The sequence below is a fragment of the Sceloporus occidentalis genome, unplaced genomic scaffold (genome assembly GCF_023333645.1).
Source record: "Sceloporus occidentalis isolate IW3139 unplaced genomic scaffold, rSceOcc1.0.p SCAF_16, whole genome shotgun sequence".
Taxonomy (NCBI): domain Eukaryota; kingdom Metazoa; phylum Chordata; class Lepidosauria; order Squamata; family Phrynosomatidae; genus Sceloporus; species Sceloporus occidentalis.
Genome location: NW_028316996.1, coordinates 2372587 through 2444675, shown reverse-complemented (window position 1 = coordinate 2444675; position 72089 = coordinate 2372587). Strand labels below are relative to the sequence as shown.

The following is a 72089-nucleotide window of genomic DNA, read 5'->3' as shown; positions in this document are numbered from 1 at the left end:
GGGAACTGTGCCCATATGTGAGACTTACAGTGGGGGCCCCTAAGCACCCCAAGTTTCTCCCTTAAAGTTCTGTTTAATGGTCTATATGTGGGGAAATGGGTTAGGTAACCCTGCCCTGTAGTGTGAATCTACATCAGGCGGCCTGAAACATAAGCCTCCTTGTCCTATCCGGAAAGCCCACCGGCACTAAAATGGATGTTGCAGCTGTAAATAATTTGCACCGCTTAATGACACACTGAGAGTAAAGGCTTGATAGCACTGGCTTTAGGATTTCACTATTTTGAATATCTGCCACGGTAAGTATGCACAACAGTATTTAAGAGAAATCAATATTATGTGAACAGAATGCCATTACAAAGGAGCCATCTTTACCACAGGGTGAAAGGGACAACTACCTCAACATCCAAATATCCTCAAAGTCCTTTTCACTGTCTCTTAATTACCTGGCTGATTCCTGTGTGCCAGGGGGTGATCAAAAACAAATAAACTGCTGGGAAAGTTAGGGCAGAACAAATTACTCCTCCACCTGCCACAAGTAATTTGTTCTATTGCAGTGTTTTTTTTCTAAAGATTATCTAGTTGCCTATAAATCATGTGATAAAATGGACATGTGCGTCCCACTTCAATTCATAAACATGTAGGGGACCGAACAGCAGAGATTCCCTGAGGGTGCCAAGTCTGGGTGAAATCATTATAGTTCTAAAAAGCTTTTAATTGATCCCTTAAAGGGGCATGAATACTAAATGTGGATTAGCTCTGCTACTAGTGTTTCACTTTAACATGTAGAAGCTCCAGTGGACAATAACAGTTGCACTCAAACCATGGTCTGTGGGTCCAGGGGACCCCAATTGTCTTTATAATTATATTATGAATACCTCCCAAGTGTCTCTCTTAAAGAATGAGAGTCTCACTTTGGGACTCTGTCCTTAACTCCTCCATTGATGTCCCTCTTTTCTAGGAGCCCTGAATGTTTGCTGGGTATGAATATATCTTGATTCACAGCCCGAAGTAACAGTATTGTGTAAAGAAACTGCATAAATCTGTAATTAACAGGGGTGAGTTTGCACTCTCTATCAAGAGAGCCAGGTACTGCTGAACAACCACTTGCCCTCAGAGTAACTAACTCACACACTAGCACACACACTTACGCACACTCACTATAACACCAACCCCTTACACACGCTTACACATACACACCTTCTCTTACACAGTTGCACTAAAACGTACTCACTCCATCATACCTCACACTCTCACATAGCACATATCATACCTCACGCCACACATACATCAGTCCTTACACCTCACTCATGACACAAGCAAAAAAAAGCCTTATCTTGTCCAGAGCCTTTCCTGCTTTTACCGCACGTATCTCCCTCTGAGAGTGCGCCATTATGTTCTGGAAGTTTGATTGTTATTTAACTCACTATTGTGTTCTCTCACTTAAATATTAAAGAGTGCCCATTTAGCTATGTTTATATTTTCGTATCGTGAAAGTGCTTTGTCAGCAAACTAACATTAAAATCTATAGCAGGTAACTGAGAATTCTACACCTGAAATAGGAGAAATGTGTTCAGTTGTTATTGTTTACATAAAATATACAATATATATTCTTCTGTTTTAAAGAAGATATAAAGAACAACACACATAAAACCACATAAACTATGTAAACAGATAAATGTTCTTTTGTGTTTCATTTACCTTGCATAGCTCTAGGGTATATTTTCAGGCACTCTGGTGAATACTGATAGCCCGGAAGCAATGATGATATCTTAGCAGATGAACTCTCAAATAGCCGTATATAAATTCATGATGAATCATGAATTTGATTATTGTGTACTGTGTATAATTGAGCTTTCTCCTCCCCCACTCCTGTGGAATCCTGTAGAATCGCCTTCCCCGTTCAGTCAGATTTTCTGCCTCGTACGCGACTTTCAAAACCTCTCTGAAAACCCACTTGTTCAGGGAAGCGTACATCATTCCTTCCCAGTACTCCCAACCATCACCCTAATCACAGCCATCGGAACAAACGGCTTCAACACATCATCGGAACCAGATCAACTCACCCTCATCCAAGCTGTCCTCTCCTATTGTCTCACTCCCCTCAACCAGCGACTAGATTGTAAGCTCGCAAGAGCACCAGTTTGTTATTGTATGTGTTATGTGTTTATAAAATGTTCTATGAATGTAACAGCGCTGCGGAACTGGCCGGCGCTTTATAAATAAATGTAATGTAATGTTTCTCTGTTTTCCTTTTATATGTATGGATCTATTTTGTCTATTAACCAGGGACAGACTGGTGATGAGGAGGCGACCCTGGCACTTTAAGGCCTGCGGCCACCTGATGACGTAAGTGCGGCCGAAGGCTGGATATGTGCAGCTGCACGTTATGTTTTTATGCTCACGTAGTGTGTAGCCGGTGGCCTCACACTGCAGCTGCCGGAGCAGCAGAACAGATGAGTATGGGGCACTGTTGGCCAGCAGTCCCCCTGGCATTTGCCCATGTGCCAGGGGGCCTGAAATAACCCTGCTTTTGTTACAAAGATGTTTTGCTGGTGTACTGAGGAGATAAATATTGCAAGCTCACTCAGATTAAGCTGTTAGATTAGGTGATCTTTGTGCAGTTTTGCGTAATAAAGCATATCTCCAAAACAACCCTCTTTAGGACCCAAATCCCTCTGTTTTAGGAGTTTAGAATATGTGCTCAGTGTATTACAGTATTTTACCGCTCTAAGTGTAACAATAGCATGTACACAAGCATCGGGAAGAGTGTTTATCAGCTAAATTGTGTACGTATGCTATAATTGCGTTTTACTACACGTGTATAAATAGGTATCCCTAAATCACAAAGTCACATAACTTATCTTATTAAAGTTCTGCCTTAACCTGCAACTTTAAAACTAAATCGCTAATTTGAAATGTTACGATAGCGATATGTAAATACATAAAGGGGATCAGTTACTAAAATTCTATTTCCACTTATTCATGAAAAACGCCGGGCTTGCAGTACTGCATACAGCCAGCAGGTGCCACTAAAACGACCGTTCTGGGATGTAATTTGCAAGGGAGAGATGGGAATTTGATGTGTACTTTAAAAGTCTGGACAAAGTATACAATGGAGATTTGTTTTTGAGAATGACGCGTATTACTAGAGTAATACATAGCTTGCTGTATATTTGCAAGTAAATGTGTACATATTTGACATGCAACGAACAAGGTTTGCAAGACTTGGGGGAAATCTATTCAATGGCATGTTTATTATTATTATTTATTGTTTTACATGGCGCCGTCATATTCCCCAGTGCTGAACAATGGGCCTTTGAAACTATTTGTCTAATGTAATTTGGTAGGTTTTACCTAGGCCCAATTTCAAAAAATGTTTCAATGTTGGGCTTTTTTTTTTGTAAAACCCAGTTCACAGTCCTTAATCACTCCTTAAATTACTGATCTCCAGATCTCTCTACAAAACTAGCTGCCACTTTAGTAATACCTAATGATAATAATCCACTTCACCCCATGGCCAGCACTAATCTATCCTAATTCTTACTGATTCTGTTGTTTCTCGCTCCCATTGCCGAGTTATACTTTATCGCCTTATTACTAATCTCTGTAAACCATTGTGAATAATGATGCTCTCTAATGCCGTATTCTGGTGACAGGCATTACAAAACCTTGTTTTTTTTTCTTGTTTTCCTGATGATAGGGGGACACAGAAATTAAAAAGAAAAATGTGCACTGAATGGGAATTTAGCATGCATTGATGTGTTTCTCAGCCTGCATTGTGTGCCCGATTTGGAATTTGTTTTCATGGGCCCCATTGGGTACTTCCAGACATTTAATTCCATGGTATTATTGACTAAACATTTAAATTGTGGGGTACATGGTAAAGAAAATTTGTACATTGCGGCATTTGGTTGGAAGCACTGAGGGTACTGTAGAGACACACAATCAGTAAAGCATCACAGAACAATTAGGACTTACAGAAACAAAAGGTAAAATGCTTACAATTAAGATATATACGGTATATATATAAGATAAAAGCACAAGGACACAAGGACAAGAACCTAAAAAGTTAGTGTCTCTTATAGAAGGTAGAAAATAGACTATTATTCTGAAGGATTCCTATCTTAAGGACTTTAGGTTCGTGTGAGCATTTGGGTATTAACCAAAGCATTAGTTTTGGTAAAATAGTACACTTGAAGCATACTCATGCTCTACAAATATCTAAATAAAATACACAAGTATCCTTTGAGTGCACTGTTCTGCTAGAAGGTGTATGTGTCCACTATTCAGAAGAAGTGTCTCATTCTTGGTGACCCCAGAGTCCATCAGTGGCCACACAAGAATTGACAATAGAAAGCTATGAAGCAGCCTGTGAAGAATTCATTGTAACTCCACCTCCTCATTCAGTCTCACAGCTTTTGAATGGGGCTGTGATGAGAAATGACAACAGGCACTGGAGCTTTCACCAAAAAACACTCTCTCACACACACACACATAGTGCCCTGTGAGGCTGAACCCTGGAGTCTGCCCCAGTACAGCCAAGGGACAGGATCTCACAAGTTCCTCTGAGCAGCAGCAGCACAACACACCAAATCTTCTTATTCTTCTTTATTTTTTCCACCACATTTCCTACTGGTTTTGCTGAAGAGTTAATGTATTTTACAACTACAGTTCCAGTAGGATTTTCCTGATCCAGTGAAGTTTCACTGTTCCAGATTGAGGTAAAAATCTTTATGGCAAGAACAAAGTGATCAAAAAGTAGTCTGTATAAATGATGTAAATAGGGTGATTATGGGACTGTGCAGTTTCCAGAGCTTAATCCACAAGTGCCTTATTTTGGAATACTGCACCACTATGTAGATCAGCCAGATCCAGTAGACTACAGTTCCTATCATGCTCAGTTATATGTTGTTTGAATTGCATATTTAATAGTTCATTAAGACAATTTCTGTGGAATCTTGGCAAAGTTGTGTACATGATATTTAGAATAATATTGTAAGCATAAATATATTTTCGCTTTACAATAATTGTTACCGAAATAGTGAGATTTCACATCAGACAGGAATAATCTGATTATGAAATATTATGGCATATGTACTGAAATGCAATGTTAATTCATAGAACTGTAAATTAACCAACTTAACGTAACACATTTCAATATATATATATATATATATATATATATATATATATATATATATATATATATATATATATATATATATATATATATATATATATATATATATATAAGAAGTATCTTTAACTTGTTACAGATTATAACAATGCTTTTCTGCAATGAGTGTACTTGTTTGAATGACCAAGGTGTGTGTATATTAACAATATATATTAATAATGAAAAAAAGACTTTAGGAAGTTAAAATTGCAGAATACTCAATTATTTCCAGTTTTGGCTACCTAGAGGTTGGTGCATAGTTTAATCAAATGTGTGTTTATTAAACAATGTGCTAATAATTCTACTGTCTTCTGAGTTAACCAGTTCAATGTCAGAGAGCTTTTTAAAGTATGTGTCATACATCTGACATGGAATGGGTTAAGGTAAGAGAACAGAGGGTCCCCAAGCTCAGCAGTTGATCATACAGCTTTTTTCGGTATTTTGTATGGGCTGTGCACTTTTGGAATAGTTCTAAAAACTTAAGTGCTCAGTGGAGAAGATGGAGTGGTTATGGACTGGGTTTGTTTATGTTTACACCTGTTGGATAGCAGCTGGAGATGACATCAGAAGCACATACTGAGTCAGAAGCAGGACACACTTTCTCATGCCAAAAACCTGAGAACTCTTCAGGAAAGACATGGAAAATCATTTAAAGACACCCACTGTGCTCAGGCAGGTGTAGAAAACATTAATAGTGTAATTTGTGCCATGTTGTTGATTTAAAAAAACCCCAAACACTTAATTCTTAGAAGAGATGTAATTGAGTCAAATGTAAATGTCTAGGTTAGAGAGGAGGGAAAAGGGGCATTTAAACAATTAAAACTAAGTTTTTTGTGGAGTGCTTTACAAAGTCTTACTCAGATAAACCAGGCCCAGAAGGTAAACTTCCAGGTCAGCTTTCATTTCTTTATCCTATAAAATTATGGGGACTGTCAGGTCTTTGTCAAGACAGAGTAATGTATGTAACCACTTGAAAAGCCCTAGATTGCATACATACATAAGCAAATATTAGTTTGAAAGGGAATACGATTATGATTACATTTATAAGGTTAGCTCATTTCTAATATTCATGTTTGACATGCTTGTGGGTTATATAGGTGTGCAAAAAATTGATATGTCCAAACTTGTCTGTGATGTCATTTTAATTTTCCAGAGTGTTATATTGTTAACTTGTAAGTTACCAAAATCACTCCATAAATAATTTATGATCTAGCACTTTGAGTGTAAAACAAGCCAACACAAAGCACATAAAAACCCATGAAAACAATTTTGCTGTTGCAAAAGATTGCGTAAACTGATGGCTACCTAAATTCACTCTTGGCTCACCACAAGCTAGTTCTTCTCAGATACAAGTCACCAAAATTGGAAATGCTGCCAGACCCTACCAAGCAGTGTTCAAACTGCATACTTAAATTCAAGATCACCAGGGCCCAGGGTTCTGAGGAATGTTGCTGAGATGAATCTCAGTGGCCAGGAGAGCTGGAGCTAACAAGATGGTCATTGTCATATTCTAATCCAGTATTTTGGGACTGAATATTTTGTAGGGGGTTGTAAGGAACACTTGTTTTCTTTGTCTCCTTTGGGGATCAGGACATTAATTTAGCCCTGCATTTAATTAGCATGTGATTCTTGTTAAGCCTTACCATAGTGCCTTACCCTTTGTTTTGAAGTGGAACTGTTTTATTTGAGTGCAGAAAAAAAATCAAAGGACCTTATTTAAATGACACCACCCTTTACCTTTTACAATAACCAGGGCTCTGAATAGGCTCATATGTCTCATCATTACAAAGCTCTTTCCAAGCAACACAAATATATGACAATATTTGCTTAGAACAGCTGGTTTGTGCAGCTATTTCTCATCAGTGAGCTATACAGCACCTGAATTACATTATAAGATCTACTTTTTAACAAAGACTCTAATAGAAGATACATTTTGCAGGGCAATGATGTATAGCATAAGCACTGCTTTAAGGGCTGAGTCTAGTCACTCTGAAAAACAAATGAGAAGCTATACATCTGTCATACTTAAGTGTGGTTTGGGAAACTACCGTATTTGCTCGATTATAAGACGACCCCCCAAATCTGAATATTAATTTAGGGAAAAAAAAGAAAAAGCCTGAATATAAGACGACCCTATAGGAAAAAAGTTTTACTGGTAAATGTTAATTCATGTAAACTATTTTTTTTAATAAAAGCTATGATTGAGAAAAATATTTTGGTTTTTTTCCTTCTATTTTCCAACCTGCCCCCCCCAGTTATGCACATCTGCCCCAGAAATGCCTTATACCCCCTATATGCCACTGTGCCCCATGATATGCCTTTTGAGCCCCTATGTGCCACTCTGCCTTCAGAAATGCCTTATACCACTATATGCATAGAGAGTGGCATATAGAGAGTTAAAAAGGCATTTCTGGAGGCAGAGTGGCATTAAGGGGGTTAAAAGGCATTTCATAGAATACTCTGCCTCCAGAAATGCCTTATGCCCCCCATTTAACACGCCCTCCCTCCTCCAAACTTACCCGTGCTTCTGACTCCCCTGCCATGTAGCCGGGGCAGCGTGTAGATGTCTACGCGATTCGCGTAGACAACGTACGCTGCAGCCGGAAGGAGGTGTGGCTAGCAGCGGGGGTTGATCTTAGTCGTCTCATAGTTAGACCTATTTGAGGTCTGATTATAAGACGACCCCGATTATAAGACGAGGGGTATTTTTCGGAGCATTTGCTCTGAAAAAAACCTCGTCTTATAATCGAGCAAATACGGTATATTGGCGGTTTTATATACTACTAAGTTTTGAGCTATTGGCAAGATTTAGTAAACCAAACTCTTCAATTATGGCTAATTGAACACCAATGGAAAGTTTTCTTACTGTACAATGGTGAGATGTGGCAGGGAGGTCACACTCCTTCATACATGCATGCTGGTCCTTCTCCTTATAGGGATACCGACAGTGCCACATCTGGTCTAGATTAAGGTTTTTGCATTGGTAGGTTAAATCACTTGATGTATTCTTTAAAGAGTATGTATAAGGAGAAACCAGGAAAAATGTTTATATTGTGATTTTTAGCCAGTATTGTCATAATTTGCATGCTAATACGTTGTGTATGAAATAGACAAATTGTGACTTGGTAATTCAGAACCATAACATCCTAGCCAGGCATCACCAGTACTCATGATATATGAGTGCTTGGCTTTGTTCTTGGAGGTTGTTTTCTTGAGAGTAGAGAGCCCAGTATACAAATTAATGTATAACCTACTCGTATCAGCAGCCATACCTAATTTTCTTGGCAATAGCCACGTATCGCACTCTACACCACATATTCATTTTTTTCAGTTATTGTGGCATTGGCAAGGATCAGATCCAAAAAATAATCCAATAAAGCTCAGGGAAAGTGATGGCGCTTCTTTTGTTGGCCTCTAAATGTCTTGGCAGATTGAGGAGTCAATTATTGATTCTGAGTAATTTTTATAAGTAACATTGTATTTAAACAAGGTTGGAAAACAATGTATACAAGTATATACAAGCAAAGTGTAGTATCGACAAAGCTTGTCATCTCCATTAGAACAAGGTTTAAAGCTCAAGGAATATGGTTGAATATGGTCAAATGGGCAGATACATGGTAAAAGGTGCAAATATGTTCCATTTTAGCAATTCCTTTGCCAGAAATAAAGAACGGCATACATGTAAAATGCCTTCTCTTGATATTTACTTTTTACTTACATTTTATTTGGCATAATGTATAGGTCACTTTTTGTGCTTTACATTAACATTGTAGTCGTTTAACATCCATGTAACACATGCTTAAATCCATTTAAGCTGAACACTATCGTTCCATGTATGATCAGAAGTTCAAAACATTTATTCTAGGTAACTGAGATAGCATTGTGTAGGTATAAAAGTCGAAAGAATGACATTCATCTCCCAATATTTATACGGTGGAAGATGTTGCCCTGCAACTGAAAAAATATATTCTAATGATTATAAGTCTACATCCTCTCTGTCACAGTTTGTATTGGTGGTATTTAACTAAACAAGCATAAATCAGTATTATGCATTCAGTTTTTCATACATGAAGATATATGGTTACTTTCTAGCACGGAAACGTCAGCAGCCAAATCTCTTGATTTACTTGGCATGTAATTGCAAAAGAATGTCGTTCTTTTCAATTTTGAAAGTAAATGGAATTTAATAATTGGGAAGTCTATCATGCTTCCCCCATCTAGATCATTTTACAAGTAAATTAGTCATGATTTCCGAGGCTAGGCCTTGCACACTATTTTTGCATTTAAAATTACAGAAGCATGACATTTAAACGCAACCGGGCATGGTAGGCTCATCTAAGTGAGTTTAAAGTTGCTTTGTCAGGGGGCACATTGAAAGAGTATAAGTGAGATCAGCCTTTCTGTCAGATGTAAAGACTGAAAAAGAGAAAACAAGCTTCGAAATTACACGGATGAGAAAGCTGTGGAAATAAATGATGTTTGAAATTTTCTCACTTTGCCTTTGAAATTTCTGTTCCTCTTACCTTGACGAATATCCTGTATTTTATAATTTACTTTAGCATTATAAGCCATAATTTTTAATGTTGACAGCAGGCCCAGATTTAAGCATATGCAGGTAAATTAAGCATATGCACACAGCACCAGATTTTTAGGGGAAGGTTTTATGGTACCCAACCTACTGTTGACCATTTTGGAGAATGCTGGTTGATTTTTTGTTGTTGAAGGAGAAGAAAATTCTTCTTAAAAGTTTTTTTCAGTTTTTAAACCTTCCCCACATGATAAACACTCAATGTTTTATCCATGTGGAACCCAGAGCACCCTGGTGCACACATTGGTTGATGCCATCACCTGGTTGCCTGATGAATGATCTATGACTTCCAGTTGCCCAGGTGCATTTCCAATCTCAGTTGAGCCTCACACGTGACTTCCATCTGACTTGATATAATGCAACCACTTCCTTGCATTTACATTGTCTAGTCTAGTCTTGGCTCATCCACTGATTATCCTGCTCTCTGGTGTCACAACCTACAGTCTGCTTTCAGCCTTTGCTGTTTGATTCCTCATCCCGTTTAAATTCCTTCACCTTTTGAGTACCCAGTAAACTTGTGCAAATGGATCAAAAACAATTCCTACAACATTTTCAATTCCTTTTTGGTCCCTTTCAGTGTGGATGAATATCAGAGGTCATTTTACATTCAGAAACAAAATGAATTGTCGCTCACCCTCATTCACTCTTTCATGCTGTTTCACACATTCTCACACTCTCATTCACGTTGTGTTATAATCCAATTCACTCTCTCTCACGCGCTTTCTTAATGTCTCCCTACCATCTCCGCTGACCAACTCTGTGTCCCTGTCTCCTTGCCGTGCAGCTTCACTTTTTATCCTGCATTTTTCTTGTTTGCCTGCCTCGTGTCTTCTTTTTTTATCTGCTTCTCTGCCGACATGGCCTCTTGGCGAACTTCCGCAAAAGAGCAGAGCCTCTATCACACTCTCTCCCTACATTGGAGGAAAGAGCTAGAAGCGGAGCTGACTGTGAAGTCTCTTGTTTGTCCTGACTTTGGATGTAGGTATAATATGCTATATGCAATGCTATATTATGTTTTAGGTAATATAAGAAGGGGATCCATCCTTTTCAGATATATTATTTGGATATGTTACATGGTAGGAAACCCCTAAACGGATTAGTGACTGCTTTTGTCTGGCACAGAAAGCTAGATTAGAAAGTGAAATTGTAACACATCCTTAAAGCATTTACAGCATTTGGAGTTTTGGTACCTACTGTTAAAACTAATTGATGTACTGAATACAGTCTAGTGGTAAAGCACATGTTTGGCTGTAACCAAGCAATTGGTCCAACTTTTCAGTCCTGGACTAAGGCATAGTATAGTTTTTGATCTGCTTTTCTATAGCAATGAGTAATGTTAGTCTCATACCACACATAATAGTATAGGAAGTGCAGCATTTATATGGAACGAGTAATGTAAGTCTCATACAACCATAGTATGGGAGGCCACACTCATCCATTGCATAAGCAATAAACAATAAAGCGTGAACAAAAACATCAATCTGATATTTTTGTTATATCTGTCAAACAACCCTTTCACTTTTTTCTATACAATCAGATACCTCTGAGTAATTTCATAAATTATAAACATAACAAAACATTTAGAATTTTACAGCCATATTGTTTCCATTCATCCGTACAATGGATTCATGGGATGGCCCTTAAGAAGACGTCCTGTGTATATCCGGTATCATTAGGCATTAGCATACCTGCACACGTGTCCATGCTTCATAATTGGTAAATTTACAAGAGAAGTCACCCACTTCCAATGACAAGTTTAATGAGCGGCATTTTACATTTTTAGAGATGCAAAAAAATGGCCTTTTAAAATATTGGTCATCTTCAGGTCAGCCTGTATCGATTAGTTATCCCTGTGTAACTGGTTAATGGTCTTAAGTGCTAATTGATTAAAAAACTATTATGTTTACCATAAACATTGTAAATATTTGCTTAATCGGAGCCAACGTGTAGTGCAAGAATTGAATTAATTACGCATCAGTTGCAGTTTCAGGCTAGTTATTACAGATCTCTACTTGGATGCGTGTCTGACTTTCTAGGCTTTGTAATGAAATTATATGTATACACTGAAATGCGCATCTGGCCCTCCGTACTACAAGGCTTATTAATGCAATGCCTACTATGACCATCATAAAGAACAAATACATTCCTTAAAAGCATTCCTTCCACCCTGTGCTTAAAGTGCTAATAACGGTAGCACAATACTATTCATGTGATACACATACAAAGGGTGCATTATGTATGGGTGGCTGGCAAAAGAGAAAGTGGTATTCCTCAGGAGGCTAATATGTAGTCATAGACCTACTTGCTTTTTAGGTCAAGACTGATGGCTTAATACAGTAAATAAGAAGTGAGGTTCTGCTATTTCAGTGTATCGAGTACCAGATCATGGCACATCAACTTAATACAACTTCATATTGTCAACATTTCTTCAATAATTAGCCAGTCTATGAAATATAATAATAGATGTTATTCTACCTGACAGATACATGGTAATTATAATTACCCCTTGACCACTAGTCATTTAAAAGGACTCTTCCCTCCTGAGCCCCCACCACTTAGAATAATAGGGCTGGATTTCAATTATTAATTATTACATTTATTATAACTTTCATTAATTATTCAATTAATTATTCAATACCGTATTTGCTCGATTATAAGACGAGGTTTTTTTCAGAGCAAAATACCCCTCGTCTTATAATCGAGGTCGTCTTCTAATCAGACCTCAAAAAAATGTCCGCTGGGGCCAGGCTGCTTACCGGTGCTTTGGTCGCGAGCAGCGTCTCTTCTGCTAGCAGCAGGAGAACAGGAAGCTAACAGAGCGTCACATAACTCTGCCTCCCCCCTCCTTCCTCTGGGGGCGGGGCCAGAGAAGTTGCTCGCACAGCCGGGCCCCTGCAGAAGTCTTCGAGTGAGAGATCTGCAGTTCAGGTAAGGGGGTGGAGGAGGGTTTTTGAGCAAGTATGTGTGATTAATGGAATGAATGAGTATTTAAATGTTTGTGAATGAGTGTGTGTGTGATAGCATGGATGTGTAAGGGGGGTGGTGGTGGTAGCATGGCATTGGGAGGCTGTACTCACACTCCTATCATCCCCAGGTTCCAGCATGTACTGTGTGATTGCTGTTAGCAGTTATATATACCTCCAGATATGCCTTTTAACCCCCTATATGCCACTCTGGCATATAGGGGGTTAAAAGGCATATCATGGGGCAGAGTGGCATATAGGAGGGTATAAGACATTTCTGGAGGCAGAGTGGCATATAGAGGGTTAAAAGGCACATCATGGGGCAGAGTGGCAAATAGGGGGTATAAGGCATTTCTGGGGGCAGAGTGGCAACCCTGGGGGCAGATGTGCATAACTGGGGGGGGCAGGTTGGCAAATAAAAGGAAATAAAAAAATATATATATTTTTCTCAATCATAGCTTTTATTAAATATGAAAAAATTGTTTACATGAATTAATATTTACTAGTAAAACTTTTTTTCCTATAGGGTAGTCTTATATTCAGGCTTTTTGTTTTTTCCTAAAATAATATTTATATTTTGGGGGGTCATCTTATAATCAGGGTCGTCTTATAATCGAGCAAATACGGTATATTTTCACTGGTGACATTGCACGGATAATGTGCCAATATCTGTAGCCCCATTGGGGAAAGCTGAAGATTGGAGTATATATGACAAAACCTTAGTTTACAGCAGAAAATAATAACAGCAATAATTTTCCATTGTCCATGAAAAGCCTTATGGGATACCAGTCTGTAGGTGATGTGGCAGTTCTGACCATTAAGTTGGCTTGGCACACATCGGAGAAGGATCATGGGAGTTATAGTTCACAAATAATATAACCGCTTCACTGGCCTAGATTACATTATTGAATTAGGCATTGCCAGTGATTTATGAATGTAAAACATCTGAATTATTATGGAGCTTGTGGTGTTTTGTCATTTGGAACACAGAAGGTATCCTACAGCAGATCTCCCATATGAAAAATGACCTATTAGCTACAAGATTTGATAAAAATTATTCTGTTGGATTTTTGCAGCTATATTTAGCCCCATAATTAAAGACCAAAAATACCTTATTTCTTAGTGGGTACCTAATAATTTACTGTAGTTGTTTGCCATAAGTTGCTTTTTAGCACGCATTATTTATTACATTTATAATTACAGAGTCTTTTAAAAATGATCAGCACATGATATTTTTTTTTTTTGCGTGCAAGTCATTTTTCCACGGTCATCATTCCCATGCATTCCTCCAGGTTACGGTATTTTCTGACGTGGGTGACAAAATAAAGAGGCTTAAGTTTGGTAACTCACAGATGGTGTGGAAGGCTTAGGACAAAACAACCATCCTTCAACCGATCACAGCGGACATTAAAGCTCATTGGCCATATACAAAATAAGTTATGAAAGTAACATTTTCTTTTTACGGGGCATGGAGCTCAATTAGAAACCCTTACGTATTCCTTCAGCCAAAACTCAAGCAAGGGCAACTTTTCTTTTCCGTTTCTTAAAAAACAGCTTGATCCTGCACTGTGCCAAACAGGGTGGAGGAAGACAGCTCTGCTCTATTCAAGTCATGATGCTTGGGAGAGCTCTGCAGGAAAGGAATGTTCATTATGCCTCTGAGTACAATAATTACTGCAGTGGATTTTAATTATCCATATAATTATATTCTGTCGGCACCGACCCCTTGTGTAAAATGGTTACTGCTTGTTTGTCTTTTCTTTTTTTAACTACCAGTTACTTAAGCGTTTTCTTCTTTTTTTTAATGCAAAAGTTAGTTAATTGCTGGTAAAAGCTGCTTAAAAATAACAGGCTTGTGGGATTCCTGCACGTCCAGCCTTCAAGCCCCTTAAAACTGGTGTTTTCTTTTAATATAGGTGATCTTTCACATTTTCTTTTTTTTTCCCTTGCTAACAGGTGCCTTGTAAAAACACAAGAAAAAAACCCCAAACCCGTGAAGGGTTGATGGTACTGGACAAGTTTATTTGTTGTTTGCTTAGTAATATCTTAAAACAGACCAACAATCTAAGCATATGTAAATGCAAGTTTAGTAATGGTGGTGAGTAAGGGTGTATATAACAAAAAACTATTCACTAAAGATTAGCATATTAACCCGTTATATAATATTCTAATAGGCTGAGACGTTCTGGACAATCTTTAAAGTATGAGGTGCCAGCAAATAAGCAGTTTCATTAAGACCGTTCATGCAAAACGATTAATGGTCCATTGTACTGAACGGCCCTTTTCCAGTGATTTTTTGCCCGCACCATTGGCAGATGACCCACGTCAGCTTTTCACTTATACAGAAAGCTTGTTGTCCACATAAGGAACAGTTGCTTAAAACCAGTAGAGGCAGCTGTTGTAGGGCTTGTTATGAAATAAAGAGAAACTTGATCATTTAATCTTCGCTTTTCTCCTCGGATGCTGTTTGCCAATGACAACTGTTCAGAGTAAAGTGGTATAAACATTGAAGTAAATATTAAAGGATTTAAGTAAACATTTCTCTATGTCCTCCTAGGATCACACTTTTTTGACAGATTGCAATGTCAAGACAGCAAGCCATGAATGATGTCCCTTTGTCTGTGATCCCATAGGTGGCTGGCACACTCTTTCTTTGTATGTGTTGTTATAGCTGCAAGAAAAATATACTCTTTAGGGCTCATAGAGTTTCTTGTACAGTCAGTACATAGCTTCAGGCTTCCAATTACATTATTTCTAGATTAATCATCCATTCAGTTAGGCCAAGTATGTATGTTCCTCCTTGAAGCCATCATAGTCTGGATAGATATACTGAAAGCTACAGTATAGAAACAGCCTGGAAAAGAGGTCAATTGCTCAATCCAGACATCATGCGCCCTTTAATGCATATAATAGCTGAAAAGTCCCTTTAAATTTACATGATGCTCCCCTTACCGATGTATGTGGGGGTTCTGCAGAATTCCCCAATGCGTTTGCCCGTAACCCCCATCTATTTTCAGTTTGGTAGATGTTTTCTGACCTCCAGTCATATTAGCAATATCAATTCAGATAGAGAAATATGGGGAAAATTAAAATAAATAAATAAATGTACACATAAATACCAAGAGTTTCATGGATTGTGGTATTTAGTACTATAGGAATTAATTGCTTAAGTGTTGCCAAGTGTCTGAATACCTGTATCAATTATTCTGTTAGAACTAGAACCTCTGTGTTAATGGAATTTGTGGCAAAGACAGCTGAACCAAGGAAGAAGTCCTTTTTGATTTGAAGTGGCTTTTGGTCATGTTTAATGTGCCGAATATTTCTTCAAAGCTTCTGTTGTCTTTGAAATGGCTTTAAGATTTGAATTGGGTTAGAAGCATCCCTTTTTACTTTCCAAGCCAACTGTGAATCAGGCTTTTAAGAGGCTGTATACAGCCATGTAAGTATCGGAGGAAGTAAAAAAACATGAAAGAAGATTAGTAGATGTTTTAGTGGGCTTTGTGTCCAGTTACTGGAAATCTAAAATGTTATATTTACATATCTTTATATGTGCTAATCAACCACATGTGAAACGTGCGGTACTGGACGGTACAGTTGAATTCGACCTTTAAGATTTCTTTCTTTGGAAAGTAACATTCATGAAAATCTATCTATCTATCCATCTATCATTTATCATTAAATACAGAAAGGCAGACGTGATCCCGTACATAGGATTATGGGAGGAATTGTAATATGACAAGCTACAGAAAGCCTAGAATGATAATAAAGGAAAACAAAAAACCCAAACTGTTCATTGTTATTTATTTTGACGTGTAAAATTAGCATCTCGGTTTAGCTGAACGGTGCAGATTTAAGACACATCTAATTAACTATAGAGGAGCTGATGTATCTTTCATGAAAAACAGTCTCTGAGGTTATTGGTCTGTTGAAGTAACAGCAAACTTCTTACTAACTGGGAGAGGCAGGAGAACAGCTTGTTGTCCAATATGCGCAATAGGAGCAGCTTCAACAAGGATTGTTGCTGGATGTCCTTTTATAATGAGATTTTATTGTAATTCTAGCGCTGTGTTCCAACATTAATGACCTACAATGACTTGTACATTCCATTTTAATTTTGCTTGGTGCAATTGTTAGAAATAATACATTTGATTCAACAGTTTTCTCACACACCCTGGTAGATCCTAATGTCTCCTCCTATTGAAGTTGAGATACCTTTTGTCCCTCAGAATTTCTGGAAGTTTTCTTGATCATCTTCTTATGACAGAGGGGAATATTTATGCTAATGTTTTTATGTGGTAAATTGTAGCTGGTACTTGGGTAGAGCCAGTTATTACGAGCCCCATTATACTTGCTATAGAAACTCCTTTCCTCATCTTGTATTTATCTTGGGGGTCTGTATTGGAGGGGGTAAAGATCTGTGCCCCTATGGCATGGTTAGCTTCCTTGTAGGGCTACTAAGTACATAATGCCCTTATATGATTGTATGTCTCAGTGTCCTATATTGCGGAACGGTGCTCCCTTTCATTCAACCTCTTTGCAGGATGCCTGAATCACAGAAGATTATATGTTGTGAATGTATGTTATGTGTATTTTTTGGCTCTACTGATTAGTGTAGAAGGTGTTAGGTGACAGGTTCTATCACATTAACAGAGGTACTAGATGTTGCAGTATATTATTATTTAACTGTATATCGTGACTTTAACATCAAAATTTCAATATTTCAATGTTGAAATATACAATAGTATTGTGGTAGCCTGAACAATAAGATGCAGAGCAAAATATTTCTCAGTACACCCTTGGTATTTAGGATGTAAAACAAAACATAGCAAACGGCATACTATATCTGGTTTGTGGCTTGGCTTGGAGATGAGGTATCACTTGTTGTCAGCAGTTATGGAATAAAATAACAAGAGGCACTAACATTCCAAATAGAATTCATTTTGCAAAAGTATGATTAAGTTGGGCCACAAAGCCAGAGACAACCACTATTGTATCATGGTCAGAAAATGGTCCATAAAAGCAGTAAATTGCCAAGGAAGCTAGTAACCCTTGGGCTAGCCTTGCCCATAACTAAGCTCTTTTATGATTTCATATCCCATCTACCCGCATAGATCTTTATCTGCTGGTCCACTGGTCCACAAGGGAAACACTTAGGAAGGGGCCTCCTGATTTTAAATAATGATGTTAAATAATAGGGCTTAACCCTCACTTGTATATGTCTGTTAGTGTGATGGATTTATCTGACTTTAGATTTTAGTTTCTAGAGTTAGCTCTGGATTTTCCACAGGTTACCCAATCATTTTATTTAAGGATCCCAGAAAATATATTTTACAATACAATATATTTACAGCAGAACCATATTGGCACATCGCCCACCTTAAAAATGAATGTGCTACTTATGAATCGGGCAGAGAATGCACACCTTTTAAATATATTTGTATTGCACGGTCATGATGGGGACACTTCCCTGTTAACAGAAATCTAACTGACTGATCTGCGATCCCGTTTATCTGTAAGAAAGATATGTGACTAATTGGATAGGAATCACATATTAGTTTCCAAATTACCTAATTTTTCAAAAATTGTCATAAAGGGGATAATAACCACTATTCCAGTTGTTTTGTGCGGAGATATGGGAGCTCTCATCTTAGAAAGTATGAAAAGCATTGTCTCACGCAGAGAACTTCTGTGTAAACAAGAGAAAGTGTTCTTTTTCCGTGGTGTCTGTTACATAAGAACACAGTTGCTATTGCTGAACTATGTGGGCGGAGGTCTCGGTGATGGAATAAACCTGACACCATTCTCTTTGTTACCCAAAATCTGGTGTGGAAACCCTTGTATATCCACAAAATTATCCGCCCAATGGATGTACCAGATAAAAAGATTGGTGTGGAAATAAACGCCTAGAGCAGCTAATGTTAGTACATTTGTCACAGTCTTTCTCCATAACGGAGCTTTTGTTTGGTGACAGTCGCCATTTAAACCAATCAATGTCAAGTGGCATACAGCAGGTGTTACAAATAAGTCAAATGCAAAGTAATATTTCAGTGAAGGCCTTGTTAATTGCCTTATAATAGTTACAATTACATAGCAATCATGCTTTATGCAAGGCATCAACAAACATCTGCAACCGGACAAGAATCTCCAAAGGCTTTTTATGGTTCCTAAATCCAGTGGGTTCAAATCATTAGGTTTCAGACCCCAAGCTGTTTAGACCTCTTTAAAACATATCACAGCAGTGAACTATGGAGGTGATGTTTATTTTTTGTAAAATATCATTTTTTCTGGTTAATTGGCAGACTTGCTGTTGTCATCATATCCATGTGAGGATACTGCATTTTGTTCATTGCTGTAACATTTTGTGGTTTACATTTTTACATGAGTTTGGTGAAAAGTAACAATAGGAATTCACTTACTTTCAGTGCAGTTTAGAGGAAGTAACCCATTGTCGAGGTGTTGCGGCATCTTGAAGGGTGTCAGACAGACTTACATTTTGTTTAGGGTGCCATGAGTCTGACTATAGATTCCAGTAGGTTGTGGTGTGGGGTTCATCTGTTGAGTTTAGTGTCTAACCCTTTTCAATAAGTGTAATTTATGGATAGTATCCTGCACACTTCTTACCTTGTGTATGTATATTTGGATATCATTTGTCATAACAGGGCTTGGATGGACTAGTCTTGCCAAACCGCACATAGTGGGCAACAGAAAAGCTTCACGTCCCTCAACTTGGTAGAGATCCAGAAGGACCAGATGTTGTGGTCAATACTGCCAGGTCATAGCTATAAAACCAATGTTATTTAACTGGTTTATTAGCATGCCTCTGGTGTTTGGCAACAAATGTTACACTTAAGTAATTGTGTGGCCAATTTGTATCCAGTTCTTGAGTCAGTGTGTTATTTATGGCTGGTCAACAATATTTCGACAGTCAGGCATTAGCCATATTGTGCATAGCAATACAGCAGTGGCCTTCAAAAGCCCTTGCTAACCAGGGCCAAAAAGGTTAGTCTGTTGTGACCTTAAAAAAAATCTACTCTGCCAATAAAAGAGGAGTACAGACTTCTACCCTTTAAGTAACAGAGATTTAAATGGCTCAGTTACATTTTAGACATTATCTTCTGCAAAGGTTGTGCCAAGGTTTATATACAATATTGTTCCTCTTGTTATTGATCACTTATTTTTTATTGTCTTCTTAAAATGACCAGTTTATTGTGAGATGTTTGTAAAATAAAAGTTTTCTAGAACTTTATTTTAAATTGTCTATAAGGAATAAAACAGATGGCCCTTCATTAGCAGTTCATTCTACAGACTTTGTCACATTCCAGTAACTCTGATGTTTCAAATATATAATAAAAAGCCTTTTACTAGTAAAACCTATATTGCTTGCAATTTTTTAAATTGTATCATTTTTAGTCTCCATTCCTGCATTCCAGAATAAGTTAATTAGGCTCTTGACAACACAGCATTCTACTGCCTTATATCTGATATTATTGGTGAAAGCATTTTAAAATTTTAATAACTCATCTGATTTTTTTAAATGCAATCAAATATTTCACCAGGGGGCTGATGACAGAAATTTTAATTTTCCATTGTAAAACCATGAAAAACTGTCAATTACAAGTCATGTAGATACTGGAACATATCACAACAAAATTTAGATTACATATTTCAAGCCTTTCCAGAAGAGTGGAAGCTGTTATCACTGCAAAGGGAGGACCAACTACATATTAATGTATATGTATTTAGAGTGTGATGTCATAAAAGCCTATATAAGTGTCCCAAAACTTTTGTCCATATAGTGTAGCTGTTAGTATGGGAAAAATTAGAACTGTAGAGGCAATATAAAGTATTCCACAGACACCTTATACATATCCTAATGATAACAGAACATGAATTATATCTGGATACCTTCTATTTTAAAAATCTTTATTTCTATTTTTTTTAAAATACATTTTAAATAATATCTGCAGTTGCAAACAGTAGTAAAAGAAGACCTAATGTTGTCAAAGAAAAAAAATGCAGCCTTTTATATAATAAATATTAAGATTTTTTCCCTTTTTTCGTGCTCTGGAGTTTATTTTTGAACCAAAAATGAAGAGCATTTTCATTGTCAGGTAGACACATTTTCTGAGAATAACACAACCAATGTTTGTCATATCGTAACTGTAACCTACTGTACAAAACACATCTAAATCTGTGTGCATTTTTATCTTGGTTTTACTCATGAACTTTTTTAGAAATATTTTAAGAAACAAAAAGCATCTGGGTGCACAATGCAAATGTGCTATTGGAGTTAAAGGTCCCTGCTGTGAAGATCTTGCAGACTAATCAGCATATGAATAAGATAATGTAACTAGGACAGCTTTGGGTGTCACTAGCATTATTACTATTATCAGTTATTTATAAATTGCACACATACTAAAGATGGAGGGAGATGACATTACTATCTTTAGTTTATAATCTAGAATAAGAGCGTGCAACCTGTCTCACAGCAGCTGACTATAGACTACCATTCCCATAAAATCCTCCTAGAAGCTCACTTTATGATAGCAGGGGCCACCCTAACTAATGGGCATATATAGATACTAAAACACAAACTCGCTCCCACACCATACACTTACAAGCATACATACATACACATTATTTCTCCTGCTTCTCTTCTTCTTCTCCGAGGTACCACTAACCCTAGGCTCACCCCTGACACAAAACACCATACGCTTATACACAAACGCATTATAACATCATATACTGACATACACCTACACACTCTAACACCACACAGTAGCAGACACAACATGCTCATATGCTTACAAACACGTACAGTAACACACACATGCTAACACCATACGATAATGCACAGACATGCTAATCCTATACGCCAATACACACTCTAACACTATATGTGGATATACACACTTATGCTAATGACATAAAGTAACACACATACCATACACTCATATTCAAATATACTAACCCACACCCACTGATTCTAACGCTATACATATATATATATATATATATATATATATATATATATATATATACAGTATTTGCTTGACTATAACATGACCCTGATTATAGCCTGATGACCCTCACATTTTAGATTTTAAGGAAAGAAAAATAATAGAAATTTAAACCACTGTTTTTACTTTTGTTGCTCTCACACTCTTACTCTTAGGTCTGGATAAAAGATGACCTTGATTATAAATCAATTATAACACACACACACTGACTCTAACACAACAGTACACATACACACACACACACACTGTACTCTCCCTTCCTCTACTTCACTGAGTCCTGTCCCCAACTTGTTCAGTTACAGGTCTCTGGTAACATAAGATAAAACAGTAACATATATTTGAGCCAAATAAACAATATTAAGTAGTATTAAATATATTACCTAGTGGGGAGCAGGGTGAATTGTTTTTTGCGGGGCCCCCATCAAGGAGAAATGCTGATTAAGCGAGAACTCTGCATTTTCTCCCTCCATCATGTGTGGTCCTTTAACCTCAAAACATTATCATTGATCAAATCACAATGACTGTTAACTTAATTGGAATTAATGACTAAAAGCAGCCACTGCACATTAATATATACTGCTGCATTTGTTTCCAGATGGGTGAAAGCTGTTGTAAGTTATATTAGATGCTTATGCTTAACATCCAGATGGTGTCTTAACAAAACAAGTTTAACTTGTTCAGTTTGAGCATTACTGTATTCAATGTATCAACATATACTAATTTGTTTAATATACAACTAAACTCAATTAAATGTATTGTTCTTTCTAGCTGGCTGGTTAATTGAACATGATGGCTAAAGCATTTTGTGGCTTTGGCCTGTTCCCACTGATTGTCTACCAATGGCTTGGGATGGCGGCATCTCTGAATCTAGAGGACCCAAATGTGTGCAGTCACTGGGAAAGGTAGGAATTCTGACAACATACATCAAATCTTTGTGTTATATACAAAATACCGTGGGAAATTAACATTATTATAAAAAATAAAGTTCCCCCTGTTCATACTTTCACATTTTGTTTTTATAATGGCTAGCTTTAAAGCCATCTACTAAATAAAAGTTAAAGTTAGCACATAAAAAAACAAACACAATTGTCCCACCCATAAATAACGTATGGAAATGGTCTCTGAGTTCCCACCTGTTTAGCACATTCCCTTGGTTTGATGTGAGTGACAATGTGAGTAAATACAAACATGTGTTAGGTCATCGTTTCCCTGTACTCTATCCATTGCCAGTGGTCAGGTTGAACTTTATTACCTGTGGGAACATAACACTTGTTTCAAGTTCTACAATCTATAAAATAATATTTACTGTCAAAATCTGTATTATATTATTTTCAAGTGGGCGGTTGTCTGCAAAACCTCGTGAAACCGTGAAAAATTGAAAAGAAAATACAAATGATCTGCACAGTTGGTGAAATCTTCAGGCTGAATGGCAACAGAGAGAATTAACAACAAAATTTGGGACATAAGACAATGAAATATTTTTCTGTGGAGAAATACTATGCCCTAAATTTATTGATCCAAAACTGGGTGCAAAGTGCTCATGTCATGTGCATATCAGAGTCCATTTTGCAAAGACTCCAATGCATTTTACTGCATGCAGATCAGTGCAGGTGTTCTTTAGCTACTAGAATTAGAATATTAGACTTCTGTTTTATGTAACTCCTCCCCCAGCTGCTTCTACTGAGAGCAGAGAGCATGTGTGTGGGTTCACTTTTTGCACATGCTCAGTAGAACATACATTCTAGTCAATGGGAGCTAAGCTCCCATTGAAATCAATGGAAGTATAAGCAGCCAATCACATGTATGTTATCTAAACTCTGATGTATAGCTAGCATGCATGGCACTATTATTATTATTATTATTATTATTATTATTATTACTATTATTATTATTATGTTTTATTTATATAGTGCCAACAAGAATTGGCTACTCATTTTAATGGGAGGTCTTTCCTCTTTTTTCTATGACATATTTTTTACACTCTTAATCTGAACAAGAATTGTGCTTAAGCTCAACAGAAAACCATGAGAAATAATCAGCAGAGCTTTTCTACGTCTTACTCCATTTTTTTTTCTAAACACACAAGGCTTTTATCCATAGATGCCTGTATACAGACAGGAAAAAGATCACTGCACGTCAACTGTGAACATATTTAGCTAATGTTTTCCCATTATGTTTTCTCAGCTATTCTGTCACAGTACAGGAATCCTATGCACACCCGTTTGACCAGATCTACTACACCAGCTGCACAGATATATTGAATTGGTTTAAATGCACCAGACACAGGTGAGTTTGATTAATTGGGTAATTGGGTAATTAAATTGAAATACACGGATGAGGCACAGAAAATGCCATTTTCCCACATACAGAAGACCTGTTTGCCATTTCTATGTCAATCATAGAAGCCTCTTGGAAATTGCAGTCCACTAAATTAGTTTGTTTTGTTATAAATAAGGCTAACAGCCAACTTTTATGTTGAGCGTAAAACTAGAGGATAGGTCGTATCCACCAAATCAAAACTGAAGCAAATTTTATAAAAATGTATGCATTTTAAACTTCTGTCAAAAAGCATTCTTAATTTTTGCCAAAAGTATTCTACATTTTGCATTATTGTTAAAAAAATGCTCCATCTTTGACCTGATAAATGTGAGACTAGACTTTAATAATGTATTGCTGTGTTAGTAATGTTTTAGTTAATCGATATAGGCTATTTTAGTTACCCCTGAGCCCACACACTCAGTTAACAAAAGTTTTAAGTGTGCTGACCAGCAATTCTGCCGGTAATTACAATTTGTCACTTCTATAACCCCTTCAATCCCAGGGGTTTTTGGTACCTCAAAGCCCGGAGAAATTTTGCCATTTTTGGGGTATGTCGGTTCAGCGATGATTCTCTTTTCCTGTGAATAGTGTACCCATGTAAACTATATATTGTTTTTTCAAGGAGAGATAGAGCTTTCTTTTGATACCATAGTTGGATGATTAGCTGAAAATTTAGAATTAGAAATTTAGTAAAAACTAGCAAAAATTTGAAAAAAACATCTAAGTTTTTTTTCATTTTCCCTCTGAATCCTCACAAAATTAGGTAAAGAGACAGAAAATTCCATCCAGATTTATCAATTTAGGTGTCCTGATTTCAGAAATACCTAATTTATATAGATTTTCCATATTTTCCCAGCACATATAGGCAACATACTATAAGGTGTACATTACTTTATACAAAGCCGTAAAATTTTTACATTAGGTATGATGGGACTGCAACTCTAATTTTAAACAAATAAAACAAAAACACCCACAAAGGTATATATTTCTGTAAAGCAGAAAACCCAGGCTATCCTATCAGGGGTATTTGGGCATTCTACATGCAGGTATTTGGCCACCAATCACTGTCAAAGGTGGCCACAAAAATTAGTTCCTGTGCTTTTTTCAACAACGCGTCTTAGTATTTTGTAGTATTCTTAGGATTTTTTGTACAGGGTATGTGTTACGGCAGAGAAATCTATCCTAAATTGTTCAGCCGCCTCTCCTGATTACGGAAATACCCCACATGCCTAGTTTTTTGTGGTTTTCTGGACATTACAGGGCATAAGTTGTAACGTGCCGGCATACTGGATCACTGATTATGGAACTAGCCAACACGCATAGGTTTTATTATGCATATGGTTATTTATGGTTTTTTTTTAAGTTGCAGGGAAAAAAACTTATGGAATTGTGCCAATTGAAAATGCCCCCCTGTGGCTCACCCTAACACAAAAAAAAAAAAGAAGTATAACGGAAATGTAATAATCTACCTTGGTGTGGTAGATCATGAAGTACTCATCGATGCAGAGGCCTGGCAAAGAGGGACAGGAAGGGCAGTGGTACCTGGAGTCCTTCCTAATACCCTTTTTGTAACAGACTCTGCATCTTTTCTGAGGCTTCTGTTTGGCACCAGTGGTGGGGATTGTAGAAGGAAAATGCCTGCCGGTAAGACGCAGGACATTCTCATCCTGCACATTAGGGATTGGCTGCTCAAAGAGGATATCCCTCAGGATTTTGAGCTGGAACTCTAGGAAGGTGTAGATCTTCCCAGTGGCACATTTCTTGTACAACACATATGTGTTGTACATGGAAACCTGGGTGAGGTAAATGGCCACCTTTTTGTACCAGGTCTTGGTCTTACGCAGCACCAGGTACGGCTGCAGACACTGGTCAGAAAGATCTACACCCCCCATGTTCTTGTTGTAATCGGTGATGCACTGAGGCTTGAGCCCCTGAGCATCACCTTCCCCACGTACACTGACAGGTACCAACTTCTCGTTGTGTATAGTGGAGAGGATATACACATCCTTCCTGTCAGTGTACCTGAGGGCCAACAGCTCCTGACTGCGCAGAGCACTGGTAGTGCCGCGCCTCTGCTTTGGGTATGTAAGGTTTTTAGGATAACCCTTGCGGGTTGGCCTAACAGTGCCACATGCCGGGGTCTGCTGTAAAAATAAAAAATGAAACAAATCTGGGCTGGTGTAAAAGTTATCCAGCCAGAGGTGGTAGCCCTTATTCAAATAGGGGGACAGCAGGTCCCACACTATCTTCCCACTAGTACCCACAGATTGTGGGCAGCCAGGGGGATCAAGGTGACTGTCCTTCTCTTCGTAGATTCTGAAGGAAACAGTATATCCCGTCCCACTCTCGCAAAGTTTATATAACTTTACACCGTACCTCGAGCGCTTGGACGGGATATACTGTATGAAGTTCAGTCTACCCTTGAATAGGACCAGGGACTCGTCTATAGCCACATTTTTATCGGGGGTATACATTTCAGGGAATTTACTTGAAAAATAATTAATAATGGGCCTCAATTTATATAAACGGTCAAATTGGGGGTGCTCTCTAGGGGGGCATTGGGAATTGTCACTAAAATGTAAAAATTTTAGGAGCCCAAAGTACCTGTTCCGGGGCATTATTTGGGAAAAAGCAGGGGTGGATATTATGGGATCTGTGCTCCAATATGATCGTATAGTGGGCTTTTTCACAATGCCCATCATAAGGGTCAGGGCCCAAAATTTTCTAATTTCATGGGAGTCAGTGGGGTACCAGGTCTGGCTTCTGTCTCCTTGGTCAGCTGCCTGACTCTGGGCTGCATAGATGTTTGTTTGAGCTGCTAGCAGCTCAAAAAGCTCGGGGGCAAACATTAAATTGAAAAATTACTTTGGCTCACTAGCATCAATGTCACATCTGATGCCAGGAGTCCCAGTAAAAGCAGGGATTACTGGGTCTATCATATTTGGGGGCACCCAATTATATTTAGAGTCAGGCTCTCCACGCCTGGCTTTAGCAGATGGACCCTGGCCATCATCTTCTTCCTCTGACTCGTCATTATCTGACGCACAGCTAGATTCATCAGATATTGGATCAATATCTGATGCAGTCACAGTGGCATCGACGTCTGACGCAGTCAGAGTGGCTTCGTCATCAGACTGAGTGAGGAAGTCATAAGCCTCCTCAGCGCTGAAGACACGTTGCGCCATTGTACACGACACCTACCTACCCAATTTCTAAAACACTACACTATCCCCAATTCCCTCTAACCACCCACCAAACTAAACCCAATTTTTTTATTTTTTTTTTGAGGATTGTGGGGAGGAAAGGGTGGGTTGATTTTGGGTAAGACAGGTATTTGGGGGTTTATATATGATGTGGTTTTGCACTAAACACTGCAGCTCTGAAGGTTGATCTCTCTCTCTCTCTCCTATCACAATAATGGAGGAGAGAGGAAGAGCATCTGCAGTAACAGTCACACGATCATGTGACATTACTGCCGGATGTGTGGCACTGGGGGACTGCCCCGGATGTGGGGCAGTCCCCCAAGGCTAATGACACACTGGAGGGAATGTATCTGTAATAGTTTACCGGCATTCGTGCCGGTAACTGTTACAGCTCCCTCATCGGAGTGATCGGGTAGCCCAGCAGGGTCTAGACAGACCCTGCAGGGATACCCTGTCCTCCCGTGAGCTACCAGGTCACGTCAGTAGTGACGTGACCCGGAAGGGAAAGCGCGATCGCGCATTTCCAACTGTAACAGTTTACCGGCATTCGTGCCGGAAACTGTTACAGCTCCCTCATCGGAGTGATCGAGTAGCCCAGCAGGGTCTAGACAGACCCTGCAGGGATACCCGATCCTCCCGTGAACTTCCAGGTGACGTCAGTAGTGACATTTCTATCTGTAACAGTTTTGCGGCTTCGCGCCGGAAGCTGTTACAGGAGATCAGGCAGCAGAAACCAGCGACGCAGGCTTCTGCTGCCAGGGGGGAGTCCAGGCTGTCAAACGACAGCCTGGTCTCCCGTGCAGCGGCAGGGATGTGTCCCTGACGCTGCACGAAGGGCTAGACGTACCGGTACCTCCATAGGGGTTTCTTAGTGGGCGTTTTTTGGACGTCTATAGGGGATTGAAGGGGTTAAAAGGTAGCCCCCAGTATTTTTTTTTGTTATTATTATTATTATTACATGTAACACATTATAATGAGTTTAAAAAATATATTTTAGTGTTTTCTGTTTTAAAGCAGTATAATGACTGCATATTAGCTGTTTGTATGTGTTCTAGCTCTGTTATATTAGCCCACATAAAAAGCTTGCTCAGTGTTGTGTTTCAGCAGAAAGTCATCCAAAATATCACATGACTGACAACAATGGCAGCCTCCAGGTCTGCAGATAAAGGAAGTTTTTAGAACAAAAATAAAGGAAAACGAGTGTTCTTCACACATAATCTACATTACTGTATACCATACTGTATACCACCTGCTGGATATGCACAGCCGCATTCTACATGAGCATAAAAAAGCCATCCAGCCCTGTTGCTAAATAATTAAAGCATTGCCACCGAATGACATGACTGATATCTCCTTTAGGATATAACTATTTGACTACATATATGTATATATGAGTTTTATTAAAACTATGAAAACTGAGAACACATTGTAGTGGTTTTAAAAATATTGCATTTTGTGATTATTGTGTAATAAGCACAAAAATACTTCTGTTTTTATTGTACAGAATCAGTTATCGTACAGCATACAGACGTGGAGAAAAAACTATGTATCGGCGAAAGTCTCAGTGTTGTCCTGGGTTTTATGAAAGCAGAGAGATGTGTGTTCGTAAGTACAATTTTCCATTTATATATATATATTTCATTTTGTAAATAACTCCTAAATTTAAACATTATGATTTTCTTGCTTATATAAGAATCACAACCTGCAGTAATAACAATAATATAGCATTAGTTCAAAGTCTTTATATTATAGATTAAATCTGTTCAAAGTTGAAACCATGTGTTTGACCATTTCTCGATAATTGCAGGTGCAAATTCCTAGGTATTTATAATCCAGAAAAAGTTTTTGTTTTTTTTAAAACAGATAAAAAATACCTTTTCTTTTTTTTAAATGTGTTTTCGAGGGGGGGGGGGGTTGCATATTAGCCATGTTTATGTGCCGTGGATCTGCTGCCTTAGCCCTTTATTAATTTTACTGTATGTCTTGGAATTCTTAACAATTTCTTAAATTCCTTTTGTTCTCACACAAAAAAAAATAGATTAAAAAAACTGAATTCAAATCTTCAGATACAAAATCTTGCTCCACCTGCATTGTGTCCAACTTGATAATGTTCCCTAATGAAAACCCTATGTACTCTGCCCTGTGATGGTTATATAATGAGTTATAGGTTATTTACCTTTTAAGGAAGACTATATACTTTACCAATAGCAACAGTATAAAGAATGATGAATCATGTCAAAGTAGTAAAAAGAATTAACGTGTTAGGTTTCATTGCTAATGAGCATAACGTCTGTGGTCTGGAAGAGGTTCTGTTAGTTTCAGCAATTTACAGTGGTTATTACTGCCCATTAGTGCCAGTGGGTGAGGCACCGTACTGTGGTTATTGGTTTTGTTTTCTGGTTTCCTTGAAACACGCAATGACTCATTGACTACATGTTTCTTCCAAATTTCATGGGTTTGGCTCTTGATTTAAAATCTTGGTTTTAAAGAGGGACTCAAGTGTCCCATGCAGCCTCCCCAATGAGGAATGTTGCAGACAGCGCAAGATGTATTCAGCTGAACACATCTACCACAATCTAGTAGTTGGGGACAGGACAGAGAATGAGACAAGTGCATATTGGAGGATTCTGCATTAAAATGTATATAATGGCTGGGGTGTCCCTTTAAATTAATAAACAAGGGTGATGGGTACTAGCAAGAATCATCATTTAATGTTGGAAATGCTCTGGAGAACTTAGAAGACTCATATGGACCACTGGACCATATGATTCTTGAATATCCTTTGTTGTATACCCCTGATTTATCATAAGTAGCATGTGTTGCTTTGAACAATCAGTTATTTAATTATAATAAATTATTTTACCAAAGACATATTTATGACATGTTATATTTGGAAGATTTATATCTGCCATATTAACAAATGCAAAGCTCCATTTCTGTTTTAGCGCTCTAGTAATCGTCTACTTACCTAGCCGAGTTTTTGTTTTTGTTTTGGACAAGTTCTGCTAAATAAATCCCTAGCCAACAAAAACCTCTCCATTTGTTCTTCTAGGAAGTCCTTCCTGCTATGTTTTGTTAGTAAAGGCACATATAATTTTAGTGGCTTAGTGGCCCATGTTGAACTCTGTATCTCTTACTAGCTTTCCCACTACTCCACTACACTACCTGCTCACTGCTAAAAATCCCAAGTCCCTATCTTCTGATGTTGTTGTCAGCAGAGTAAATACCATTAATTCCGCAAATTTCTTTACATCATTTGCCATTGCTTGGTTAAAAAAAACCCCAAAACACAGTTTTTGGTTTAAACACAGCTACTTACTTAAAAACCTTGAGTACCGTATATATGGGCCCAACTAATACATTTTTTTGAAGAATATGGTGTGATTGACAAGGACAGATGTCCTGAGAAAGTAATCCTTAAAAAGGTCTAATCTGCCAGTATCCAGACAGAATTTATTCAGACAAAGCTTAATATGTCAGTCTAGAAAACATTTACTTAGCAGTTCTATAAAATGGTCACATTCAATTGCAAAAGAAAATCCGTAACTTGATATTTTTGTAATTATAGCTAGTATGTATTTGTTTGATGTGTATTATTTACTATAGCTATACATTTTCTATTAAAGATTATATGTGTTATTAATATGACTTACATTTTGTATAGAAATATTATTTTTGTGTTAGCAAATCTGATTTAATTCACAATATAATTTAGGAAAATACTTTAGTAGATTTAATCCATATAATAAATCCACAGGGGGTATGTCTTGGATCGGCAGAGAAGTTATATAAATTCCTAATGTTTTTTAAGCTGACGTTTACCTTTTTATACAACTGATAAAAATGGTTTAGGATAATTATAAAAAATTATAATAGTCCCCACTATATCTACCACAACTCAGAAGGCTTTGTAGGTATGACAGGAGTCTTGCAAGGGCAAAATAGATGAAAAATTGGGTGAGATTAGGGGGTTATAACCAAGTTCCTTTTCCTTCGCATGTCCATGAAAATGCTGTACTCTAAGAGTCCTTATTGGGAAACTACTTTCCAGGAGGTGGTGGGGAAAATTGCAGAACATGAAGAAATAGATGGGGAGAAGCGGCAAACTTCCTATGTATGTGAACAAAAGGGGTAGAGGAGACAGCCTAGAGGATTGAAATGACGGACAAACTGGGTTATATATCAAATACCATGATGATGTTAGGGGAATAAGAAGAAATCACAAGCCAGGAATGCATATAAAATACAGCAGTTTAGGTACAAAGTTGCATAATATAATCTCCATGGCAGACAATTTATATATCCAACTTTTTAAATTTAATTAATGAGCTGTGATTAGGTAAGTCTCATAATAAATGAGATGTTTAAGCACCAGTCTCAGTCTGTCTCTAACCAGCTGTTGCTTCATAACCCTTCTCCAGGCTGATGTTGGCAGCTAATACACAATATGTTACATAGATAGAATAGGACTTTGTCAGCATTTTTTCAGACATTGTAATAGTAACAGACAAGCAAAGGATTAACCCTTGAGAGTTAGATGAGGCAAATCACTCCTCTTAATGTGGTGATCAAAATTTCCAGCTCCAATTTCAGAGCAAATTCTCAGTAAATGTTTCTTCAATCTGACTGTGGCATTGTTAATAATATGGCATACGCAGCTGTTCAAACACAACGCTTCACGCTTTGTTAGGTTCTTAATCTAGGAGATGAGGATAAAAAAAGGATCTGTTTTAGTATATAGTTTTCTGTAAACCTATAAATGGATATATTTTATAAGGTTCTATCTCCAAATGCTCCTAAAGATTACTATGGAAGTACTGATAATACAACAAATAGACAGGGACAGAATGAACCACCCCTCTGCCCGGCATTTACATTTACTGTATATTGTATTTGTATATATTTTGTTTTGTCCACAGTTATATCTATAATATAATAAATTGGATGCATGGGAATTTAATAAAAGCTGATTCCTCAGGCTTATCTCTTGAATTTAAACTGCCACTTAAACACCATTGTAGCAGTTTGGGTTTGATATCATAAGATATTAGTTTAATACATCTTGTAGGACACATTGGTCAACCTCACTTCAATTAGTACATCTTTTTACCAAGTCATCCGTCCTTTCCGAAGTAATCAGTATCAGCTGCGTATCAGTCTGTAGGTTTGCCTTCCATAGTGTAAGGACTGAAGACATGACCTCATGACTATGGAGTGGGAGGACATTTTTCCTGCTGTAAAGACTCAAACCTTAATCAGTCCTTGGTCTCGTCTTCGATTTAGGATAGCTGTATGTCTATCCCTGTAGTAGTCTCCACTACTTCTGGTAAACCTGTTCCACTTTATCTTACTACCTTCCCTTACTACATCCCTTACGTTACATCTAAGCTTCCGACCCTCTAGTTTTAGATTGTGACAATAAGGAATAGGACAATAAATTACATATTTTCCTTATCCTATTTTCCATTCCAGCTTTCTCATAATATGGTTTCTAGCACCATAATTAAATAGACTCTGTTAATTATTGTACAATACTATAAATGGGGTAAACGGATACAATACTTTCCAAATCACACAGACATATAATATAGCTGCAGTTGTTGCATACTTGTGTTCTTAAAGGTGCTATTTTGCTCATTCTGATGAACAGTAACAATTTTATAATAACATGCAGCATTCATGGTACTGCCAAGTGTCCAAACACTTCCAGAAATAATTCTTTAATCAAAATCCAACTTTGTCTCATTCATAATTTTTCAGGGAATGCTCAATTGTGATATGATAGAAATCAGGCACTGATAGGTTGTTGTCATATAAAGTGGAAAGAAAAGCTCAATTAGTGTTTCGTATAAATGGAGCAGAACCTTTAAACACATTCAGTTAAATATTTGTGTTTATTTTTCCAGTAATTCAATTTTCCTGTTTTCTTGTATTGAATAATCCATTATTACATGACAAAACACTGTGTTGACAAATGTACCATGCCAAATCCTGCAGAGATTTCCAGCCAGTTCTTGGTGTTCTTCAAGGAAATTTGCTAGACCAAGAAATGAAGTGTAGGACGTGGCCAGTATATCACAGTGCTTGATATTCATGTTGACGAATTAAAGTTAAGCCCATGGGGCAGCTGTACCAAGAACTGCTTTCCTTAACACACTCTTTTTGATGTCTCTGTGACAGCTCACTGTGCTGAAAAATGTGTCCACGGCCGTTGCATTGCTCCAAACACCTGTCAGTGTGAGCCAGGATGGGGAGGACCCAACTGCTCCAGTGGTAAGTATCCAGCTGCCACTACTTGTCTCCAAATGGTTCTACTGTTTTGACCGTTCTGTCTGAGAATAAACAGAAATAGCCAGTTTTTTTAGCTGTTGCTGTAATCATGGCGTGTTCATCTGATGGCTTTCCATGACTAGAGCCATTTAGAGTTTTTTCAGTTGAATGTGTACAGCTTGGTTCAACTATACATTGACTATAGTTCCTTTAAGCACATCTGGGAACATTGGTTAACCAATGGCTTTGCACAAGATGGGCTTTATTGGGCCATAAGGTAAATGAAAAAAGGAAAAATGTTCATGGATTAGAAAAATGCATTGTTAAAAATAATCATTGTTGCAATGGTATAGCAAAGTTGATCACTATGTTAGGACAGGGAAAACCATGTCCTCTGGGAAAGGGCACATAAATTAGTTTGTGTATTATTATTATTATTATTATCTATGAATTAGAATAAACTGACACTAAACATATAAATATAATATAAATTAATACTTATTTGACATGTCAGAAGACCCGAAAAAGATCCATAAATTGGGAAGAGTGGGGGATATACTCTTTTTTTTAACAAGTTGTTTCTTCTAGATGAAGACTCCTAATCTAAATTTATAATACACATTCATTGTGTAAAAAAAGATGTTTATTTTGGGGTAGATCAGTGTAATTGCTGTTAATTAAATGAGTGCCATATAGGGGGAATGCGTGCATTGTATCATTAGCACTTAAAATGTTGAATGGTTAAAAAGTGATAATATGTTGTCTTTTCTGAATGATTCATGGTTTCAAAATAAGGATTTCCATTATAAAATGCTATTATTGTGGTGCACGCACTGACATCCTTATACACTAAATTAGTACAATAAAGATTTATTGAGCAAACACAATAACGAAGTCAATGTAATTTGACTAGATAGCAGACTGGTTGCACTTATACCCCGCAGCTACCCTGTTAGCCCATCCATCAAACACGATCAGCATCACTCGCAAAATATGGTGTAGAGACGTTCAAGACTAAAACATTGATCTGTCCTTTTTGTTTGTGTTAACAAACAGCAGCAGAAAGCTAAAATCCTTTACAAATGAAACATCAAAGCCTTCTATATGTTGCTATCGCTATTCTAGAGTACTATTCTGTAAAATTATTCTCCTGTCCAGTAAGTGCTTGAGTTATATCCAGGTAGACATGAAATAACGGCTGGAAATCTATGTTCTACTTTGTACCTTTTTATACAGTCGAGATAGAGCTGGGATGAGTATATATAAAATGATGTCATACTAAAAAGAGGGTTTGTTTTTAGTTACAGGGAGTTTCATGAACGTAGAATTTTTTTGTATACTCCTGTATAGTAAAATAAGGTTTGGATACATTTATCTAATGGACTGAGATATAATAAGAGCTATAATACAGTATACTGAATACTTTTAACTGAATACGTTTCACTGTAAGCTATACTAAAAGGAAATTTTGAAAAAAAAAGTATATTTATTGGCTAATTAAATTGAATTAGATTGCAAGTTTTTGACTCTTGTCTAGCATTTGAAGCCAAACGGTGATGTCAGAAAGAAAATAAAATATTACTTTAGAGTATTCTAAAATCTGCAATCTGCGTGCTTTGTTTTATATAAAACTGCATGATGTCTAAGAGATAAAGTTATATGTTAAACTTAGCTTTTCTTGTTGCACTATTTCCCTATTCCGAGCCCTTGACATCTGTCCTTGACTGTGGTCAGCCTTTCAGCCAGAAGGAAGAACAGACTGGCCCAAGAATTCATTATGCCCTCCAGACAAAATTTATTGAATTTTAAAACAATTTGTGGTCTTATAATTAGGCCACACCTGGAAATTCTGTGCCCTCTGCCAAATGCTGGACGAGGAATTGTGCCTTCTTGTGGGTTTTGTAAACACTGTGACAAGCTGTCCCCAAAAGTAAAACAATTAGACAACAGAAAGCGGTATGAGTTTTAACAGATCTAAAAAGTCAGCATAATATGATTAGAAATATTAATATCTAACCAAAACAATGTTAAATTATGTGAACGTTGTGTGTTTTGCAGAGTCATTAATTACCATTATTTCTTGAAATTTAAATGTAGGCAGAGCACGGGTAGGTTTAAGTTTGAATAGTTGATGTCTTATGAGTAAGCACCGTCTAAGGCAAGCAACCCATGTTCTTCTTTGCCACTTATGCGTGTATACCGGCGCTTTATTGCACATTAAATCATATTTATACTTGGATTGCGAAGCCTGAATGTTTGTGGAGGTGTTGTGGTCTTCAGCACCTGTTCCCTTGGCAGATCCATGGGAGTGCTGTTGCCAACGGGAAACACTAGAGAATTGTTTGCGTGCAACCCATTGAAAGATTATGGCTATTTATATTCCTTGTATCATATGGAGTTTAATAGAAAGTTCATTTAAAGCGACTGTTGAAGTAGAATTGGACAAAACTTGGTCACAAGAAATCATTCAACTCTAGCGCTATAGAAAAACACATCCCTGGGTAGGAGTTAATAACTCACCTGCATGTTGCCACGAGCTACACTTTAGTGCAGTGTGTGGCCACATTCTGAATAAATGGAGGGACTGGGAAAGGTAAATGAGAAATTCTGTTGGTTACCGGCTTACTGGGCATTTGCCTGGTATGCCTTGATGGCCAGTGCACTAAGCCACACACTTTTGCCAGGGTCGGTTAAGACAAGGCTGAGTACAAGGAAAGTGCTTAGTCTGTCTGACTCCACTATTGAGGCATTGCTTTGATCATCTTGATGAGTTTGCTGAGGGCTTGCCTACAGATCTGTGCCGCCTGAATGTCTCCACGTTGGCCACTAGGCTTTAAATTCAAAACAGAGAACTTCTGTGACATGGCCTGGTGTATTGAAGGCACCCTTGTAGACATATGATACTGATTTAAAATTTGCACCCACATCAGCCTCTTAATCTTTTTTAATTTCCATAACATTCATTGCTCTCCCATAAAGTATTAAAGTAAACAACAATACATTGATGAATTTGGTTGAAATGATGAATTGTATCTAATGATGTCAACAAAACAGTAGGAATCTAACATGCTCTGTGTTGCATCTGTATAAAATTTTCTTTTAGTTCCTACAGTACTGGAGGGTACATAATTAACTAAACTATATTAGCCATGTCCCTTCTGCCCTCTAAGCAAATGGTTGCCATTGCCTATGGCTGCCAGTGTGACCCAAGCCATGTCTTGGTGACCAATTATGCAGTCATAGTTTGGATCTTGTCACTACACATACATACATTTACTGTTGTACATTTATACACAGTAAAACCTCATGTGTATACATTATCTTACTTATCCAGTCTGGAAGCTATTATCCTTACTGGAAAAATATATGATTAATCTATGTGCCTATATTTTGTAGTGATGTCACTTGGGCGAAAAATTATTTGTCTATTTATAATTTATAAATAAATTATATCATTTATTTTATATGACTTAAATAATTTATAATTGTCTATCCCTATCATCAATTTATCTGAATTGTATTTAAACCCTGTCTGACAGTTATACTAGTTTTTTTTATCTTATGTTGCAAATCCATCTTCTATCAAAAAAGTTTGCTTGGTATCTTTAACATTCCAATAGGACAGACTAAGATTATACGGTTCTGAATACAAAAAAATACAAAACGACACATGTGCAGCTGAATAATATTTTACCTTAGGAAAAGTGTGGTTCTTGACATTAAAGGATTTTGGAGAGAACACTAAAGGCAAAGAACCCTAGACCTTCAAAGGGAGAGTGAGAAAAAACACTGCACATTTCTATTGTATGTAGCCTTCATGGCTCAAAAAGCATTGACAAAATAGCCAAGTCTCTTGAATAAGGATCCTTTCTTCCAGACAGGACATTGTGCATGAGCGAACAGTTGCCATAGGGGTTAGAAAACCCACAGCGAAGTAAATGAACCTCAGAAAAACAAATGATTTTCAATCAAATACACATTTGTTAGTGTTCCTCTGTGTTTTGAGTTGTACTAGCTTCTGTGGGGCAGATAATATTTTTCTGTCTTGGTAAAATAACTTGCGCAAAATATACAAGAGTCCATTTTTAACCCTGTGCAATGGCTCTGGCATTGATGAGGTTACTGGATAGCACTAGTAAAAGTCGCTCTTGTTGTGCTTGGATCTTGCCATTTGCTTTTGTGAACATTGCCCCTGACTTTTGGCATGCATACCCTATGATACGGGGGACACTACAAGATTGTAATTAACCACATAGCATTTGTAATTAGCTTTGGTACGTCGTGCTGTGGATTATATTGTTTGCCACGATAACCAACACTCTATTTTTAGTTATTTTATTCTTTTTATCCTTATTATTTTTTCCACTATTTAACAATATTCTACTCCGTGTTCCACTCATTTTCTCTTTAATTCACAATACTCCAAATCGACCATTTATTTTCATCATAACAATATACTTTCCTGAAATAATTTAATGGTATACTATGATAGTACACCCATATTTTCAACACGTCTAGATATTTATTTGTAAAAACTCTTAACAAGAAAACAGAAGTTCTTCATTCCTTTCCACATATAATATATTGATGATCAATATTATATATAAAATATATATATTTTTTAAAGTCTACATATTTGATTTTGTAGTTGACCATCTTTATAGGCATTTTTTGGTTGTGTTTCCCCAGGGCCCCACTTGATCATGATCTGCCCCTGAGCATGGCAAATGTTTCGGTATTAAATTAGACTAGTGAAGTTATGAGTGTTTTCAGCCTAGTGTTAACAGGAGATGTCTTGTGGGAATATTAAATCACCAGGAGGTTGAATGAGCCCACTGATGAAATAGGCTTTTAGCTAGAGAATAAGGTTAGAGGTACAAGTGGAACAGTCTTCTTGTTATGAACTTGAAGTTGTTGAGCAGATTCTGCTCCCAAATCAGCGTGGATTCCATCTGACGCCATGTAACCTAAGTCCAGCCTTTAATGCAGATAAACAGCTGTTCTGCTTCTGCTGCTTTTTGGATTTACGGCCTTTATCCCATTATTTTATGAGAAGTGTGTCATTTTAGCTTTGGGAATATTAGAACTTATTGGAAATAATTAAAAATCACACATATTTTGACAGATCTGTGCATTTAAAACCATGTTGTTCCTGAAATAATATCAGGGCAGCGTTTCTAAGTCGTTCCCTCTCTTGAAGTTGGTTGTTTAGCCTTCCATAAAGACATTGCCACTCTATGCATTCATTTTGACCGATCACCTGTTAAGGTGATCTCTTCTTGTTTATTGCTGTTTAGTGAGAGTATCATTTTTTTTTAACCAAGGAATGAATGGGAGGTTTAGATTCCAGTGCACGTGTAGAGCCCCATAAACTTTTGTTTCTGTAAATCTAAATGGGGATGTACTACTTATTATACCCTATTTGCCCATTGTACAGTGATGCAGAGTATGATGGCGCTATATAATAATAATAATAATAATGTGCACCATCCATTAACCATTTGCTTTTTCTTTTGATTATCATAATCAATGACATTATCAACCCTATTCGTTTTACTGTTGGGTAAGTCGGTTGTAAATGCACAAAAAGAACAAGCTGCCAGCAGAAACATTTTAGGAACTATGATTACTTGACTTCAGGGGTCTCCAAAACTCTGGAACAAGACTGTAAACATCTGTAGCTGGAAAATGATTTAGATGAACTATGCAGTTGGTGTTCAGTACAATTAAATGCTATACCCATACTGGTTGAGTACATTCACAAAAACGCAACCACAGTTGACTCATCTTCTGCCCATTGATGTTTTTTGTATATTTTACTTGAAACCGTAGTACTTACTATTCTGTTTGGCAGTCACTTTTAATGCCTATAACTGGGCTGGTCGGAAAGAGATTTCCTGTGTCTAGAATTCTGTCATTGCAAATTGAATGAGAATTAAAGTGGTGGCTTTGATGTGAATCAATCAAGCGGTTTAAAGGAAGATGGTTTCATAGCCATTAAGTCACGAAGGTCCACAAAAATAGCTGTCTGTCTTGGAAATGCAGCTGTGCAAAGTGAATATATACTGCTTTTCATGACCTGTAAAAACTGATTTAGCACAAGGATCAAATTAACTCCGCTGTCTAGTCGATTTTGAAATGATCCTTTTTTCACTAGGATCCTGATTTCTCGATGTAAAGAAGCAAGCATTAATCAGTCCTTGGTCTCATCTCAGATTCAAGACAGCCATATGTCTATACCATACATTTTTAAATCCCCTTACTGTATTCGCCTCTACCACTGGGAGGTTGTTCCATTTATCTACCATCTTCTCAGAAAACTAAAACCTCCTTACATTCCATCTAAACATCTAACCCTTTATCACAAAAAAGTTTTAAAAGTTACATTTAAAGCAGAAAATAAAAAAAAATAATAGGCAGCAAACAATGCATTCTTTTGCAGAAATAGCTGATAATTTGTTTAATAAATTATCAAGTTTCAGCTTGATAATTAAATAAATGACAAACTTTGACAGTTTGGAATCATCTATGTTATCTCCAAAATAGGAAAGACTGATCAAAGCTGGAAAATATAAAGATTTGTGATACTTAAGCACACCAGAATGCTTTAAACAATAAAATAGAAAAAAGATAAAATGAGAAAAAATACTAATAGAGAATCTTCACTTTTTTTGTAGACCAAAGTCTTCCATAGTAGATTAGAAAATAAAATTATTAAAATTATTTTTAATTACTAATTTTGCAAATTTGACATTTACAAAAGGTTACATCTTTCATCGCTGTATTATGTGAGCCAGCTGTGCCATCATGCACAATTCCATTATTAAGAAGTCATATTTTCCTTGGTTGGGTGTTGTCTTTTTCTTGGCTTGGTGCACCTCTTATAAAACATTTGGGTCATGTTCCTCTTGTCGTTAGATGCTATTTCATGTGTGACGTTCTTTCACGGGCCAAATGACTGAATGCAAAAAATGTATTTTTCTATTGGAGTTTAATGCCCGTTCCAAGTGAAACACAAACATTTTAATTGCTAGAGTCAGAGCCCAGATACAGTGTCCCTGGCAAAAAAATATTTAGCACATTTAGAGGTGAGACCTTACATGCTCATTATAACATTACAAGTAATTTGTCCAGAGAGTCTTCCGTTCATCAACAGGATAGCATGCAAGTGAAGTCATTAAAAGAGTAGTCCAGCCCAACATGGAACTCCTCCCCCAGCTGCCTCTACAAAAAGCAGAGCGCATACCCCAATATGCTTCTTGCACATGCTCAGTAGAACTCAATTTCTAGTCAATAACACCAATCATACATCTCATTGGCTACTGCTTCAATAATTGCATTAGGAGGCCGCCAGGTGAGGATTTCAATGACAATACAATCTGGGGACTAGAAAAGCAATCTGGTTGGAAAGTGAACCATAGTCTCGGAGACTAGATAATTCCTTAAACCCAGTTGAACTAATTTCAGGAGGTACATTGGTTCAAGCATTTGGGTTAAATATGGGGTTGAGGTGCTATGTTTTCAATTAACCATGATATGTGGTGAAAAAGCCCTAGGAAAAAAGTTCCTTGAGAGCTGCATTTTACCAGATAAATCCATTTTTTCAGATTTTAATTGATCACTTTAATTGATAATAGGCACATAGTAAAAACAAATCTCTTTGTGTGGATTCTGTGGTTTAATACTAAACTTAGTATAATTGGTGGAACACAGCTTCTTGTTTCTTGAAATAAGCATTGATCTTTTTTTCTAAAGACATATGAGCAGTGCCACATTTTGACAGTATTGGATTGAAAGGTTTAAATCCAAATTTCTGTTAGGGTCTGCGGAATTTTGATTAGCTTAATTACTTTATATTCTATCATTTTTTAATACAGCTTGTGATATTTATCACTGGGGACCTCACTGCAGTAGCCGCTGTCAGTGCAAAAATGGAGCCTTGTGCAACCCCATTACTGGCGCCTGTCACTGCGCTGCAGGATTCAAGGGATGGCGCTGCGAGGAACGCTGTGACCAATGGACTTATGGGAATGATTGCCAGCAAAAATGCCAGTGTCAGAATGGAGCAACATGTGATCACGTGACTGGAGAATGCAAATGTCCTCCTGGTTACACCGGTGCTTTGTAAGTATCACTATGTACCATATACAATGTCAGAGCTACACTGAGAGTATAGTGTGAGATTGTGAGATAGAATGCTACAAAACGAAATCATTCTTATCAGCATTTTTTTTTAACAAGAACATGATTTGTTCTAAGTTGCAATAAAGCGTTGCTTACCGCAATAGTCAGCTCAGTTTCCATTGGAATCGGGTAATAAATGGAAATGGAAATCCTATAAAGTAAGGGCTGTAAAATTTTGGAATGCAACAGTGAACTACCGACAGCAGACAGAGTAGATTGGATTCATTATTGAAAAGGGACATTATTAATTAGTAACTATTTTAAATGTAATGATGGTTGGTCCAGGGATTAAATGAACTGCCCCTGGACTAGAAAATAGTCCAGTGGACTAGAAAATAACAAAACAGACTTAACACAAAAACAGCACATGTGCAAACTTGCCCATGTAAATAAATTATGACATTTCAGCATATCAGATATGGTATGGATCCAGCTAACTAGCACTGTATTATAATTAAGCTTATCATGTTTTCACATACTTCTAGCTGTGAAGACCTCTGCCCCCCTGGAAAACATGGTTCCCAGTGTGAAGAAAGGTGTCCATGTCAGAATGGGGGCGTTTGTCACCATGTCACTGGAGAATGTTCCTGTCCTGCTGGGTGGATGGTAAGCCATATGCTCTAATTCTGGTAGTTTGTTTATAGTCAATAAAAAATAATTAACTTATTCAATCAATACCCTTTTTCTATCATGCTCAATGACCTTTTGTAAAAATAGTAATTAATTAGATGGCACAATAGTTCAGAGTGCTTTCTAAGACCCTTCACTGCCGGAAGGCCTTGAAATGTTTTGTAATGTCAGAGAAGTGGATAATTGCATTTAAATCCAAAACTTAGGAGGGGTCATTTTGAAATATGTGCTTTTCATGGTCTTTTTTACAGTGTATTTAATTGTGTTTATTACATCTCAGATACAAAAATCAAAGGATGATATATTTTAAAATTAATAGCGCATTATTATGCATCTATTTGGATCTTACACAACCACCTGATATTAAATCCCAAGAGATTTACATAAGTACACAAGAAATCTGACTGCATTCCTCAGCATACACATAATTCAATACATTAATATCAGGTAGAGCATTTACAGCCCACAGTTATCTTTTTTGCTTCCATATAGTAAACACCATAGGATCACAGCAAACTCTGTACATTTCCCTTCAAGACCAGAGTCATTTGACGACCCTTCTACAAAGTTTGATTCCTCCTACATCAAATTTCCCCTTCTAACGACCCTCTGAGCAACACAAGCATAACTAAATATATATATATATATATATATATATATATATATATATATATGTATCAAAGTCTTTCATTGAGACAGACTCAAGATCCCAGAGCATATGGTGGGCCAGACATATGTCATTATACTCAGGCCAACTTGTTCCTGCTTTGGGCTAAGGACACAGAATCAGTCTGAAAGCCACACTAGGTGGTTTAAAAGATTGTTTTTTTCCAACTAGCCCGAATGATACCCAAAACAATGATGATCTATAGAACATTTTCTACGGTCTTTTAACCAAGAATAGACCAGAGAACAAATATTTGCCATATTCACTCAAGTATATGAAGGGCCAATGTTGCTCAGTCTCATGGAGATGGGCAACTGTTAGAAGCAGGGTCATATGATGTTAACAATAACTCTCAGTTTGTATGTGTTTTTGGGAAAAGGATATTTCCTCCAACTTTTAGCCTTGCTGAAGCATGGATTAGAGGGAATGATCTCCTAATTATGATACAATTTTCATCATTACTGAAAATGAGAGCCTGTTTATTAGTCTTTTGTTATTTGAGATGGTTATTCTGATATATATCTTATGTTTTAAAACACCAGTGTTGTGCTGTTGCCGTATAGATATTGGCTGAAAGGTTATAGTGTCAGGTGCTTAGAATAACTAGCAACTCTGCTTTCCAAACACATGCTCATACTCTGTTCCAATTTAGGGCACAGTCTGTGGCCAGCCATGCCCCGAGGGTCGCTATGGGAAAAATTGTACTCAAGAATGCCAATGTCACAATGGTGGGACTTGTGACTCTGCCACAGGACAATGCCATTGCAGCCCAGGATATAATGGAGAACGGTGAGAACACAAAAGACGACAGAAAGACTCGCTTTTAGTATATAATAAAATGTCTTGTGCTAGCCTAATGGGAGATTGTATTTATTGCCTTTTGTAATAACACCCTTAGCATAGGATTAACATTCAGTTTTAAGGAATAGCCTGTGAATGAAGCAAGCTCCCTTTATCAAAATACACTGCTTTCATTTTATAAAGTGAGTTTTATTATTCATTGTGAAAGCTCTTCTTTAAAGGTTCATAGTATTTTTGACATATTAAAAGGAGAGTGGAGCTGGTGTTTAATGTAAGCAATAGCCAATAACAGTGTTATAAATTGTTGTAAAGCGTTTTAGACTTCTAAAATATTGCAACTTAAATGATTATCAAACCTTTTCACTTAACAAATGTTTAATAGATATTTTTGCACCTTATCTATAAAGCATGTTAAAACTAGTATTCTAAAACATTCGATTTGCAACATTTCTAGTAAGGAGCCCTCAAATAATTTGTGCTAGTGTGCCAGAATGATCACCTTTGAGGGAACACTACATTGTGATTGAATGGTTAGAATAGATTGTCAGATCAACCCTCCAGAATGAATTGCACACTTTTAAAAAAAAAAATAGGCCAGTAGGGGAAAACTTCATTTGAGTATGTTCGCCAGGTTTATTTTATGATACATTAAGTTTCAATTATGTGAATCCATTGATTTATTGCACACTTTACTTGGCGTCTTGAGGCCTGGGCTTCTGATAATAAATTGCTCTTGACAGCTGATCGCCAATGTGTAAATTTGGTAATTAAATATGTATCAATCAGTTCATTTTTTGCCTTTTTTTATCAAGTGTGTTTATATGGTTCCTGCGCTGCACATTGTTTTTAATAAAGCATAGACTTAATATACTTTAGCAAACCACTTCATTGTAGTCCTCCTTCTAGCTTGCCACATCAGCTAGACATTCTTTTTAGATTCTATACTGGTATAGCCTGTATACTAAGCGGCAAAGTTTATACACGGTATCTATAATAAACATCCATTACATTTGGTAGAGTTTGGGCCACTCATGGATCCTTGCCAAGTCTAGATGTATAAACAGGGAAAAGAAAAAATGTCGGTGCGCTAAGCTAGTCACAGGCTCAAATAATACAAATATGTAATACGAGGCCTACCAAACAGGTGTAAGCATGCAGCAAGAAACAGTGTATTGGCTGTACAATGTATACAAAAAACAAAAAACAAAAAGAAGCGCAGACAGTTTTTGTTTTTTGTATACAAGTCTAGATGTATACCAGAGGAACTTACTTATATTTCTTGAATGGTTAGATCATAGACCCCTTTTTTTTTTAGACAAGCTGCACAATTCTGATATATTCATCTGACATTACTTACGTGCTACACAACGTGGGGTTTAAAGAGTGTCTCAGTTTACCAAGACTCATAATTATAAAACCGAGACAGGGCTTCCTCAATGCTTGTCCTCTGGGGTTAATATATGAAAGCCTGCGTAACATGCCTTGTATTTTTAACTACTTCCAGGTGTCAAGATGAGTGTCCTGTTGGCTCATATGGAATAAACTGCGCACAGACCTGCCAGTGTGTTAATGGTGGGAAATGTTACCATATTAACGGGGCATGTCTCTGTGAACCTGGGTATACAGGACAATATTGTGAAACAAGACTGTGTCCGGAAGGGCTCTATGGGATGAAATGTGATAAAAGGTGCCCATGTCATATCAAGAACACACAGAGGTGAGTGATTAAGAGACAAAAGTGAAGGGATGTGGAAGCCGGTATTTAATATAAATAATAGAAACAATATTATATTTATAATATTATAACAGTATTATAAATTCTGTATGTTTTCAGCATACATATATACTATATTGCAACCAGATAACTGATCCCCAAACTAGGGATTTTTGCACCCCCTCTAATCATGTAAAAAATACTCAGTATGAGTAATGTCTGGTCAGTGTTAATTCTAAGCTTGAAAACAGTTATGAAAATCACATAAAATGTACTACGTTTCTAAGTAAGATCACATAAGTAAGATCATTGGTTTTACTCTTTTAATGCATTAGCTTTTAGATAGTTGGATATTTAGTCAGGAAAGTGTTTCATTTCAGTGGAGTCGGACATGTTTTCTTTCTGAACATGAGCAAGAATCCTGTTTATTCATTTAGTTTTAAAAGCATTTCCAGGACATTGTCTTATTCATAAAATTAGGAGAAAAGGAATTTGGTGTAAATAGTTGTCACAATGTGAAAATCATTAGAACTATTGACTTAGTAGCTGTGATTAATCATAGCGAGGACAAGAGTTAATGGTCTGCTCGCTCATCTCAGCTTTGAATAGATCTGACTAATTCAAACAAAATAACCCTGCAGTGTTCACCTCAAAAAATAAAATTGAACCTCCAGATATTATGCATGAAAAAACAAACACAATACAAAGTAAGGCCACTGATGTTTTTATTGAAAAAGCCTGTCCCTGCAGGATGAGAAGTAATACATTTTTTGCTTTATTATGGGAAGCAGTGGTCATGCCATGGGTGTTGATTCAGTCACGTGGCGCTTGAGCTCCAGCACAAAATGATTAGATGTTTCAGCACCATTTGATCCCTTTAGTATCTGGGAAAGTGAGGAAAAAATGTATTTTGGTAATTAAAAAACATCATTTAACTCCTGCCATGGCTGCCTCAACTAAAAGCAGGAAGCATACGTAAGTATGCTCCCTGGACATGCTCAGTAGCAGTCCTGTTCTGATGTTCAGTTAGCATGCATATGATTGGCTGCTGCTATGCCCTTTGATTTCAGTGGGACCATTCAACTAGAATGCATGTAGTAAAATTCTTCACAGTCCATGGAATATGGACTCCAGTGTGCATCAATAACAAATAATAATGTTGAGACTGGGCATGAACCTTTAATAATACTACATAACCAAATCCTTAGTGCGGTTAAATTTGCTTTTTAAAGTAAATGCCTCCATCCGTTCATAAAGAGCAAAGTGTGGAATTATTAATAAACACGTTCAGTGAACATATGGCTGGCACATATGGTCAATTAAGTGTTAAATTAATTTGGATTTTGGAGCCATTATTAAAGGCTTTCTACAGCTCGTTTTTTCTGTTGTTTATTAGATTTATTCTGAAATTACATTTTTTGACACTTAGTGTGTATTCTCATGCCTATTGTGCCTTAATTAAGTGACAAATGCATTTTAGTGTGTGGAATTATCCGTGCTGGTTTAGAGATGTGTCGGATGAAGTGTGTTATGCTTCACAAAAAACTGTTTGGTAGTATGCCTGAAGTTGTGACAGATCTGTCATAATAATGTATTATACTGTTGGATTTCCATCTCAGTGCATTCACTTCAATTAGCATGCCAAATAAAGTAGCTGGGCTTTGTTTTAGGGTTGAGGTAGGGTGTAACATGCAAAACAATCACTTGGTATCAATGTTAGTTTGGAGCTATGTCAAGTAGGGTGGAAAAAACATAAAGCATCAGGAGTCAGAGGTAAGAGGGGCCAATGTGCAAGCATTGGGTCAACTACTATATGTCACTAATGCATATGACTGGTCTTATTCAAATATCTATATTGTCTAATCTCCAAAAATCAGTGTCCAGCTTTTGTGGTCAGTGGGGATCATGGGCAAGTTGAGAAGACCCTCTGATCTCACCTAACTGGCCCACTGAGATGCGAACAGAGATGCGTCAATAAAAGAATGGCGTTCGTTGAAATGCATATGCCCACTGCCAGTAGTGACAGCTCACCAGATTGGTCTGTCAGTCTTGTTTTTTTATCTTCTGTTAGTCGGATTGCTGAATATACTCACACTTGCAACGTTCCAACGCATTGTGTAATTAAGGATATTAAGTATGGCTGGAAAACCAGTTTCACAAATACTTCTTGTGGTAAAGTGTCTGAGGTTCTACCACCAGTTATGTACAGTATTAATTACACTTACAGTCTACCCAGAAAGGTATTTGATGTAATGCATTATGTGTAATTTCATACGGAAGCTACTGATTTTGGAATATGGTTATATGAGGAATCGCCAAGATTTAGAATCACAAAGTTCCTCACTGCATTTTTTTTGGGTGGAAATACAAGATTTACATGGAAAAGCAAAAAAAAAATTATAATGAAGTGTTCCAATGTAAAAACCCAGAATGAATACCCTATAAAGCTATTTATTACAAGTTATTCTTTCAACATGATTTAAACATTTAAACCTGCACTAAACAAAGTGATTCTGTATTCAAATATTACTTTTATTTATGTATTTAAATTGATGACACAACATCTAGAGCTGTAATTTCAACCATATATGAAATATTTGAAATGTAAGTTTAATTGACTTAGTTGGAAGTTAGCAGGATTACTGTTACTTTGGTGTTTCTAAAAAAGAGACTGGCAAGTACTTCAAACACCAAATTTGCACTTAGAAATACTGGGGAAAAAAACAGTTGTTTTTTTTATTTTTATGGTTTATATTGAAACAAAATATATTATTTCTCACTCAGTAGCTTCAGGGCCAAGAGTAACACTCAGTAGGGCAAAGGGTTAAACCTCAAAGCATCACCCCATCCCACTTTTGCTGCCTCTGCCAGCTGTAAGAGGCGGCAAGCTGGCTAGACAATAAATCCAGAGGGAACTCAATTTTCTTGAAATTTAGAGCGCGATTCCGTTTCTTCTGATTTTTAAAACGGTCAAAAGGAATACGGTCATACAGATTATTTTATCGTGTTCAGAACGTTTAGTGGCGTTCTTTGTGGCGTTCGTGAATATGTTTTTGTTTTGTTAGCATATCGTTTTAATAACGTGTGCTAGAATATTGTTCTTTGTACATGAAATTGAAGAAATCCAGTTGTGGCAACAACTTTTCTGTATTTCCATGAGGTCAATATAAGGAGACATTCAGTTCACATAACGAGTTACTTTTTATTAATCCAGAGTTGTTAATGATCACATGACAGTGAGAAACTGATTAAAATAATAATAATTTTGGAGATAAAAATGTTAACAAGGCAGTAAGCCCTAAATTATTATGTATTTGTTCTATTTAGTATTTCGTCCTTCCTTAGGTTAGTAAATGGATCTGATAAGGATTAAGAAGCAACTGAACACAGCATTCTCACAGTACAGAACCGAACCCAACTGCGTGGTACATTTTACTTGTCAGACAGTCTCAGGTTCTGGAGTCTGTGAAACGGGCAGATGCAGAGTCCACATAAACTGTGTAATGACTCTTTATTTTATGTGTTTATCATTTAAAAATATGTGCATTTAAAGTCTTTGTAAAAATTCATCTGATCTTGGCAGAAAGAGTGATTTTTGATGGTATCCAGGTTAGACCTGGTCCTATACTACATTATGCAGAATTGTTGGGCTTGTGGCTGTTCAGTTATTAAGTTTGGGGACAAATAATGGTGTGTATGGAGCTCTTTGCCTGTGGTCATTCATGCAGTTTACATTTTCTGCTATATCCGGATGAAGACTTTACTGGGGGAATATGACAGAGAGCACTCATAAAACAACCTTCTCAGTGACAAGACATTTGGTTTGCTTCTTTAAACTTGTGTTGGAGTGCATGTAATGATTCTGCAAGAGAAACTGGTACAAGGGTCCTATTGTGTTGGCTTCTTACATGTCTCTCTTAGCACAGCTGACCATGTCAGTTTGGTAAGTCGTAGCAGCTGCCTTGGCTGTTGTCTCAATGGAGTTGCTGTTGCAGGTAGGAACAGATGGTTGCCAGGTATGGGATGAAGGTTTATGGACTTCCATACAAAGGTCAACCTTTTTCACTGGTTAACAGAAGTTGGAAGCATTAGCCTGATTTATTGAGGACTGCAGGAAGGCTTGAGGGTTGGGCATTTCTTCAACAATTATAAAGCTTGTTATAGTTATTTATATAATACTATTTACACAGTATGACAAACCAAAACCAGAAAAGAAAGACAAACCATTCCATAAAGTAAAATAGGCTATGCTCGTAAATTACACATTTAAGGGAATGAGTGCTGGATAAACACAGAATGAGCAGGCTAGGTGATTTGTGTCCAGTAGAGAGGCATTATCAGCAGATGACAGTGGTCCTTCTAGTTATGGGTTTATCTGATATTGACACCTAAACATCATATTATATGTTTTAGGAGGAGCTGTACCTGGGGAGTTTTTTTAGGTGACTGAATGGATCTCATGAAATCTAAGGGATTCAGCCATGCAGGATGTCTAGATAACCAAGGCTTTCCTTAAATCTTATCACATGGCTATATCACACATTAACATGCAACGTGGTCTGCCATTCCAGGCTACTTCTCCATTGTTTTTAGCGTAACCACCACAAAAGCAGCCCAGGACAGACATATCAATCATTTTTTCCAGGACACATATATTTTTACCATGCACTATATGGGAAGTATAAACTCACAGAAGGTTAGCAACAGACCTAGTTGAGACCATCCTAAAAGTTGGATGGTGTGCGAGAACAGTGTACACTTCTGTACTACAAAGTACACCATCTGATTTACCAGGCAGACACACACACACAGAAACTTGGTAGATTGTAAATTGACCATGATTATTGCCTCTTTTAATTCAGTATCGCATTTGAGTCCTCTGAGCGTTGAAATAACGTTTTATATGTTGCTATAATGATTATAAAGGTATGATAATTTGACAATACTTTGGTCACTTCTTTTGTCCTTGCACAGTGATTAGGGAAAACATAAATTCAGCCTTGGTGTCATATGTAGACTCTGAATCATTTGTTCATTTATCTCTTTCATGCTCTCCTTTCAGCTGTCATCCTATGTCTGGAGAATGTTCTTGTAAGCCTGGCTGGTCTGGTCTATACTGCAACGAGACCTGCTCTCCAGGCGTCTACGGAGAATCTTGTCAGCAGGTCTGCAGCTGCCAAAATGGGGCAGACTGTGATAGCGTGACTGGGAAATGCATCTGTGCCCCGGGTTTTACGGTAAATCAGGATTTAAGCCTTTTTATTTCCTATCCTTATGTTTTATAGGTTAGTTGGTATAGCCTGAATCCTAAGCAAGGATCATAACTGGAGCTAGACTATCACAAGCTAAAAGATGTGCTGATCATCCACTAAAAAGGGGGCCAACATAACCAATTCATTACTGAAACAGAAGCCCCATAAGTGACTATTATTATCCTAGACTAAGCAACTAAAACTTGGATCCTAGAAAGTATTTTTTATTTGCTGCATTTCTGTTGCTTTGTACTTACTAAGCCAATATCCATGCAAAAGTAAAATATATAGCATAAACATACAATAAATATGTAATCAATGAAGTAGATGATGCACCAGTGAATTGTTAAAAAATGTATAATCGTTTTAGAAAATGAAAATAGTGCCAGACTATTCAGTGTTGAGATTTTAACCGTAGTTAGTAACAAATGGCTAAGCCAATGAAAAATACAATCCTGTTCACATATTTGATAATATTTTTGTGTGTTTACATATAGTCTTGTAATGTTAGATATATACAAAGACTCTGTAAAGCCTTGGTCATCACTAAAGACATTAATCTATTCATTTTTTTGTTATTTTTGTAGCTTTCTGAAATTTACTAGGCTAAATCGTCAATCACTATTATATAATACTGTATATACTGTATATAAGTGATCTGTATAGATGTACATCGTTCAAAGGTTTGTGGTCACTTAGCTGTCCTCATGGAAAAAAAGAAATTTCGAGCTATGTAACACAATTGCAAAGGGGTTTTCTAATAGAGTGTCTATAAAGTGTCGGCAGATAAGAACCATTTTGCGTATCAAGTCTGCCCAACCTCTTATGACCTCTAAAGATCAATTAGCCTTTTAAATGTAAACTTGGATTAGGGGACACAATTGGCCATTGGAACACAGGAGTCATTGTTGTTGATAAAGGGCCTCTGTACGCCTATGGAGATGTTCCATTAAAAATCTGCCATTTTGAGCTACAATAGTCATTTACAACATCTACACTGTATTTCCGATACATTTCATGAGATTTTAATAGACAAAATTTGGTTTTCTATCAAAAGCAAGGACATTTCTAAGTGACCCCAAACTTTTGAGTGGCAGTGCATATACTCTTACTTTTCACTTTAATCAACTCATAAACACTGATTATTTTCAGGGTGTGGATTGCTCCAAACCTTGCCCACTAGGGACATATGGCAGTAACTGTTCATCTGTGTGCGTGTGTAAGAACAATGCAGTTTGCTCTGCGGTGGATGGTTCTTGCACCTGTAAAGCAGGTAGGATTTTAACTTTCATTTAGACTAGTATATTTTCCATTACAAAATGATTAGGTTTTGTATGTACAATCCCCTATGTAAAAACATATCACATAGATAAAGTGTGACCGAACATCATCTCCAAAGAAAGTAACATATAAACTCACAAAATATGACCGAAAACACCCAGTTAAGATTCAGATTGGCTGAGCAGGGACTGATTAGTCAAATGTTTTATGGTAAACTGCCCATAGGAGAACTGCACCTTATTAGTTAGTATTATTATTTTTATTATTATTATTATTATCAGTGTAATGTTTGATAAATATTTTTTTATAAAAAACTTTATAAATTAATTTATTTTATAAATATTGTTTTTTTTATTATATCCTGTTAAAATATAGAACTGCTTATGTTATGCCAACAAAATATTTAAATACTTTTTTTATATAATTTTTCTTTTAGAATCATTTTATCTAACTTTGTAAATTGAACAAGATTAACTCATTGCATTTCATATTTAAATGACTGAAATTAGTTTAATAAATTAGAGGTTTTTACTGGAGCCAATACTTAGTAATAAAACTATTTTTATGAAAAAAACAATGTGTAACCTATCTCACTCCTTGACTAGGATGGCATGGCGTAGATTGCTCCATTAACTGCCCCAGAGGTTACTGGGGTCTGGGCTGTAATCTGACGTGTCAGTGCCTTAACGGAGGAGCCTGTAATGCACTGGATGGGACATGTACCTGCTCCCCAGGCTGGAGGGGGGTCAAATGTGAACTTCCTTGCCAGGTAAAAATATTTTAATAACACTATGAGAGATAATTTGGGAACATCATTCTATAATAAAAATCATTAATCGGGTGTTTTATGGAAGAAGTAATATATCCGTACATGATACTGCAGGTATGTTATACTTTTTTGAATGTACATGGGCTAGGCATAAAGCTATCCTGAATCTAAACATAAGACTAAGGACTGATTGGTGTTTCAGTCTTTAAGGGAAAAAATGGGCAGACTAAATGGGTCGAATGTTTGCTGCTGTCATGATTAACGTATACCTATTTATTGTCCAGGATGGTACCTATGGGATGAATTGCATTGAACGCTGTGACTGCAGTCATGCCGACGGTTGTCACCCTGCTACTGGTTACTGCCGATGCCTGGCAGGCTGGGCCGGTAAGTGTTTGCTTTATGGTTCCCAACTTTGTTAGAGTTACATTACAAAGCAATAGAAGCTTTCTGCCAGCTGTGGATGACATCATTAATCCATACCAATGCTAAAAGGACATAAACGTATTTTGATGTTATTTTGCCATCTTAATGTTGGTTTTCTCGTGATTTGCATGATTATTCCTGCTCATTATGTTATCTCTCTATTGCTAAGTTGCTGATTGATGATGATTACTTTGGGTAGCCTTTGTAAGGGTGGAGTGAGGAAAGGGAGATAACTGCTGGACATGTAGTGGAATGGATATGTTAGTTGTAGCCGTTTCTGCCTTCCATACGGGATCTCAAAAACAATTTTGGTTGTTTTAATCTCCCTTTAAGGGGAGTTAAACGTATCTATGCATCTATTAAAATGTATTTCTTGACTGTAAGGAATTTTTGCAAACAGGGAAAAGAAAAAATGTCGGTGCGCTAAGATAGTCTCAGGCTCAAATAATACAAATGTATAATACGAGGCCTACCAAACAGGTGTAAGCATGCTGCAAAAACAGTGTATTGGCTGTACAATGTATACAAAAAACTGTCTGCGCTTCTTACCCTAATAAAGTTGGCAACAAATATATGAACATAATATAAATGAGAGGTTTTGGTTATATGAATTGGCCAAAGCATAATTAAGCTCACCCGCCACGTCAAGGCACACTCTGAATAGGGTGAGAACCTACTCTCACCTCCTACATAGTGGGCACACAAAGCAGTTTATACTGCTACCAACCTGCTTTGGCCAATTCATATAACCAAAACCTCTCATTTATATTATGTTTATATATTTGTTGCCAACTTTATTAGGGTGAGAAGCGCAGACAGTTTTTGTTTTTTGTAAGGAATTTTTAACAGGGAAGTCCTATGAAAAGGTTAATATTTTTATTTGAGCAACTAATATAAAGACATATTCAGTAATGTATTATAACATTGAAGAAAAGTGGGTTTTATCTAATTTTTCCCCAATAATCTCCATGTAGGTCAGCATTATAGGTGGTCATGAGATAGCTGGATGACACTCCTTATACAACTATCACACTAAACAGGTTGTTGATGACAAAAATAATAAAGTCCCTTGCTCTATAGACTTTTATGAGTCAGAGGGTCCCTTTGGGTTATTAAGGCCATGACATTCCATTGTTTACAATAAGGTAGCATACTAAGGACTTAGTGTGTTTCTCTAGAATATTGGGCTAAGATAGCAGACATAAAAACAGATATATCACAAAAATGCAGCTGTCTTTAACCATTATGTTATGCGAACACTAGAATTCTTATAAAACACAACTCTCTAACTTGTTTGTAATGTGATATTAGTAATAAAAATGGTGAGAGCTCCCCTATAAGTTTTACTCCTTCAGCTCTGGATAGAGAGGAAATAATAATGACACAAGTTCACTGGAATAATGTGCCAGGCATTAAATACATGAGTATTTCTTTTGAGCTGTTTAGTGATTGCCTAGCAACTTGTGCTGACCATCAAAGGCCTCTTTGTCCCGAGTCCTGGCAAAACATTCCTGCACCAATCTCCTTATCAACATCAAAACAGACCAAAATTCGTCACAAAACCCTCCTCTCGATGAAGTAGAGCTAAACCTTACCGAAATAATTTAATTCAGATAACAGGCGAAAGACGCCTGCGTGCAGATTGATGTATATGCGATAAACATGTTTAAAGACTCAGTGCTTTTTGTCAGGTTTCTGTAATTTACTAAACTTGCGGATCTGTCAACATTTCTCTTTTACACAAAAGAAACTAATGATCTATTCAGCTGTCAGGCATCTTTGATTGCTATTGCGGAGGAGACACAATACGATGTGGGATGCTGGTTAGCATGTGATGCGCAGGCTGACTGTTAATATTATGAATATGGTATTATGTCCTCCAATCTACATTCTACCCCGTTCTTGTCCCTAGCGCTAAAAAGTACCACCATTTGTAATTAATATATTTAAAATAAAAAATCAACGATTAAAAGTTTAGGTTCAGGTATTACTGGTCAAGTAGGGGATTTTCTTCTATGAAGGTTCATAAGGAGACCTTGAATGAGCTTCTGTGGTGGTCAGATGACAGGATTTCCAAGCTTTTTGTGGGCACTGTATAGTTATATTTATTATGTTCTTAACACTACAGTAATCTGCTCAGTGCTAATTGGAAATTAACCCCTGTCTATCTAGAGGAAGTGATTTAGCTGTAAAAAGAAAAGCAGCTTATATTGCGGAAGACGGTTCGGCAGCATTAGTTGCTTGCTTGAATAGAAACCCCAGAACAGGACAGCTAGGCTTATATATTTATAAACTAGGTTTAAGATTTTAAAGAGGGAGTCGGGTTTAAATAATCTTACCAATAAGGTGTGCTGTTTCTCATGTCTGTGGACGAGTGGAATTGGCAGTGTTTCTATGGCCATCCATTTAGATTTTTCAAGCAGCTTAAAGCAAACATAACATAACTAGAAAACTAGAAATCACTCGAGCTACGCCAGTTTGAGTAATTTCATTAATTCATTTTTCTAGATATGGTTGCTTGTGATATTCTATATAAACCTGAATCTGGGCAAAATTAATGGTGTTGCAGTTCATATATGTCATTACAGTCAATATTGTCAATAAAATGGGTTCTGCTATACTATAGTCCTTCAGTTTTTGGAACATTATAAATATATTATACTTTTTGCACAATGTCATGGGAAGAAATATGACGTGTCTTAAATGTCGGTATGTTGCCTTTTTTTTTTTAACTCTTAAGAATTGTATTCATTAAGACGAGTTACTAAGTTCTAGTGGCTAAACTCGGCAGATACAATTAAGCAGTTTCTCTTGTTTGCTTAATTGCTAAATTTCTGTATTAGGATCTCACTGAGTTAAACTGGTCTCACTGAGTTAAACTAGGATCTCACTGAGTTAAACCCCGGTCACAGCAGTGATTATGCAAGGTGCCAATTTTGAGGTGAAAAGCGTGATGTGAATACAGAGCTTAGTGTCATCATTTCTGCATAATTTATATGTGAATTTAGGTAACCTTTATATTACAAAAATGGAATGACCTTTGAAGCATGTTACAATGATAACAATACAATGTTTAGTACATGATGTGTAAATATATAAGATTTTTCTGTATTATAACATGAATTTGTCATATTAACAGGTATGCATTGTGACAGTGTGTGTCCCGGAGGACACTGGGGACCAAACTGCTCACTATCCTGTAACTGTAAAAATGGAGCATCCTGTTCCCCAGATGATGGCGTCTGTGAATGTGCTCCTGGCTACCGAGGGACTACGTGCCAAAGATGTAAGCGTCCACTAGTACACCATTATCACGTCTTTGAACGACAACATTTGTTCCTGTAGTGGGGAAGAGAATATTAGCCCTGGCCCAGGGGTGGGCACAATAGGGTGGCCCTGCTAGAATTTTTGGGGGGGAAGAGGGGGCAAGTGCATCCATTTATATATACCTATCTTACTAAGGCAAGGTAAGGTACAACTACATTTGTATATTGAGGAGATGCCCAAATGCAATCATCTCAAAGATTTGCTTCTGTGACACATACAACAGCTTAAATACAAGACATTTTGAATGTAAAGAATGGTGAGATTGGTCAGATTTCCAAACCCTTTGTAGGATACACATTGGTTCATTTGTTATGAGCGCATTAGTATTCCTTTCAGCATTAATGATGAATTACCCCTAAAGAATGGTTATCCATATGTATTTTCAGTGTGTTCTCAAGGGTTCTATGGACATCGATGCAGCCAAGCTTGCCCTCAATGTGTCCACAGCAATGGCCCATGCCATCATGTCACTGGCCAGTGTGACTGTCTGCCAGGCTTTATGGGGTCACTTTGCAATGAAGGTAAGGAAACTGACAACAGAGTGTTATTAATAATAATAACCTTGCAAACACCTAAATGTGATCATTAGGCTTTTGTTATAAACCCACTCTGTTGTTTCAGTCTGAGGCCTGTATTTTAGTAGCTGAGATAATCTATCATTGGGTTCTATCTCCGGTATTGTGGTAGTCTATAAGAGAATTAGCATTTCCAAATACTTTTTGCATGTTAGCCCTAAGGAGGTAGAACAGTTGGCTGTATCGATAAAATGCAATAATACTATGTTCCTAATTAGTTTGTCCCAGTGGACGCTTTGGGAAAAACTGCGCTGGAACTTGCACTTGCACCAATAATGGGACCTGCAACCCAATAGATGGCTCCTGTCAGTGTTACCCTGGTTGGATTGGCAGCGATTGCTCACAGCGTAAGTGTTTTTTGTTTTTTTTTAATATTAAAATATATGTTTTGTAAGATTTATGACGGGAAGACTATTTTGCCAAGAAAAGACATATTACCAAACAGTATTTGTCTGGTGTTGTCTTGGTGACAGGAAGAAAATCATTAAACTAGTACTGCCTAACAGATGATGTCACTTGGAGTAATGAATAGCAAGCAATTAACGAGGAATGAGAAATTAGAACACAAAGGAGTTTAGTTGATGGCTGGAATTTCAGTGGTTATTAAAATCTGCTGAAAGTAATTTGACATGCTATTCCAATAAGAGTGTAGCCATCAGCAGAAACTTTTCACTTGGGTTCCTTGGTTGTTATTTTAATTTTCCATTGTGGATTTGATTTCGTATTATATTTGCAAAATGATTCTGAAACATAGTCTAATAGTTCCTTGCTTTGTTTCAGCGTGCCCTCCTGGCCACTGGGGGCCGAACTGCATTCACACCTGTAACTGCCATAATGGAGCCCACTGCAGCGCATATGATGGAGAGTGCAAATGTTCTCCTGGCTGGACAGGACTCTACTGTACTCAACGTAAGTTTTTATTGCAGCTGTAGGATGGTTCATACTCTGAACAAGATAATTTTAAAGTTCTTTTCACTTCTGGAGTTTATTCACTAAGCTGTGATATTGTGGGTGTGTTAAAACACACACAAAGGAGTAAATATAGCCCTGTGTAAAGCCTTAATAAATCAGTTAACCATTATTTGATGGCAAACTGCCCTTTCTATTGTATGATGAAGTTGGTGAGTTGAAGTGTTTCAGCTCACTTTAGTGAATAAACGTATCTGATCCCTGCTATATGTAAAAAATCAATCAGCACTAAATTCTAAAACTTCAATGTTGTTGGAAAGTACACATAATCAGAACAGGACATATTGTTAGATGAAGCCAACAGATCCATCATACTTCTACTCCTGGCGAATCGGGGCCAGAGCTTGGGAGGTACAATGACACTAGCAGCGGTACTGTGAATGCTCACAATTATGCGCATGCGCAGGATGTGTACCACCAAGCTCTACCTCAGTGGCAAAATTGGAACTGCCTCAGGCAAAGTGGGACACTTGGGAGGCATATGTTCTCATTGTTCAATGGAAAATCCAAGCTTGTTCATGATTGTAAGCAGACTGTCTAGAAGTATGTTAAGATGCCAGTATTGGGTGAAGTGGTTCATTATTCATATGAAAAGTCAGTTAGAAATTAAGGTACTGAGGGGACATGGTCTGTATCTGGCAAATATTGCTTCAACTAAAACCATTTATTTTCAACATTAGTACAATGTTTAATCTATAAAAAGTATTATAATCTATAATATTGGACAATATAAATGTTTACTATGATAACAAAATACATACTGTTGCATAGATTTATTAGACATATATCTGCATATTCTGTTTACAAAATTGGGAAAGAAAAAATGTAAATAAAAAATGAAAAAAAAATATCCAGGAAAAGTGGTCCAGCTTTGGTATAAAGATCTCACGTAAAATTGGTGGTATTCCATCTCAGATGTGTCAGAAGATTCCACTTCCATGCGTCGGAATTCTGTAATGTTTCTCCACAAAAAATTTCGATTCTATTTAAATTATGTGATTTGGAAACATCCCATAGTTGTCTGTATCTTTGTCTGGGAATTATTTTCAGTCTGGTAACTAATGGTGACCCCTTCTTGACTCTTCATAGGGTGTCCTTTAGGTTACTTTGGAAAAGAATGTGCCAGAGTATGTCAGTGCCAGAATGGTGCTGACTGCGATCATATTAGTGGCCAGTGTACCTGTCGCACAGGATTCATGGGGAAGCACTGTGAAATGAGTGAGTATGCAAACATCATACTATACGTTATCCTTAATCTTATGGGCCCAACAATAAATCCTCATTTACTTTGTACATGCTGGTTACTCGTGGGATATACAGTATATCTGAGAAGTTATGAGCCAAATCATACATGCATTCTGAGTACCCTAAACGATTAGGTATGTGAATGTAAAACATCCATAGAATACAGGTTTTTTTTAAGAGCATTTTTAAGGAGACATCATAGATGGGAACTCTCTGGATTTGGCATTCTGCTTGGCTTTTCCTATGTCTTGTGCATTGCCTGCTTTAAGTTCTCCAAAATAATTACACATAAGTCCATCTTTTCAGTTCTCGCTGACAGAACCCCCAAATGCTATATTTTGCCTTTGGATTTTTACATTCTAAATGCATGATTTTACATATATTAGTGTTAATCTGCTATTGCCCCACTCTAGACAATTCTTATAACTTAGTTAAATCATTAGCTATTTGGCTTATTCCACTAGACCTTAGTATTGTCTGCAGAAAGGCATACCTTACCTTTCAGACCTTCTGTGATATCACTAATAAAGTATTAAAAAAGTCTAGGTCCCATTTCTGATCTTTTAGGTACCCCACTAGAAGCAAGACTTTCCTTTGAATATACACCCTTCTGTCTCTTGTCACTCAGCCATTGTCTTGTCCATTCAACTACTAACATTCAAATCCAGACAGTATAATTTAGTCTTCTGTGAGGGACAGTGTCAAATAGGCTATCTGCTGCTCCTTCCTAATCTTTTATTTTAGCTAGCCAGTCAAAAATAAATTAGGTCAGTTTGACAAGATATCCCTAACGCACATAAAATATAATAAGTATTAATATGGAACATATCTGAATTTGTCTTTTTTATTTCAGAATGTACCCCAGGAACTTATGGATATGGCTGTCGGCAAGTGTGTGATTGTCTTAACAATTCCATATGTGACCACATCACAGGGACCTGCTACTGTAACCCCGGTTGGAAAGGTGCAAGATGTGATCAAGGTACAGTTTGGCTTTTGATGTAGGCTGACAACTAACACAAATTGGAAAAGAGTAAAAAAAAAATAAAAAAAGAAGAAAACAGACACTGTACTCAGTTTATGCACTGAACATTTCCTTGGGACCTGATTCGGTTCCGGTTCCTGTGTCACCAGGGTCACAATGGAAGCATAAAGTAGCCTGGCCAATTAAAGCTCACACGCCCACATGACTAGTAATAATGAAACATTATTGTTGCATTATTGATAGTCTAGTGTGAATGTGACTACGATTACCTAGAAATATTAATGTCACCATTATAGCCACACTATTACTATGAGAGTAAGAACAAGCGTGATATTGTCTTTCGGTTTCAGCTGAAATGTCTCAGACAGTTCCCTTTGCAGCCAGTGCCTGTTCCCTAAACCCATTTTTGTATTTCCTTGTAGCCGTAACAATTGTGGTAGGAAACTTAAACAGCCTTAGCCGGACAAGCACTGCCATTCCTGCCGATTCTTACCAGATTGGTGCAATTGCTGGGATCATTATCTTGGTCCTGCTTGTCCTATTCCTGCTTGCACTCTTCATCATCTATAGACACAAGCAAAAAGGCAAAGACACAGCAATGCCTGTGGTATCTTATACTCCTGCGGTGCGAGTCCTGAGTACAGACTATACAATTGCTGGTAAGAAGCCTTTGGGTTTTCCATTTGTATCCATGTTTTATGTGACATCATGTGAGATGTATCCCTCTGTCAATTTATTATTTTACTACCTTTTCATTGGACTGTTGATTACATTATTTAGAATGTGACCTACCCTTGCTCAAAGTTAGACAAAAAAGTAAAGGAACTCAAATAGGAATCCCCTGTCCATTCAGACGGAAGTGTAATAGTGACAACAACGTTCAATTTTAATGGACCTTGCCTGAATTAGCTTTTTTATATTGCTTGTTTGAATAAAATTGCATAAATAAGCAAGTATCTAAATATGAGACAAAAGCTAAAATCGTTAATATTGTGACATACATTATATTTGTATTTATATACATTGCCTAATTGATAAAATAAAGGGGTCCAACGTAGCAGATAGATCTAATATGAATTAAGTCACACCTTGAACTCAAGCTTAAAATGTGTAGTCACAGTATTGTAATTTGTGTTTTGTATTTTTGCTTTTCAGATACCCTTCCGCACAGCAATGGCGGAAACCCAAACAGTCAGTATTTTTCTAACCCAAGCTATCACACATTGACCCAATGTACAACAGGGCCTCGCGTCAACACCATGGATCGAATGATTGTTTCAAAGGTAAAATCATGTATAAAATTGCTTTGCATGCACCTTTGTTTCAGGAGGTTATCAGGTCCTAGGCCAGCGCTGGAAAAAGAGGAGGCAGATCCATTGTCTGCCACCTGTTTTGATGAGGGATCAGAGGTTCTTGTGGTCGTTGCATTGCTTGACTGTGAAGAGTACCATTATATAAATGTGATATTACAGGCCTTTGGACCATGTAAGCTGTATAATAACAGATAAGCAAATGATAGCAATCTATGGTGAGACAAAGGTCTCTGCTGAATGTTTAATGCTGGGTTGCTGGTGGTGGATGGATGCTGCTCCACAATTATATAGTATGACCTATTCGATGTTATCATACTGTGGTCTTGAGTAGATCGTTTTCCCCGTCCTCCAGAGACCCTATAGTACTGTCCAGTTTTTCATCATCTAAACCTATTTCTGTGTACAAAACAGAATATCGTCCCTTAACCATGATTTTAGGATAGGTGTTCCCTGTTAACATCAGAAATTAACAATTCATGTGTTCTTTTATTTTCACATTTAGTGTGATTAAAAAAAATTAACATTTTCTTCTTTCCTACATTCTGCATACAGTCAAAAAGCAGCCAGCTCTTTGTGAATCTTAAAAACATAGATCCAGGAAAGAGATCCCACACTATTGATTATACCGGTACCCTACCAGCAGGCTGGAAGCAAGGGGGATATCCCCACGAGCATGGTAATTATGTTTATTGCTGTCTACTTTTTTGAGTTGTAAGTAATGAATTTGAGTCCAACAAAAGTTGGACAGCCACAGCTCTAGATAGTCGTGTGGAGAGAATAATTTATTCAAGCCCATCTCATGAGTGAACCTTTACCAACCATACTATATATAATGACATAAATTACAGAAGACCCATGGTGTAAACCTACATCTTGTTAATAACTAAGTTGTTGTTAAGTCGGTCAGTCTACTAGAACAGTTAAGATAGGTGTTCTACAAAACAGCAATTTGCATGCCTACCAACACGCTAGGGTCGGTTTTATATTAGGAAGGGAATTACTCATGCCATAAGGTATGACATTTTGAAGAAGGCCAATGTGCTTTGTAGCTTTACTAAGGCTTTTATGACTTTTTGGTAACCACGTACTGAGGCATGGTAAAGAAATCCTAGAAAAAAGGAACATTAGGTGAGGAAAGAAGGATTTGGGTCTCAAAGAGACAATTGAATAGCTTGTGAGATATTGTCTGCGCAAGTAAAGATAATGAAATGTTTTCGAAAAGCAAAGAGAAAGGGATACATTTTACTGGCCAACACAGAAAGACATAAGCTTTCTGGACCTCATAGGTCTTTTGTTTGCACTGGAAAAAAAGACTTCTGAGGTCATGCAAGCTTATTTGACCCTATATTTCTTTCTGTAGGTCCAGTGCCATTTTTCTGCTGCAGACCCCAATAAGATGAGCTATTTCCTTTTCTCCTTATTGAATGTAATTTTGAGAAGAAGTCCCTATTATATATCATCAAAACGTTAAGCTAGTTTGTGTTATTTAGTTCTTTAGTTTCTTATTTAGTTTTTTTTGCATATTCTTGGGTTAGGAGGTAAGCTTACTCTTTCTAAATATAACATACATATGACATATAACTGAATAACAAAATTTGTGCTAGAATAAGTGAACAATGTGTTTTTATTTTTATTTTCAGGGTTACTAAAAAACTCATCATACAGCGTTAGTACTTGCTCATTAAGTAGTTCTGAAAATCCATACGCTACCATCAAGGACCCCCCAGTACTTCTTCCAAAAAACACGGAGTGCGGATATGTGGAAATGAAGTCTCCGGCTCGCAGAGATTCTGCCTACGCAGAGATCAGTAATACGAGTTTGGCCAACAAGAATGTTTATGAAGTTGGTAAGTGGTTAAGACGCAAGTCAACTAAAACAAAATGTGACCGTTCGGAATATTGTAGTATTCGTTAGCTGATGTGGGGGTTCAATCATTGGCAAGTGACTCGTTATTATAATTGAAAGGTGTCATTAGGCTCGGTGCTGATTGAACGGATTAAAACAAACAAAAATGTGCCCTAATTACTAAGGTTTTCATAAAATAGTCTAAATTTGTATCTCAATGGATTAAACCAACTGGATTATGTGATGATGGCTAGCTTCCCTATACTTAACATCATATCACATAGGGATGTTACAGAAAACATACCCTTGGGAATACCCATCCAGGTCTAAACATTGTTGTAGACCAATGACATTTTAGCTGCTGTGGACTACAACTCCCACAATCCTGGCAACACATGATGTAGCTTTTATGTTCCAAAGCACCATGTTCTTATACTAGAAAACAAAATTAACATGTGAAATTAAACATCTCAAAATGATTGGGAATTAAAAACAACTCACGCTGACAACAGGGTCTCTCCCAGCTCTGACTACTCTCCTCCTCTAAAAATGGTTAGACAGTAAAAGGAATACATGCACACAAAGTTGGGCTGCACTTACTATTTTGTACAGTTATATTTTGTATTGTTTTATTGCAGCTTGTTAACTCTCAAAAAGGGTTCCCCAAACGGTAAGGAAAAAAACACCACTTTTGCTGTGTGTGTAAGGGCTTTATAATTTAGCTTTTGCTTCATTTATTTTTTTCTTTTATCATACTTGTTTTCACAATAAGATTGGCGTTTGGCGTAAACTGCTGGTGTCTTCTACGTATAATGCGTGAATTATTTGCGTGTTACCACACTTGCGGTAAAACGACTGTGGCTGAATGTGAATGCTTATGTGTGATATTAATAAAGAGGAGCAGGTATAGTACTGTATATTATAGGTCCATTACAGCCTGGGAATTTGTCATAAGCATGGAGAGAGTTTCTCGCTACACTTTCTCCAGCTACATTGGAAGTGATTGCTGACTATGGCAGCTCGATAACGGCCCATTTCAATCAGGGGTCATCTCTTCATTAAGCACCTTTAACTCATGGTATAAAGATGATTTGGAAGACACAAGGCTATACAATAAATGAGTTTGATATTAGATACCTCTGCAAACAGCAAAGAAATCGGTTGCCTTTCAGGGACTAGTGCTGGCTTCTTTTTAGCCAAGGTTACTGTTCTTTTACCTTACTGGATTTGCCACACACTCACATTTGGGTGAAACGCGTTAGGTGGTTAGTGTTTGTTAACTATTGAAGTATTTTATTAAAACTATGTTAACTGTACCTGCTCTTTCTGTACTGTGAACCATTACTCACATCAGATATATATTGTATTTGTTTTTTTTTTCTTTTTCTGAACATTAGGGGACATTGTTTACTCATAGTGGATAGCTGCGGTCTTTTACCCACTCTTTCTCTTTTCCTATCTCTTAACAACTGGCGCAAGCTTATACCGAATTTCTCCAAATTAGGATCAAAAATTAAAAAATAACCATTTTTTGTGGGGCTTCAGTACCATTAGCTGTATGGATTATTATTTTGAATCACAAAAGAATATACTGGTTGGGGTCTTAAAACGGCTCCACGGTTGATAAATTGCCTCAGAATAACCTCTGGAGCTCAAAGTTGTGGCTTAGTATTTTTTCTCTCAGCGCTTGATGGATCAAGTTAACGATCTGCTACTTATGAACCGAATTGATCATATTGATGTTTGCAAAATAGAAAAACACACATCAATTTCCCAAAACATCAGTAACCTTTCTCTGTGCTTGTTTAAGACTAGACCTGAGTGTGAGAACTTTCAATTATTTACGGACACATTCAAGACATGGGCAGGCTTTCCTCTGTAATTAGCCTAAATAATGAGTGCACTTTCTGCCTGCTGTGCAGAATGGGGCTCGTCACGTATTCCAAAATGCTATTAGCCCATTTAGCCCCGTCTTTGCAAGATGTGAGTAAAGCCAAGCTGCATGATATTATATCTATATATTTATATATATATATATACAGCCTTACATTATTAGAAAAACATTTTACTATTAATATTTTAGCGACTTTGTTAATAGCAACTCATACGTTTTGTCTTCTTACAGAACCCACCGTGAGTGTCGTTCAAGGAGCTTTCAGTAACAACGGTAAAATCAGCCAGGATCTCTATGACCTTCCAAAGAACAGTCACATTCCATGCCACTATGACTTGCTACCTGTCCGAGACAGCTCCTCCACGGATAAAGATTCCACTACCGAATGACATGAGCAATCCAAAAAAGTGAACAGCATATATTCAGCTGATTCCTACGGAATGATATGCTGGAATTCACTCAATGGATGATCGAGGTGACTACTGGTTTCTATACTGACTATACCAGAGTGTTTGGAGAGAGGTTCTTTGCCCAATGACAAAGGGCAAAAGAGGACTTTTTTCAAGAAGACAATCTCCAAACCCCTTGAGACCCTTGAATATGTAGTATATACATACTCCTTTTTATGCTTTATTTTTTAGTGGCCATAATCTCAGTCACTGAAATGTTTAACACAATAACACTTACCTTGAAGTGTGAGATATCCGTTATCCCATAAATTTTCTTGATGATAAACCCAAATTCCTAAAAAACACCTACCCAGTTAGTTGTCTAGAGTGGGTGAACAAATTAAGGAGCTTTTTATGTGGCTGCAAAGGACTGTTATTGCATTCTATGGGGTATACCAATTCCTGTGGTTTTGATTTTATTTCTACCAGATAACTAAACAAGAAATACGAACGCCGTATTAAAGCAATATATTCACAACTGTGCAGAATCGGTTGGGGACATTTTAGACAGTTTGATAGTACAGCTTAATTTTGTTATGTTTATAAAGCATTTTGCCTTCTGGAAGTCAAGAATGACCTACTGCTGTATCGAGGATTTCTCTGGCTAGGCATCAGTGAATCCCATCGAGCTCAAGCACCTGAAAGAAGTGCGTCTGATTGTCCTTGAATTTCTTTCTTCCTTCTTGTATCACCGTCACACATTTTCAATTTGTAAAAGAATGTGCATATATGTAATAATATTGACTAGTTGGTTATTAATACCCAGGCCTGATGATGATTTTTTACCCTTCGTGGTTCTGTAGTCAGGCACTGCAGAAGAGGCAGAGACCACTGTCAATGGTATTCTCTGTTACTATTTAATAGCCTAAAAAGAATTGAGATTCCAATTCAATGGAAATAACATCAGTTTCATTGTTGGGTAATGCAATTTTCTTTTTAAATGATGTTGAAATGTACTCAAAAAGAAAATGGTTTATGGAGCAATAATAGGTAAAGAAGGGGACCACCATGCCAGTGAGCCCCCATTTTCTTAGGATGCCAAAATTCTCCTTGTGAGGCTTTTCATGATTCCCTCATTTCTTTTGTCTTTTAGGAAGCTAGGTGCATATCAGTGACTGTTGTGTATAGAAATTATGTGTTTTGTTGTTGTTCTTATTGCTTGTTGAGTGGATGTGTACTGAAAGGTGGTTGTGGTGAGAATAGCCCTTTAATTGCCAGGGGGGGATGAGAAAAATTAGAATACCTTCTCAAGTGCCCCTAGTAAAAGAATAGTTGATGCTTTCCAGCCCATGCACTAATGCATCCCTATTCCAAACATCCACAATGGATTGGAAAACACCTCATGTATCATGCGGTACTGTGTATTATAGAACAGTGATCCTATGCAAATCCACCGAAAAATAGACAAAGGTACCCCTTACCAGCCGGGCACATTTTCACAGCCCCCTGGCATATGTTGAAGTAGTAATCAGGTCGTTACGTAGTGTAATATTTCACAAAGCAGTGCCAAGTGTAGATTATTTTTCCAAGAATACAGAACAGTGCTTATTTGGTAAAATGGCACCTTTTTGCATTTTTTTTTATAGTCAATGTAGAGGCCATATGCTTAAGCGGGACTTTCGCATAGCGCTAATAATGTTATCTACCACTATTTTTTTAGTTTTGTGTATTTTCATTTAAAGATTTAGGACTCTGTATGTTTTGTTGAGATTTTGCTTGTAAATATACCAGTTTAGCACAAATAATAATAATAAAAGAAACAAGGCTAACATAATAAATATTACTACAGCTGCCCTATTATTATGGTTAATTGTGTACATTTTTAAAGTCCTACAATAATGTTCCTCTGGGGCAATCTACAGGGGCAGACGGGCAGTTTCCTAACATTGGGGCAAGTCTGGTGAGTGCGCCAGAACAACCCAAAGCCGGTGTTAAAAAACAAGGCATTCACGCCATAGGGGCAACAAAGGGCATGTTTTGTAGGCGCTGCGTTTTAAAGCACTATTTCTTTTCTTATTATATTGTTTAAATCAACCAGGTTAGCAGAGAAACTAAGACATAGTACCTTTCATGTCATTAATCCATGGAGAAACCGCTGTCGGCAACATTGGGCTCTCTCTGATCTGCTGAATAAAGGCAGGTGGGGTTACTATACGAGCCTTAACAACATGCATCTCTGTTTGTACAGCTTTTTACTTTGAACGTAACAATAAAATCACGTTATACATGTGCTATTACTGTAAAGTAAATGTGAAAATAAAATTTTGTATGAGTGTGTTTTTTGTGTACCAGCTTATGTAGCAGACTGTAAGATTCAAATGAATATGTCGAAAGCGTTGCTACTTTTGTATTCATATTCCGTTCATGTTGGAAGAACTGTCACGCGCTGCAGATGCAGCCTTGTGAAAGACTGAGATTTATTTTATTTCATTTACATTATTTCATTAGAACAATAAAAAGTATATTGATAAACTTTAAAGGCTCATCACATATCTGTAACAAAAATATAGCCAAACCCAAGGCTCTAACAAATACATTATGTGATACATGCATTTTATGACTGGTCTCTTAAGTAAAGGCACGCTGTAGTCCATTTGGAAGCGAACCCAGGGCATTTTCTCACATGCATATTGGGACATGTTGAATAATGGAAAAAAGAAAATATAAAACGTATATAGAAGCGCCCTGAGTATACCATATACAACAACTTATCATAAATCTGCAAATATGCAATCTTATGATGTTTCCAATATTCCAAATTTCCACTGAATGGCCCATTAAGGAAACCATATAGTAAAGTCTTAGGTTAATATCAATAACCTTAAACTGTTCTGTATGTGGGACCTCGATGGAACTCCAGTAAATATCTATACAGCGACCAAGAAAATGTACTGTATTTCCAATTGGTAGTACAAACTACCGGTACCTTATGGCAATGAGCTACATGAAGAACAAAAGTCCCATCTCCAGCTCCTATTACTCTTAGCAAGCCACCTGGTATCTGAGATCAGTACCCATACATTCCTCTGCCAACTTTTATTTTTGTCCAGGTTACTGTACATACGCTGATCAAACTCTGTTACTCCACTAATTGTCCTGTCTGTCTTCTTGCTCCGATGGTATGTTAGATATGATAAAGCTTTACAAAGAGAAAAAGGGGCAGGCTAGTGAAGGCCTGCATGAAGAGTAATTTATCAGGATTAAAAATATGTACCTAATCCTAATTAAACATCTTTATACAACACTTCACAGTGCTCCTTTGTATGGTTGTATATGATCACATATAATATATCATCAGGACAAGAAGACAGACTCCAATGTGCATTTTTTAATTAAGAGTGGTTCTTTAAACAAGGGGGTTCAGACAGATTATGCTCCCTGGGATTTAGGGTACAGTTGCACCCCCTTCATTTATGCCATTGTCCATAAACTCACCTTTTGCACCTAAGACCCTTATCCGCACTTTTTATTTCACACTTGGCTTTATGGCGGGAGAGGATACGGGAATTTCTTTGATTTCCAGCCATGTAGTTGGGGCTAGAAATAGCATCCCCTTTCACCTGAGCACACTTCAGTTTTGTTCGGTGCACGTTTTGTTTTGAATGAGTTAAGCGCCAATGGCCACCAAACACTACAGTTGAAGTGGTGGGGAGTGGGCTGTACCTTTTGGCCGCCACTCCCCCTTGAAGACTTCAGTGGGCCATCTCTTTGAGGAAACCCAAGGAGATTAGGCCCACCCAGGCTTTGGTCTGGGGGAAATACTTTCTATTTCCCCCAGACCAAAGCCTGGGTGGGCCTGCATATGCCCTTGTGGGAGTGCCGCCTCAGAAGATGAAGAGTGAAGACTTGGTATCCACTGTGGCCTTATCACTTTGGATCACCAGCTCCTTTTTTTCTTCACAACGGATGTATAGTAGATGAAGAGAGGAGCACGGGTACCTCAGGCTTCCAAAAAAAGAAAGTAATACACTTACAGTGTATAAGGCATGCATCGGTGCAGAAACAGCATAAATGTTTCTAGAAGACATGGGATATTCAAGTATAGCTACTGTAGTAGCTCACTAGATACTGCTGAATTAGTGGCTCACGCTCTATGCGTTTCGATTCCGCTGACTCTTCCTTAAGTGTTCTGGCGCCCTGTGCGGACTACTCCTCTGGCGCCCCCATCCCCCAAAAAAGGAAAAAAATCTTGTAACAAACCACTAGCTTTCATTAAAGATAGTTTATGTGCAAGTGCAAGCAAGTACAGTAATATATAACTGGAAACAATGGAAACAATAATATAATATACAAGGAAAAAACAGCTAATCTGCTGTAACAAATTTAGTTTTTAAATATTGAAAAAATTGTACCCCAGAAAGCATTTCCTTGGGCCCTGCTCCACGCTCCCTAGCATGCAATCACTCCCTTCGCTACTGCACCAAAAAAAGAATTGCCACACTGACTGCAGATTAGGGGAAGACTGTGATAGTCAGTGCAGTTTCCCCCCCTTCTCACCCTGACCTTGACTTTGAGAGGTCCTCTCCCCTGCAATCATTCCCAGTCCCTTTGTCCCTCATTCACTAAGCCATACCTCTCCTTTCCTTCCTCCCTGTGAACTATAGATCAAACACATATAAACAGCACTTGTATGTATAGATCACATACAAACCCTATATTTGCAGGTATGCATAAATGATTCCAATGTATGGAAACAGCATAGCAGGGCAGGTATAGATCAACAGAATCAACACAAAAACCAAGCTTTGCAGGTATAGATCAATTGAAAAATCCCATGTTAACCAGCCTTGATGGTATGGATCAAAAAACAGAATCAGACATTGAAACCCTCTATTTGTAGGTATACAATAATAATGTATAGAAACAGAGCGTACCAGATACAGATCAACAGAATAACACACACCCAGCTTTGCAGGTATAAATCTATTTGAATTCAGATATAAATTCAGCATTAAAGGTATAGATAACCCCCTAAATTACAGGCATAGATCACAGGTTGCACACCCCAAAGCCAGCCCTGGTGTCCACATTACCCACATAGAACCTGATCAGCACCCAGATTACACACATATTACAACCCAGCCTGAGCCAACTTTGTTCCCTAACAGCCCAGTGTAAGACATCTTTGTCGGCAAACAGCCCCTTCATGTGCCATCTTTGCATTTCCCCAAATCACTTAAACATCCATGATAGACACAAATACTTACACCGTTACTCACTCATTCACATGAATAATTTTCACATATTCATTAATGCAGTCTCACAAATCATTGAAGCAATTCATCCACACATTAATTCATTCATTCTCGTACGCATTCACATAATTCATCCACACATTAATTCTCATACGCATTCACACAATTCATCCACACATTAATTTATTCATTCTCGTATGCATTCACACTACCCCCCTCTCCCCAACTACCCCTCCCCTTCTTATTATCTGCCCCTTCTCACTATGTACCCCCTTATCACCATGTACCCCCTCTCCCCCTTCTCACTATCTATCCCCTCTCCCACTTCTCACTGCCTTCCCCCTCTGACCCTTCTCACTATCTACCACCTCTGCCCCTTCTAACTATCTACCACCTCTGGCTCTTCTCACTGCCCCCCGCCCCTTCTCACTGTCCCCCCCTCTGCCCCTTATCACTATCTACCCCCTCCCTACTTCTTATTATCCTTACTTACCTTCTTGCTGGAGTCCTGCGGTGGGAACGCGAGGCGTTCGTATTCCCGCTCTGTGCGTTTCACAGCTGAGCGCCGGAATATGACATCATATTCCGGTACTCAGCATGAAATGGTGGCACCGTGACGGAGTCACGGAGAGTGAGAGGCGCCGAGCGCTTGCTGAAAACTTTACGAGTGACCGCTCCGCGCCCCTGCCCGGGACATAAATTAAAACATCGATTTTTTTTTGTTTGTTTTTAGCTTTATTTAACATCCTCCATGTTAATAAAAAAAAACGATGTTTTAATTTAAGTCCCGGGCAGGCGCCCCTGCTGCCATAGCGCCCTGTGCACAGGTCGCACACCCCTAAGGCCGGCCCTGGCGCTTGTCTTCAGTGACCATACCATGGTATTTGTGTTCCATGATAGCTCTATATGTCTGCATGGATTTGGCAATTATTTAAATTCCTTCTTTCTATGTGCAGCTTCAAACATTACTATCTTATAGCTGGAAAAACTTTATTTAAAAAAAGACCTTTATTCACAGTATATATCTA

At 37.4% G+C, this 72089-nt stretch overlaps 1 protein-coding gene across 2 annotated transcripts; it reads left to right on the top strand.

Moving 5' to 3' along the window:
• Window positions 1–22566: 22566 nt before the first annotated feature.
• On the top strand, window positions 22567–65806 carry LOC149302940 (multiple epidermal growth factor-like domains protein 10). Of its 2 annotated transcripts, none has more exons than XM_089481697.1 (23): window positions 22567–22649; window positions 23932–24033; window positions 28774–28874; window positions 33450–33542; window positions 41417–41663; window positions 42209–42329; window positions 43673–43809; window positions 45326–45538; window positions 50598–50772; window positions 51940–52060; window positions 52674–52837; window positions 53122–53224; window positions 56403–56549; window positions 56977–57111; window positions 57384–57512; window positions 57946–58074; window positions 59224–59352; window positions 60233–60361; window positions 60787–61023; window positions 61520–61647; window positions 62230–62353; window positions 63318–63524; window positions 65649–65806. In XM_089481697.1, exons 1-23 carry the CDS (start codon window positions 22597–22599, stop codon window positions 65804–65806), a joined length of 3282 nt encoding a protein of 1093 aa, XP_089337823.1. In that variant the 5' UTR covers window positions 22567–22596. The 2 variants fall into 2 exon arrangements, with proteins under 2 accessions (XP_089337823.1, XP_089337822.1); XM_089481696.1 differs by having other exon boundaries at window positions 22579–22649; window positions 62230–62368; window positions 63288–63524.
• The last annotated feature ends 6283 nt before the right edge of the window (window positions 65807–72089 follow it).

Coding starts and splice junctions, on each gene's coding strand:
- LOC149302940 (XM_089481696.1), top strand. CDS start 22,597: ATGGCGGCATCTCTGAATCTAGAGGACCCAAATGTGTGCAGTCACTGG. Junction 33,543..41,416: donor AGGACCCAACTGCTCCAGTG/GTAAGTATCCAG, acceptor TTTTTAATACAG/CTTGTGATATTTATCACTGG. Junction 60,362..60,786: donor AGGTGCAAGATGTGATCAAG/GTACAGTTTGGC, acceptor ATTTCCTTGTAG/CCGTAACAATTGTGGTAGGA.